The following is a 72,089-nucleotide window of genomic DNA, read 5'->3' as shown; positions in this document are numbered from 1 at the left end:
TGCCAAACAGTAATCGCGTCGAAGAGGGAGCCACGGTCGACACTGCATGCCGACGGGTCTGTGCGGGTGTAACGCGATTCAAGGACACTTTTGCAAACGCTTTTGCAAAACTGCCTGCCATGCAAGCGCGGGAGAGGGTGTGGTTTCTGCATATGTCTTCCTTGGCATTTGCCTCTCCCACTCATTTTATTCTATGTCGAGGAGCGAGGGGGTCTTATCGTAACCACGCCTACTTTGAAGCAGAAGGATGACCATGGTCACGTTAAGTCATGAATAATCCTGTTAGCCTGCTATCATCGTTTTGAAAGATAATCGCTTTGGAAGGCGAGCAGATACGTCCACCTTGCTACGAAAAGGAACACTGAGAGTTCGCGAGCCAGGAAACGGGCAGCAGAACAGTTGGGGAGGAAAGAAGGTGTGCGCTAATGAATGGAGCCACGCGGGCCGCACCTGAGAGTTCCGAGGGCTGTTTCCGCGGGGTACGTGTTTGAGACCTCTGACATACGGTAACACAGGTTCAAGGCCTCGGGCGAAATCGTAATCGTTCAATTCCATAGTGTTCGCAGCGCGCACGTGCCTAGGAAATAACAGACACACAGAGAGTGAAACAGCGCTCTTTCCCTTTCTGCTTGTCCCTAATATATATATTTCATTATTGCATGCGCGCTGTGAACACCGTCTAAATGAACATAGGTGACGTTGGCCAAGCGCTGCCCGTTGCCGTTCCGGCTACCGCAGCCGTGGCCTAGTGGTAGAACGCCCGCCTCGGCTGCGGGAGGCTGTGGGTTCGATTCCCACCGCCGCCGGGCACCCACTGGTTCAAAAGGGTACAAGCGTACCCCGGCCTGGCGTTCGGCTTCCTTCAAAGATTATACACTTGGGAAAGGAGCCTGCGCCCTGAATTCCCGTCGAAACCAACGTGAGCACGGAAAAAAAAAAGTGGTGTCTGGGCCGCTCCCATGGCGGTCATTTCCCATGTGGCGCCCCGAGTACCTATTGAGGTGGGGGCACCTTCGGGTTGAGGTCAAACACCCCATGCCTTACACGCAGGCATTCATGTGGGAGATGATGCGCTGCAAGCCCGTCAACCCACTCGGCCTGATGAGAAGGTGAGCTCGCTACGCGTCCACAGTGGATCACGCTTTCAGAGAAAAAGAAATTCCGGCAAAACTGCATCTCAAGATGTCTGTCGACGTTAATGACATTAGCATTGAAACAATGTAGTAACACACAGTATTGACAACGCCGAAACCCGCCATGGTTGAGACGTGTATACAGCGGAGCTCCTCTTTAGCACCTCCCGCTAGACACGCGGCGTCATCTAGTGGCGCCGCCGGGAAGTCCGCGTGTGGAGTTTCTGGATATTTGAATTTAGACAGGCGGGTTCGATTCCGCCCAGCCGCGGGTCAATGTTAAAAGATTTGTTTCCCTTTGAAGAGTGGCACAACCCAGCGGCATATACCGAGTGACCCAAGTTGGCCTCAAAGAGCTTCATTGGAGAGAAACACGTAGCCAGTGACCCAATTTAATGGGAAAATGGTTAGAGACACGGATATATAGCTACCGGAAAGTGCGCGTGGTATCCTAATAATGCTAATCTCATTGCAACGACAAGCACAATGAAGCTATAGGACCACGGCTTTACAGTAATGACTTCAGATATGCCAAGATAGCGTAGAGGCTTATTGTTTGCAACAGTTCCTTTCAGAGAGTCATAAACAGGATAGGAGCCGGGATCGCGTCCTTGATGAACTTTACAATGTACGCTAGGAATATATGCAAAAGCTTCAACATAACTTTCATCTGTGAGAACGGGGAGAACTGTCGCCACATTTTTGAACAATCGAATTCATTTTCCACTGTTATCGCAGTTGGTCACTGATATTAAAACCACCGCCCCACCTTCATTGACAAGATTGGCCACTGAGCGCGACAGTTAATAACGTAAATTATCAACGGTCGTGCTCAGTGTAATAATATGTAAGACAATGTAAATTAAAATGCAAGCTTACAACATACGGAGTGCACTAGATGAGGTTCTGCTTTTCTGCGTTCAATGCGAAACTGCTTTTTGGTCTATAGAATAATTTGGCCTTCTAAATATCTTCAAGTTTGAACTTCCTCACCGATAGCAAAAGGAGATCAAATTTGCTCCTCGTTATCTTTGCAGTTCTGCGACGAGGAAATGCGTCACACATTTTTTTTTTTTTTTTTCAAGCGTATTCGTGTTCCGCCGTACGTACATCACACGGGAGTGTGTGAATGATTGACTGAACAGGAGATTTATAGATCCTAAGGTGTATCGCTTGTTGCTTGTGATCTAGAGTGTCTTTCGACTACTTGGCCTCGGAGCGTAAGAAACATGTTGATAAACTCCGGCATCAATAAACACGGAACATTTCTCCTTGTCGCACATGATAATTGGTTACGTACAGAATGTTTTCGCCTGAAAAAAAGAAGAGATTTTATGGCACTTTAGTCTCTGTGGGTTGCATGTAAGACGACTAGGGCAGCGTACGGCTTCAACTTCTGTGTCGGACTGGAAGCTGATACTCTGGAGTGATTGTGCTAGATATACGACAGAGTAATTGATATATACGAAGTTTGGCGCCTAGACAGATATCATGAGAATGTTAATGGCTGTGGCGATTCGAAGCCGTGTTCTCAATACCTCGCGCAAACGGCACGTCTACATGCAATGTGCCTATTTATTGTTATCACTAAACTTCAACTAGTACATAGCGTGCGGTAATGGTGCAGAAAGCCTTTAGCACATTCTATATAGTACAATGTCAAAGTGTCCATCCAGCGATTAATGTGGAAGTAGTTGGCTCTGCCGAGGCGCTAGATCTTAAAGACAGTTGGGAAAATATGCGTAAATATACATGCTGTTGTGAGAAGCAAGAGACGCCTGGAAGATTTGCTCAGCAAAGAAAGCGACAACGTGCAATGAAGTGAACTTTGTATTCATTCTGAAGAATGTAGGTTGTATGTAAATATATCTGAATATTTATATGTATGAAGAAGTACACCACGGCGCCATTTCGGAGGGAACGCTCATAGAATCATCCTCAGCGTCATCACTATATCATGTTCTGCCTTGCTGTCAGTTTAAGGATCAGACGATATTGTTTGTAATCTAAGTGGGATAAGATGCCCTAAGGAGACGCCACGAAGTCGTGTTGTGAAACACATTTGAAAACGTTACGCATGCGGCCAGGCGCCGATATAACGGTTCCGTCAGCGATGACATATTGCACGCCGCGACGGATGTACATACATCGTATGCCTTCGCTCGGTCGCGGCTGAAGGGACGCATCTCGGCGGCGTGTGTCGCTCCGCTGGTCTCCCGTGTGGTGTAACACTGCAGAGGTGCTCCAAAAGGAGCGGCCAGTCGGCAAGGACAGATAGTCGCGGCATGTGACGCTGCAATGGCCATAAGACGAGAATGTAGACGACGGTGACAGGAAACAGTCGAACGAGTTCGCCGACTTCGACAATCATATTCGATGCTTTCTGCATAACTATTCACATCGATGTGTGTTACAAAATTTATATTAACTTGTACAGTGTCGCATACAGCTACAAGGAATGCACGTACAAAGCTGGACGCCTTGTAACGAGTCTGTCGACCTATACGATGCTGTTAAGCGTTTCTCCTTAGTAGAGAAACTTCGAGCACGGAGTTAACGTTTCGTGACGACGTATTTGTGTGCCACGGGTAAGTGACATGTTGGAGTTCTACGGGAGGATGTTGCCGAATATATTTGTACTTGCGGTGAAGTCGCGCAGTCAGTCGTGGGCTCTCATCCTCCTCATCGTACGTGGTGTGGCTTCTCCTGCTCGGCGCGTCAGCAGAGTGGGCGCAACTTCCTACGTGCTTTAAATTGCGGATGTTGCGGTTCGAAGTCAGACGCCTTCACGTCATGCTTCAGCCGGTGCGGCGCTGATCGACCAAGGAAAGTGCAAAAAAAAAGAAAGAAAGAAGGCGGTACGCGACGCTGAATGTAAAAAAAGTTCAGTGCGCACGCCAGGGACTCATTAAAAATTGTGGAAGCTGAACACAACAAGGCATATGATTCGCATTAACCGCTTAGCCATATGACGTGACAGTCGTTCTTGTAGCTTTTACCATGAATAGCAGTTTAATCATCCCTGCCCGCGGTTATTGATAGCCTGCGAACGTGGGCGCACGTGTAACGTCAGCTCCTTCCTGTGCCTGATTATTTGTTTCCCCATTCACGTCACATTTGTTCACGTCCTAGGCCATCGCTAAAACGCCAATGTTACATTGCAAAAAAAAAAAAAATGGCAGTTTCGCCTTAAGGGGGAAGCACCAATGTTGCAGCGCGGCCTCCTGATAGAATTTGTCGAGGGATCAAATACATGAATAATAACTGCATTACCATTGTCATTACCATTCTATATTAGATGCTGCAAACGAATTATTGAACGCTACGTACGCACTGTCAAGACAAGTAAAATGTGCATTTTTTCATAAAAGACTATGTTCGTATATGTCCCAAAAATTGTGGCAGAAATCACTGATATTACTGCTTCCGCGTTTTTTTTTCTATTTATTAAGTAAAGAAAATGTCACGCGAACTTTAGAACTATATCAGTTCGAAACCAGCAAAGCGCGCAGTGCATGCAGCTGATATGAAAAACGTAAAGGCCATGAAATGAACAAGTTGAGGACAAATACTTCGATGAATCTTTGTCATTCAAGAACCTTGTTTACATTGTTGTACATATGCAACGGCCAGCGAAAAATCTCCATGACGCTGTCCGAAGTAACGCTGACACTGTCCTTCGTTGCAATGGATTGCGCAGGAGCAGCTGTTACCGGTCGTGTATTGTGAGTAATTGCACCGAAATTATAGTCGCAACAGTGAGTACATATTCCCGGCGCCGGTGGTTGTTTTGGTCGGCGGTGCATGACAACACGAAAAAAATTCGGAGAGGGGGGGGGGGGAATCCCCCCCCCCCTGACTACGCCCCTGGCCTCTACGCTGCCAGTAAAGAGCCGCGTCATTAAAATTGCAGCACTTTCAGGTTTGAGCACTGATATTGTTTTGTACCTTTAAGTGTTAATAGTGAGAAGATTTAAGATAAAAGAATTGCGCTGTGAATGTTATGTTTCACGACTTTTGTCTCTGGATGGCATTCTCAAAATTACGAGGAATAATTTATACATTAACGTAAGACCTAGTAAGAGCAAATTTGGTGGTAGCATAGTGTAGGAATATTAACCCGCATATACGGCATGGATAAGCATATATCATACATGTATACGTAAATATATGCGGAGTCCCAGGACGACGAAAATTCACTTGGAGTGTCCATATAGTTGCTATCGCAATAAAAACATTGTCGCCGGTTAGAATAGTATGAAGGTCCACTTGTCAATATAAGAAGCCAGGGGTGGTATGCAGGAAGGCCGGAGTTTGGCAAAGTTTGGGAAACTGCGCGAGCTGTGGCGACGCCCTCAGATGAATGAGCTAATGGTATCAGGACACAAACATTCAACCCTCGGCACGCCTCAAGTTTCATTGGCTTGTCTAGATTCCCTCTGAGATTATTTACCTTAACTTGGTCTCTACCACATGGCAGGCCGAAAAAGAAGGAGTCACACGGTCAGACCGTCGAAAAAGTCTTTTATTTATTGATCGTTCCATGCCAGTGCATGATCTGTGCAAGTAAATTATTGAACAAACAAAAAAAAGCGCAGTTTCGCCCGAAAGGCGAAGCATCGATTGCGGTAGAAAATGAGGGCACAGCTATACGAAGTTTTATCGGCCACCTAAATAGTTTTATCGGCCCCATAAACTTGTAAACATCGGCATACCAACTAAATGAACAAACATGGTGTCATGCGCGCACAATCAAACATGAACACATCACTCGATGACCGCGGAAACTCGCTGTCAAAACGCTGGAGTGAGAAAGCGCGGCTGCAGCAGCGAACGAATTGACCTTCGTGATGCCGCTCGCATCAAAGCGAACTAAGCCGCGAAAACACAACGCAGGGCGGATTCTGTCCTCGCCGCAGATAGCTTCCAAGATACTGTGGCCGGGCGGGCGCGCGAGGCGTAGAACGCCCCCCTCCCCACTCTCCCCACGGAGCCTTGCGTCTCAGGCGATCGCGCGCGGCCGCTCGGGCCGCCCGGAGTAGAACGCCCCCCTCTCCCTCTGGATCGTTGCGCGCGACTGGAAGACGGCGCGCTTCCTTCCCGCTTCCCTCCCTGGCGTGCGAGACATTGAGCGGCGATCGCCGGCTCACCCTCGCAAGCTTTCACTCACACACACAGCATACTGCGCGCGGCGACGATTTTATTGCCCTTGGACTTCATACAGAAACTCACGGCGACGGCAGAAATGCGCCCGGAGTGTCCATACAATTGCTATCGCAATAAAAACGTTATCCTTTAACGTATTGAATGAAACGATTGATTGGCGTGAGAATGCGCCCCGTCTGCACTCAGGGGAGGCGGGGAACTTATGCGTTGTGTTTTGACTTTGTTTAACTCCCTTCCACTTTCCTCTTATTTTTTGAATGTTCCAATCAATCAATCGGAAGTCCGAGATAAATCTTGGTACATGGCACCTACGCTTCGTTCAGTCGCTCAAGACTCCAATGTTTGCAGGGGCGTAGCCAGGGGGGGGGGTAGGGGGGTTCAACCTCCCCCCCCCCCAGTAATTTATTGCGCCCCCCCCCCCCCACACTTACCCGCCCTTTGTTTTCGTCGCTTCGCGCTGACATAATTCATGAAACCGGTGCTACTATCACAATTTCATTTCTGGGCGCTTCCGTTTGGTTGGTAATTTACAGCGAATCATGTCTGCATATGGAAAAAACTGTCACGTTGTTTGTCCAGGCTTTGACACTGTGAAGTTTTGGGCGAGAATGTGGCGGGCCGCATTCTGAAGCAACAAATGCGGCAGCCGCATTTTAGATGATGGCGAAAACGCTCGAGGCCCGTTTACTTAGATTTAGCTGCACGTTAAAGACCCCAGGTGGTCGAAATCTCCGGTATACATTTTCGCCGCTTCCCTTCAGGTGCCGGTTAGGCCACGCTCACGCAGGCTACGTTCACACTTGGTCTCGAAGCTGTCGGAAGCGGCAAAATCTTGCAAAAATCCGCCCGCCTAGGCGGCAAAACAGGCAGAAAAACAGGCTGCGAGCCAAACCAGTCTCGGGCCGATTTTTTCGCCATGGCGAAGCGGAAACGCGGCGGAAAGTCGTTCTGCTTCACTGGAAGCTACACTAGCATGTAAACAACCGGTCGTAAAATTGAACATGGCACCAGAAGTGTAGGCTGTAATGCTGATCGACGCGATCAAGAACCAGCCCTTGCTCTACGACAAGAGTGGCACTAAAACGTACTGTCAGCAATACTCGCGATAGTATTCAATGTCGCGCGACCGGAGGTGCGGCAACGAAGCCTTGGCGTGACCCAACTTCTCGCGCTTTTCAAAGCCAGGCGAACCCACCACCGCTGTTTCCGAGGTGTCCGCGTCTTCCGTTTATTCATTGTAGGTAGAAGTATAAAAGCCATTTCTTCTTCCACTTTCACGGCAGACAATAGTTAGGCAGATTCCTCGTGGGCGCTCCATAATTCTCCTCGCACGTGTACGGTATGTTGCAGAAGTCGCGGGGTGCTTTTCTCGTCGCGACGATAGATTGGGAGCGTATAGGTCTCACGTAGGACGCGCAGGCTTTGGCGAGCCCCAACACAAGGGCCAGCCCGGGTTTTAGCTGTGGTGTTCCCGTTGCCCCTTTGGTGTCCTGGAGGCGCCGACAATACGAAATGATGAAATGTTATTACAACTTGTAAATAAAAGCTATTAAAGAAATATTCTCACGCCTAGGCACCAACCTGTGACTTGGCGCTACCGCGCCCGTGTGCGGAGAATTACGGAACGCCAACGAGGAATTTACCGAAGGTCGCAGATGAAACGCGAAGTTGCGTAAAATGATCACTTTTGATGACGGTACGTGGGTCAAAGAATGAACATACCGCTCGAAATAATGCGATAATGAGCGCCACCACGCCGGCAAACTTACGCAGACGAGATGGATCTGGACGAAAACGGCAGCGGCGGCCGCGGCGGTAGCAAAACAAATGTGAACTTGGACAGGCGCGGAAAAAATTTCCAAGCCGCTTTGGCCTTTCCGCCCGCTTGCCGCTTCCCAAGTGTGAACGTAGGCTTAAGGCCCATTCACACTTGCGACTAGGCGAGGTCGCGCGACCAATTGCGACTGGCGACCAGAAAACTACTCAAGACGAACGATGTTCACACTTACAAATGCGACCGACGAGTCGCTAAACCGAAATGTATCACTATATGCCGTTCACGTCTGCTTGAAATGTCATCGCCGCGTAAAATAAACGTCAGCGTATACGGACGTCCTGTTCCTTCTCATCTGATTGGTTCAACTGTTCTGCGATTGCGGTCGCGCGACTGAAAAATCGAGCAGTGAGCGACTGGCCCGAGACGGTCGCATTTCGAGAAAAGCGACCATTTGCGACTATACTTGCGACTGGTCGCTTTGCGACCAACTTGGTCGCGCGACCTCGCCTAGTCGCAAGTGTGAATGGGCCCTTAGTCTGCGCGAGAAACGTCTCTTGTTTGCGATTGCGCCCCTACGGAAGGCTGGTAAATACTGTTGTGTTGTTGAATCCCAAACCAGCAATTACGGAAGGCTGGTAGTTGCTGTTTTGTTGTGGAATCCCAAACCAGCAATGTACACACGTAGGGGTTGATGACAGCAGTGAAATTCCACCGATCCGCAATAGAATGCACGAAACAGACAGCCGACAAGCATGAATTACTGCTGTGCGCAGTACAGCGTAAGTAAACTCTTGTTGCAGGCGCTGACAGTTCTCGTCGGAGTTCACGCGTCCTGAGAAATTGATTATGTGCACTATGTACTGAACAATACAGGAGTTCATTCCTGCATCACTAGTACACAAATCAGTCGAGATTCTGTGAGGTACAAAGCCGCTTCCTGTTTGCACCGGCGTAAGTGAAGCAGAAGTGAATTACACGCACTACTTAAAATGCGTACACATGCCATATATATGCTGTGCGGTGAAATATTCTGTACAATTCTGAATCTGTTGACGTAAAGGCAAATGACGGCTGCACGCTCGCGCACAGCGGAAGACACAGCGGCCCATGCACTTGCCGCAGGAAATGCAACCCTCTCGTATGATGGAGCAGGGCGACGAAAGCTTCGAAAAAAAAAAAAAAAGCCTTACGCGTTTTTGCGCGTATTTAAGTTTTCTTGCGCAAAGACGCAGCGAACAAGCTATTGCTATGGGAGTAGGTATAGCCTGGTCACACGTGCATTTTCACGCGTATAGCCGTCCTTGACTTGTGAAACGCACTTCGCCCCGACGAGGACGACGCCATCTACGCTTAACGGAAATGAACAATTAATGATGTCTTCTCCGATCACACGGGTCGTCTCAATGATGCGTTTTCGAAAACTGGTCCATTCAGTGGCGCGATGAGAGACCGTTGCTCCAAACGTCCACTGTACCTGTCGTACTTACTGTATTTCCTGAGCTTACTTTACTTTTTACTTAATTTATTCACAAGCACACGCACACGCGAGGGGGGGGGGGGAGGGGGGGGGTCCCATGTCTGATATACATGTATAGAGTCTGCTTCAACTACCGACATTTATTATCGATCAGGTGACCTCGAGGAAAGCAGAAACTTGCCCCCCCCCCTCCCACCCGGTCGGGCCGGTGAACCCCCCCCCCCCCCCCCCCCCCGAAAAAAATTTTGGCTACGCCCCTGATAAACATACACGGTGTCCTGCTTAGATAAGTGCAACGTAGTAAATATCCAGGCTGCGCATGTTCAAAAGATGTCAATCATTGCTCAGCCGAACGCTTCTGTGCACTAAATTTCTCCCACTATTTCTGAACGTGTTTCTTATTTTCTTATATTTGTTAAATTGAACTATGTGAGCTTTGTAGTTATTCGGCGTGCTTTCTTTGCGCCATTTAAGAATGAAAGCAGGTGAAAAAAAAGCGAACATTTATTTTGGTATGTTCAACACACTCGTCCGAGAGCACAACAGGGTTGCGATGCGGATACAAATTGCTCGATGTCTAAAATCATTTAACAACAGCTTGAATGGGCTGAAGGCGTTCTAAATACATCAGTGTGAATAAGCTGTTCCAGCAACGCAGTAAGATATAAATTAAAAATTAGCACATTTACACAGCAGTGCTCTTGCTAAGAAAATGAAAATTTGTATAGTACATCGTACAGCACACACATAAAAAAACAGTATTAAGTAATGAAAAAAAAAAAACAGGTACCCAGCAGCAACAAAATAACATCAGTTATCTAGATCACAATATAGCTTGAAAAGAGTCATTTCACAGCAGGAGAGAGAACACCACTAAGCAATGTGCATATCAAGTCCAACTTTGGTAAAAACGCGCTAGATTGAAAAAAAAAATTATACACCCTTGTGGCGCCGGCTGGTGATTCTAAACGCTGGAAATAAGCAAATAATAACAAGGAGATATACGGGAAATAACAAAAGCAAATAGAAGAGAGGAGAGAACTGCAAAAATAGAGGACGCAGTAGGCATGTCAGTCAGTGTCAACTTTGGACACTACAGCAGGTTTCACAAACGCAAATATTAGCACTGTTCACTACACTATAGCTATGGTACAGACGTCGCCTCGGACAGCACCCTATATGGAGTGTCTTTCAAAGCGATGCTGGGGACAGGTGAAGTGCTCGAAGGTTTCGGCACAACCAGAGATGTTAGTGCCTGCGCTGTGACAGTAAAAGACAAAACATAGCCGAGATTTATTCGATGGTGAAGCGGGTGTTCTGATACCGGTATACGTTTGGGTCCTACGCCCGTGCCCGCACAATTTTTCCGCGAAAGCGCCGCAGAGATACGATGGGGTATCATTATACCGGCATACTATAGTGCAGACGTATACGTCGATTACTGTGCGCAGCATCAAACATGTCGAGAACACGCTGATTATATATCTTATTGGCAAGAGATAGTTCGACCGCAAGCCCAGCTAGGTCGCTCAGACGGTTATTTGTCATGTTGCTGCGAAGATAAGTCTTCAATCTTCGAAGGCACCGAAACGTGCGCTCGCAAGATGATGACGATACCGGTATCGTCACGGCGAAAACACCTAGCTTGTGCAGTTCGTGGAACGCTAGTTTATGTACTTGAGCGATGTGACTGGGATCTCCGCATGATGAAGGTTCAACTCTGCCCAGTAGCCGAGCGGAGTTCGCGTAAAAATGTATTGAAAGCGTCTCCATATATGAACATCTATGGTTTCGAGCCGACACTGTTTGCTGTGCTTGTGTTCTGCCGATTATGCGCCGCATAAAGACGACACGTGTATCCCGCGTGGTATACGTGAGCTGCCTTCTGTTACACAGCACTTGCGGTTATGCAACCTCAGCAGGACGAAGCTTATTCTCCGCCGAAGACGCCTGTGAGCGGAAGGCGCCTGAAAAAGAGCGTATTGCATCCGAGGCCCGAACTTGCCGGTTCACGCAAGCAGACCGAACAACGAAGAAGGGTAGCCTATCTATTTAGAACCGTTGGGACCATTTTTATCTTATTGCGGCAGTTCGCGCTGTATTTCAAGCGCCTATTCTATCACAAGCGAGAGGGTAACTACTTGCGATCAGAAATTTTGTATAATAAATTGTTATGCTTAAACAAGGCTGTCCTTTGTAAGCAACGCTGCTCTCATGCAGCGTTGTTGATGTCTCCAAGTTGTAAGACATCAAAAGTGACATTTTGTCTCATACCGCCTAGCTTGGGTCAGCTTTTCGGCGCTCTTGGGGGCGCAGGTGAGAATTCGGGGGGGGGGGGGGGGCTTCCGCCCCCCCCCCCCCGTTCCCCCCCTCTGGCGCCGCCCCTGTCTGCTGCACTGTTCACATTCGAGGGTGGATAGATGATAATGTCCGTAAGAGGAGACAGGGTCGATCGTGACGCGCGCCAGAAAGGCGTGGCAAGCGGCGTGCGCCACGCCTTTAGACAGTCACGGGACAGTCACGGTATTGGGGGCGAGGACTTGCTCGATGGGACTTACAGAGTCGCCATCTGTCGGAAGCGCCTCGCTTGCGTGGTATATGAGGGAAGACGCGGCGCGCTCCTCATAGGTTTGCCTCTCGGCGCTCAATAAGAACACGCGGGCGCCCTCCTGGCAATTTCTGTAAGTAATCTCCAAACGAGGGAAGTTTCTTACTGTCAAAATAATATTCTTGGCCAAACAGAACGCACAGAATAGTTTACAGACGCTCTCTCTTTACCGAATACGTACAGTTAACGCCCACTGCGCGCGGTCGCCGCGATGGATCCCGGTGAAAGGTAGGCATTCGCTAAGAGCAATTCTATGTGAACTATTTTCTTACAGTGGGCTGTCTGTATCACCAAATGGAGCATAACAAAACGAAGCCTCAATACAGTGATCGCACGGGTTCACAGCGACCGACTGCGCGTCTACATGCATGTCCGCGCACAATGTTTCGCTTTCGCTGCAAGCGCGTTTTCACACCGTGCCGTGAGCTTTTAGGCATCAGCGTATGAACATTCGACAGTACACAAGCAACCATTATTGCGTGGACGCCATCAGAGTTGTTAAAAAATAATTTCATTATAACTAGGGACTTCGACTCTATACGGCGACTTGTGATGTGCCATCGCGACGATTCAATCTTTTTTTTTTCTTTTATTCTAAATTCTTGGACGATTAAATATCATTATTTCTCAAGTTGCATCGCACTGTATGTTTATCGGTCTTCCCAGCGAGCAATTTCCCGCTGCTTCTTTTTCTTAATCCAGTACATTTATTGTTTGGAGCTAACATAAACATGAGAGCACATGCCATGCCTTTTCAACGCGGTAGCGTTAAGGGCCCCGTGTCGCGGAAAATCGAGCGTCGGCGTGGATGTCGGCGTCCGTGGCGGAAAAAATCATCCCCAACCACACCGACCGCGCAGGCCCTCCGTGTGACGCAATGTGTTAGCGAAGGAGAATATCATCCCGAACCAACCCAACCGCGCAGGCACTCCACGTGGTGCAGGGTTTTGATGAACAAAAATTTAATTTCTCACAGTGAAATCCGTCAGAAAAATGGTAAAGTACGACTTAACCACAACCTACAGACATGGTGGCGTCGGATTGTAATTTGAATGTACGAGAAAACATTTTTTTTATTCACAAATTCTCCAGTTTGCTTACAGAAAACCAGAAGGGTCAGGACTAAAGGCGCTAGCAAGCGCCTGACTGAGGCCCTGACCCCTGTACAATCTGCGCACCAGCGACGTAATCAGGACAGTGTAAGAATAAACGAAAAGGGAGTAGGGGAAACGTTAACAAGCAAATTAAGCAGGCAAGTTCTGTATTATTCTGAACAAGCAATTCTGAACAAGCAATTAAGCAGGACATAATTCTGTTACGAGGAAACTCAAACACAAACCCCTTTTCCAGCATTTCAACCATACCAACTCGACGCGCTCGGGTAATTTGCTTGCGAAAATGCTATCCAGATGGCCCTCGCATCCTCGGCAGGTCAAATTGGGATTTCGCCTGCCTAATGCGTTTTGGACACGCGCGCGCGTTGGGGCAACAGCAATCAATTAATAAAATAATAAAAAAGGTGCTAGGGCCTTCACGTTTTAATATAAGACGACTTATATTGCCCCTGGAAAAACGCCTTCCCAGCAATGTACTTCTGTTAAAAAGTGAAGCCGACTTTAAGGGGATCGGTGTAAGCTTGGTCTTCGTGAGCTGGCTTTCCCACGTTCTGTGTTGAGGTGAAGCCCACTGAAACAAAAATGCGATGCGAACGGGGCCCGATAACGCGATCGCGTTCCACTCTTAAAGGCGAAGCTTAAGCATCCTCCAATTTTTTCAATGTGCTTCTTACCGTTCTCTTTCCATTCCAGTGAACTTGCCAGTATCTAGTATCAACAAGTTCATAGACGAACTCTTCATGAAAGCCGGACAGCGCGCGCGGGCGAGCTTCTCAGTGCGCACTTTCTGCTACTCACCGAACATCGCAGCCCCGACACCGTAGCAGAAATCTTGCTAATCGATCAATAACCCGAGTTGTAGGCGATGGCTGCTTACCGGTTCTAAGTTTCGCGATCCAAGCTTCACGCAGCTTCTTGTCCTGCACGTACGTGTGAAGGCTGACACCGGGGTCCGTTGCGTATGCGTCAGGTCCTGCGGCACCGAGCAGTAGCCTACCATGTCGGACGCCTTCAAAGGCAGCCACTGCCTATTATAGTGCTTTCAAGTGTTGTCAAGCAGACACCCGAAGCGGGAAAACCTTCCCACTTAATCAGAACCGCAACGCAGGTGGGACTTAAACTTTCGTTTTCAGCTCGCTGCAGGCGCGGCCGCTCTGTCCACGTGATCCCTCATAGAACGTCACGCCGATGGCAGCGCCAGCTTTTCCAGTCGTGGAGCTCACCCCCAATTGCGATATCCGTTGATAACGATAAGCGTTGCTGGCAGATAACATAACACGTACAGTCATCTGTGTTTGAAACGAGTAAGCGGCGTGCGAAGGGTGCGCTCGTGTTGACATACGTGGCTGTACATTGACATTTTATTGTCTTCTGATTAATCGCGTTCCGCGCCATCTTTGTTCACTGACTGTCGTCGAGCAGGCGAGCGAGAGACTCGGGGCCATTCTGCATAGCACCTCAGGGCTGCAATTATGTAGCGATGCCTTTTCTCAATGCTCATGCCTTTTGGTGCACTCGTGAGTGGTCGTGTTCTACGCTCTGCCTGGGGCGGAGCGTCGCTTGACCACTCACGCATTAGTATCGGGAAAAGGCATCGTCCCCGACAAAATACCGACCCAGTATTCTTCGGCAGTTTTAACAGCGGAGCTGTTTAACCCGAGCGTTAGTCCGTAACGTGCGAACAGAAAATGTGGGCCGATCCTGGCGGTAGTGCAGAAAGGGTCCAAGTGCAATGGCACATACCCCTGTGAACTAGCGAAGCTGAGCCTAAGTCTAGATAAGCATGGTTGGGACTACTTAAGCTTAGTCAGTCATTGATAGCCAATCAATAGCTAATCGATCATGATCATCATCAGCATGATCATCATCCGCCTATATTTATGCCCACTGCAGGACGAAGGCCTCTCCCTGCGATCTCCAATTACCCCTGTCCTGCGCCAGCTGATTCCAACTTGCGCCTGAAAGTTTCCTAACTTAATCACCCCACCTGGTTTTCTGCCGTCCTCGACTGCGCTTCCCATGTCTTGGTATCCATTCTGTAACTCCAATGGTCCACCGGTTATTCATCCTACGCATTACATGGCCTCCCAGCTCCATTTCTTTAGAATATCGGCTATCCCCGTTTGCTCCGATCCACATTGCTCTCATCCTGTCTCTTACCGTTAGGCCTAACATTTTTCGTTCCATCGCTCTTTGTGCGGTCCTTTACTTGTTCTCGAGCTTTTTTGTTAACCTCCAACTTTCTGCCCCATATGTTCGCACCAGGCGCGTAGCCAGGAGGGGGGGGGGGGGGGCTGATGGGGCTTCAGCCCCTCCCCCCCCCCCCCCGAAATTTTTTCGTGCGGGCATGCACCACCGACCAAAACTACCACCGACGCCGGCAATCATTCTGGATTTTGTCTACAATGTCTTTTTCACGCTCGAAAAGACATTTCGGCACGAACATTGCGAACTCGGGCTGGATTTCGTGACAACGCCCTTGCACCTGGAGTCACGTAACGCAAGGAGCCCCATCCGAGCACAAACTTTCAACGGCTTTTCGATAGCGAGCGGGCGCGTGGCGGCATCTCGCAGCGGCCGCGGAATATACAGAGCGCATGGATTTCAATTACGAAACTTTATGGGTATAAAGTTCTCATAAATTTTTGACGCGAAAGGTGCGCTGACATTTCCAAAGGCATGCTTTAAAAGATTTTCAATTCTAGAACTTTATGGGGTTAATGTCCTAAGTATAAACTTGGGCCAACATGCACGCACTGGAACGCTCGTGTCCAAGCCGTTCCATAAATGGAAGCGCGCGCTCGCAATCTCCCACACACACCAAAATACTAAATATCACCGTGACTGTCAGCTAGCAGTTGATAATTTTCTCCAAACATTTTCAGGAAGCGTGCAGAATGTGATTGATCAGCTGGACCAGGGCAGGCAAAGTAAAATATGAGAAAACAGAAGAAAGTAAACGGCCTATTATTGATATATATATATATATATATATATATATATATATATATATATATATATATATATATTTTTTTTACGGGCGACAAGGTCTGGCTCTCCGTGGCCACAGGGACAGGGGCCCTATGGATTTAAGCAATGCCCCTGCTGAAAATACAGGCATTTTCGGAGTGCTTCTTCGCATGCGAGCTGATTGTGGAGATGCATATCTGAAGAACCATTTGGAAAGTTGCCCCAGTAATGCCTCGTATTTAAGCCCAGACGCACAAAACAAAATTATAGAAATTTGTGGTGACATTATCAAAGAAAGCCTAGATTCAAAAGCAGGCTGCTTCTCCATACTTCCTGACGAAACGACGGACATCGCTGGAATCGAACAGCCTACTGTTTCTGCAAGGTACCTAAACAAGTATGCCAACGACATCAAGGGAGTGTTTTAAGTTTTAGCACCGGAATAGATGCCCATCTGTCATTGCGACAGCAGGTTCTATGTAAATGTGTAAATACTGCTGCAGCTTCTAGTCACCCTTCCAGTGACCACTGCCAGCGCAGACAGAATATTTTTTTAACAAGAGTTTACTAAAAAAACTACTTGCGCTATACAATGTCTGTGGAACGCATGCTTAGGCTGGCGCTTCTATACAGCCACAGAGACGTCGGCATCAACGTGTCCGAAGTCATTGACCGCTTCGCTCAACTTTCCTGCCGAGAGAAGTTTGTCCTTTAGATAGCGAAGCAGCAAAAATCAATGCAAGCAAAAAGCACTGTTCGTTCAGGTCCATAAGTTCTTAATTATGAAAACGTATGACCGTTCATTAGCTTTTAAAACCGCAGAAATTTTCGCCGTTTATTCTAGCAGTTAGCATCATGATCATAATTATCACGCAAATACAAAAATTACGAGAATACCAATAACCAATTTTGACCGACCTTGCTCATTGAAAGCCCGGCCCACGCGGCGTTCGCCAAAAACACACTCGGATATTGGGTACTTCAACTTGCCACATCATCTGTGGCCTTCGCTTGTCCTTTTCTTTCATTTTCAGCTACCTGCTTTTATCTCTTTTTTGAAACGAAGGAATACCCTCCTTTAATTTTGGGTGCAGAATAATTGTTGGCGTTGTGCAGGCAGTTAAATTACACATTTTCGCACTGATTTATGCATTATTCCTCTATTATTCTACCCACATGGCGCTGTCGCGACCGCTGCATGGCCCAAGTACATATCACAATTTCTGCGATCATAGTTATGTTCTTGCCTAGATCATCTGTCTTTCTGTGCGCAAAGTTTACTATGTGTGACTGAGCAACATGTTTATTTGTCTTATTTGACGCATTATATACACTGACGTTTGCTTAATTACGTAGATTTATTGCAGATTCATACGTATTTTTAAATATCTTATTGCGAGGTTTTGTGTATACACGCAGTGAACTTTTTTTCCAGCGACTCTTTTTTTGCCCTTTAACGAGTTGTATCTTCGCATTTGTATATTCCATTCTATCTTCGCAATTTCTAATATATATTTTGCAGAACTCCCACTTTTTATTTGTACTCACTGCTGCGAGTATTATCTCGGTGTAATTACAATACACGACGAGTTACAGCTGCTCCTGCGCAATCGATTGCAACGAGGGATAGCGTCATTGAGGTTTCTTCCTGGCCGTTGCATATGTAGAAAAATGTAAACAAGGTTATTGAATGACAAAGATTCATCAAAATATTTGTCCTCAACTTATTCATTTCATGGCCTTTACGTTTTTCATATAACCTGCATGCACTGCTTTGCTGGTTTCGAACTGATATTGACCCTTTTCGCGGCAATCCCGTGGGCGCTGCCATATTTGATCACGTGGTGACGCGTCCATTGCTTGCCTCAACTGCCTCCGTTGCCTCCTTGTTTACAATGGAAGTGTATGACGCCGGCGCGGCTTAGAAAACCTCTGTTTTCGGAGATATCATAGACGGTGACTAGATGGACGACACGATGCTTTGATCACAGCTTCAGAGAGCATGCAAAAGCGCTTTCGGAGCTGATTAAGCTATTGTCCAAATGGCATAAGGAGCGTATATGGTGCTTGTTCTAAAAGCGGGGCTAAATATGTATTCCAAGCTGTCCGATTATGAATTCAGTCAGGATTAGTGTGTTTTGCTCTTTGTTCTTTATTCGGCAAATATCTTGAAGCAGTGGCTTGTCAGTTTCTGACTCAGTGAAGTTCCTCGGTGCGGCCCCTTTCTGATTATTTTCTGCCTAATCACTCGCGGGTGTGCTCAGTTCCGAATCCGATAGATTTGCTCTTGCAGCGCACAAGGCTTGAAACGTAGCTGTTTTGTACATTGTAATACCTTGTAGCAAATATATATTACAGCTAGTAACTTGCTTACTCTTGTGGACCATCACGAAACATTCAGCTTCGACCATTGGTGCGCCATAGGTGTATTCCGTCCTGTATTGTGTGTATACAGTGCGCATATATTCAAGTGTGAGTCCATTCACTTATTCTTCATACGTCGGCGATAGAGTGGGCGTAAGTTTTCCTGCCATTTGGACAGATGTGTATAGATAACGTGCGCGAAACTTACTATGACAGGAAGCGGCGCTAGTACCTTTGTCATTGTTTAACGAGTGGTACTCATTCTTGCCGACGTTCTGGGGATGAAGCCCTTTCTTTGAAGGTTAGCGATACAAGGCTGGCGGATGAGCAAATTTCTGTACCCTCGAGGAAAGCGGTACATCACGAAGTGCCAGTAACACGTTCAGACAGTTGCAGCAGCGGTCCGCGAACTTCGCCACACAGATTCATTCTATTCCTTAACATGTCAGTCACTATTTTTGCAGCCATCTACTGCACACGTCTTCAATCCACATTATTCAATCTAGCATGATTGGAGCACAGTGTATTAGTGAAAACTCAGTTGCATTTCCGACAGCTGATCGCACAGAAGCAAGGTAGAAGCGGTAATGGTTTCGTATTCGTGCGCGGTCGTTGAGGAGAGGTATGGCGCGCCGCCGTGAGCGCTATCTCGTTTCTCTAAAACAAACTGCTCACGCGAAAAGGGTCAATAGTTCTAAAGTTCATGTGATGTTTTCTTTACTTAATAATTAGACAAAAAACGCGGAAGCATTGATATCAGTTATTTCTGCCACAATTTTTGGGGCATACGAATTTATTCTCTTATGACAACATACATATTTTAATAGACAGTGCATAGCGTTCAATAATTCGTTTGCAGCATCTAATATACAATGGAATTGGCAATGCAGTTATTATTCATGCATTTCATCCCTCGACAAATTCTATAAGGAGGAGGCCTGCGCTGCAACCTGAGCCCCCCCCCCCCCCCCCCCCCCGAACAAAATTTCTGGCTACGCCACTGGTTCGTGCTGGTAGAAAGCAATGATTGTACACTTTTTTTTTTTTTTGAAGACAGTGGTAAGTTCCTAGTCAGGATTTGGTAATGCCCGCCATATGCACTTCAACCCAATTTTATTCTTATGTAAATTTCGTTCTCCTGATCAGGGTGCCCTGTGAGTAACGGACCTAGATAAACGTATTCCTTTACAGACTCTAAAGGCTGACTCGCGATCCTGAATTCTTGTTCTCTTGCGAGGCTATTGAACCGGCCTGACACCGGCAAAAAAAAAAAAAAAAATCGCCGAGAGCTAGTGGGGACTATTTTATTCCAGGTACAACCAAATTAGGAAGGCCCACTAAGCTTCGACAAAGTCACTCCCTCACCAGAACAGGAATTGGCCTCCCTCGTGCAGTATTCGGCCACTACCTCCCTCATGACTCCGATAATAGATCAATTATCAATAAATTTCGGAAATGCTGGGGATAACTTGGTAGTGCTCAGCCTAGCCCAAATATGTGACCAATAAGCCAATCAATAGCTAATCGATCAGTAATCAATAAATTCTGAAGAATGCTGGCGATGACTTGGTAGTGCTTAGCTTAGCCCAATTACGTAGCCAACAGGGGCGTAGCCAGGGGGGGGGGGTTCAGAGCCCCCCCCCCCCCCCCCCACTTACCCACCCTTTGTTCTCGTCGCTTCGCGCTGACATAATTCATGAAACCGGTGCTACTATGACAATTTCATTCTTGGGCGCTTCCGTTTGGGTTGGTAATTTACAGCGAATCATGTCTGCATATGGAAAAAACTGTCACGGTGTTTGTCAAGGCTTTGACACTTTGTGAAGTTTTGGGCGAGAATGTGGCGGCGGCATTGTGAAGCAACGAATGCGCAACAAATGAAGCAACAAATGCGGCAGCCGCATTTTAGATGATGGCGAAAACGCTCGAGGCCCGTTTACTTAGATTTAGGTGCACGTTAAGAACCCCAGGTGGTCGAAATATCCGGTATAGATTTCCGCCGCTTCCCTTCAGGTGCCGGTTAGGCCGCGCTAGCGCAGGATCTTAGTCTGCGCGAGACACGTCTCTTGTTTGCGATTGCGCTCCTACGGAAGGCTGGTAGTGGCTGTTTTGTTGTGGAATCCCAAACCAGCAATAGGTACTTCCGGTGCGCGGATTGTTGTGGAATCCCAAACCAGCAATAGGTACTTCCGGTGCGCATGCGCAGAAGGCGCCCATGAAAAAGGTCCATTCCACCGACTCGCAACAGAATGCACGAAACAGAAAGCCGACAAGCATGAATTACTGCTGTGCGCAGTACAGCGTAAGTAAACTCTTGTTGCAGGCGCTGACAGTTCTCGTCGGAGTTCACGCGTCCTGAGAAATTGATTATGTGCCACTATGCACTGAACAAGACCGGAGTTCATTCCTGCATCACTAGTACACCAATCAGTCGAGATTCTGTGAGGTACAATGCCGCTTCCTGTTTGCACCGGCGTAATACGTGAAGCAGAAATGAGTTGCACGCACTACTTAAAATGCGTACACATGCCATATCTATGCTGTGCGGTGAAATATTCTGTACAATTCTGAATCTGTTGACGTAAAGGCAAATGACGGCTGCACGCTCGCGCACAGCGGAAGACACAGCGGCCTGCACTTTCCGCAGAAAATGCAACCCTCTCGTATGAGGGAGCAGGGCGACGAAAGCTTTGAAAAAAAAAAAAAAAAAAGCCTTACACGTTTTTGCGCGTATTTAAGTTTTCTAGCGCAAAGACACAGCGAACAAGCTATTGCTATGGGAGTAGGTATGGCCTGGGGCGCGATCTTTTACGCGTTCCAAAATGGAACGGAGCGTTCCGTTCCATCGAGCCGCACACGACTGGTCAATTTCAACCGCGACGTTCAAATTGACCAATCGTGTGCGGTTCGATGAAACGGAACGCCTCCGTTCCATTTTGGAACGCGTACAAGATCGCGCCCCTGGTCACACGCGCATTTTCACGCGTATAGCTGTCCTTGACTTGTGAAACGCAGTTCGCCCCGACGAGGACGACGCCATCTACGCTTAACGGAGATTAACGATTGACGCTGTCTTCTCCAATCGGGCGGGTTGTCGCAATGATGCGTTTTCGAAGACTGGTCGATTCAGTGGCGCGATGAGAGACCGTTGCTCCAAACGCCCACGGTACCTGTCGTACTTACTGTATTTTACTGAGCTTACTTTACTTTTCACTTAATTTCTTCACAAGCACACGCGGGGGGGGGGGGGGGGGTCCCATGTCTTTGATATACATGTATAGAGTCTGCTTAAACTACCGATATTTATTACCGATCACGTGACGTAGAGGAAAGCAGAAGCTTGCCCCCCTCCCGGTCGGGCCGGTGAACCCCCCCCCCCCCCCCCGAAAAAAATTTCTGGCTACGCCCCTGGTAGCCAATAAATAGCTAATCGATAATAGATCAATAATCAATAAATTCCAGAAAATGCTGGGGATGACTTGGTAGTGTTTAGCCTCGACCAAAAGCCGGAACTAGCTAGGTGCCCATCAGCGCTGCTGTCTTTAGCATTGTGCCCCCAGTGCAAGCTACGCAAATTTTTTGTAAAGCACGTCATAAAGAATGCACCTAGCTGCGACGTCGCCTATATATAATATGTGATGAGGACTGACACCTCGTACTGGATGTTTGGGAGACAAATACCTCCTTTGTTACCAATAGCACAGTGGAGCACGGCCTTGACACTTTTGAGGTCAATATATATATTTATGAACAAAGGCGCGGAATTGGGAAAGATGCAAGATGGCAGTGGCGCACCGACGGGGGGGGGATTCGGGGGTTGTAACCCCCCCCTGAGGCCGACTTAACCCCACCTTTTGTTTAACCCCTTTTCTTTCCTTACGCATTTGAGTACTGCAACTAAGATGTAAGACGCGCAATCGTCTGCACACTCGCAAAAAGCGAATTTTTTGACAATTTCCCGTGAAGAAATCGAAATTAGTGCTGTTTAGATGGTATTGGCAAACTGTCAACCCCCCCCTGGCAGAGATCCTGGGTGCGCTACTGCAAGATGGTGCTGTGTTCGTGATCTGAAAATGCCATGTGTCTAGCCAGACACCCGTTGCAGCCTCAAAAGCAGATTATTAAGGTTTAGTAGCTTTAGGCGTGCGAGATAGCATGCCAAATAAAGGAACTTAAGGTGACATTGGTTGTCAAACTCTAGAAGTCCCAGAAGTGAAACGCATAAGTACATATGGCAAAGGTGGAGAAGTGATGGACTGCGAGAGATTTGGGGTACCTTTATCACTGCAGAATTTACACTATAGGCAGCGAAGAATATGGTTTCTTGGAAGATAAGTGAATATAGGAAGGTGGGGATTACGAAATGCTCAAGTAATCAAAACAGTAAGTGTACCAAGGATACTCATTCTAGGAACAAAATTCTATGCAAAATAAACGAGCATGAAAAGGCTACTGAATATCTAAGTGGAATACTAAAAGAGATGAGGAGTGTTTGAATAAGTAAAGTTTCCAATTGTATCGAATAAAGTACTTAGAGAGACGACCTCAGGATATCAAATCGAATTTCGATTGTTTTCAATTTCTAAACAAATAAAAGTTTAGTGTGTGGTGTCTGTTCGGTAACAAAAAGCTTATGATGTTTAATACATCTAATGGCGTTATCAACAAGATTTCAGCTCAAGTGAGAAGCTTGTAAACAAAGGTGGTCGTATCTGGTGCAATGGCTACAACAGTAACAAAACCAATAAGTGTACTTTACCAGATGCACGTATTAAGGTCTAGTGCTCTTTGATGGGCCCAAGTGCAATGCTACTACATCATCGATGATGATTTTAGGTTATTACAAACATACACTGATTGAATTAATTATTTTACTTAAATCAAGGCAGCAAACTTGTACGGTGGCTAAAGTGACACATGCTTTTTTAAAGACTGGAAATTAGGTATTTTGCATAAATGATCTGCTCCACGCATTTGCTTAGGAATACATGAATCTGCACAACTATCATAGTTCTCCTGAAGGTGAATCATTCAGAATAGTGCCCACTTACGTCGTTTTTCTACCTGTCGAGTTCAAAAATTTTTGTTGGCCCTTATAGTGCAATGGAACAATTATTCATCTATTTCGAATAATGGATTCTGGAATCTGGGGTCAAGTTCACAGAGATTTCCATCCGTAAGTATTATTTGCCATTGCTGTGATTACATGGTAAATATTCCATTCCTTGTCTCAGCTGCCTCTGTTCTTACAATGGGGGTGCATGACATCCCAGTGCGGCTCAGCTGCCTATTTCGTTGGCCGGTTGTGGTGCTCATTCGTAGTTAGAAATTGCATGCCTTGGTGTGCCCTCCACGCAGAGCTGACGGAATAAACAATATTAGGAAACTAAATATTTCGTGATTGAAAAGGCAATAAGTAAATAAACAAATCATTAATTATCAAATGAGGCTCCATCATAGTGAGCAGATTTCTAGCTCATTCCGGAAGAACCCAAAAGGAAAAGGTACACTTTCCTTAAACAAAGCACATACAACCTAAATATATCAGACACATGAGACAAACTTCCATAATGATTAAAAGTTATCCCACACTACGTTTTCGTTTATTTTGTGTTTTATTGCGGCATTATTATTCACAGTTTTCCATTTTGTCTCTGTTTACTAAGTAAGGCAAACGTTTCATTTTCAACTGGTGCAGGAAAACGCTTGTGTCCCGGACAGTCGATTGCCGCCACAGTGGTGTTCATCTCCTTCACCAACATCCTGTATCAACTCTCGGTTGAAGCTCCGTCCGATGGTGTGGCAGACGTACCTTCAGAACGAAGTGCTGGGCCTCGCCCTGCGACCAGCACCCCGTGAATTGGTTTTCAGGCTGCGGGCTTAGCAAAGCCTCGAAAAAAGAGAAGGAAAACAGTAGCGCCACAGAAACAAGGATGATTTTGCACTACTGCGAAATCCTTGCAATTTTGCAAGGATTTTGCACTACTGTTTTCCTTCTCAGTTATGAACCAATTCGCCAAAGAAAATGTCTTCCTAGATAAGAGTCGTTGGCAATACAGGTTGCGGCGAACGTTTCCACAGCGATGTCTGCTGCCTCCATTTCTAATAAAAGTTGACGAGCTACGTGTGGATGACATTTTAGTGCAGAGGTTTTGCTAGTGCTGTTTTGTCTCGCACATATGAATGAATGAACCCTCTTATTCGTCTCAGTGAGTTAGGGAATGGTACAACACAGAAAAGCTACGAGAAAGTACCTTGAGGACGTCCGAGGCCCAGAAAACAGGCACAGATATACGTAACACAGTGGCAGCATCCAGACAACGCTATGTATGTCGATGTGCTGTTTTGAAATAAAGATTCAGCCGTCAAGGACACATTTAGATACACTGGGGCATGAAAGATTCGAGACAGAACTGCACATACACACAAGGGATTCCTTTCGTCACTGTAGAGCGGCACATAACAAGTTATCAAAGTTGGCATCCCTGATGTTCATTGAAGAGCGGCACAGACCAAGTGGCACATACTTAGTGTTCCAAGTCGACGTCAAAGAGTTTCTTTGAATAGTGGTATACTTACCCAGTCCCGCATCTTACAGTGACTAATGTCAGCGTGAAAGAGGTTTATTGAAGAGTTGCACGTATGTACAGATTGCCACAAATTCAGCTATCCAAGTTGGTCCGATGGTTGGCTTCAAACACTGTTACCTCAACACAGTAGCCGATGCTCTACCCATTAGACTACTGACTATCCAGTGATCCAGGTAGTGGGAAAAAGGTCACATACAAGGAGATATAAACAAGCAAATATATATGGATAGCCCCCAGAGAGTGTGCAAGAGCCTTAGGAATGGTAACGCATTAAAAGCATGGTAAACAGCAGCTTTTAAATAGTTACAATCAAGGATGAGAGCGAGGGAAACAGGAAGGTGGTTCCAGTCGACACTTGTTTTAAGGATGAGAAATTCACTAAACGGTTAGAAATATTTGGCACGAGAGAAGTATGGCAAGAAGGCAGTCCTACGTTAAAGGTGCGGTTTGACCTTGATGAAATGCAAGTAGGGGGAAGGAAAATGCTTTCTTTCTAAGCAGGGTTATAGTGATAAATTTTATGAAAGAGACAGAGGCAGCTTACGTTGCACAAAAAAATTGGGCAGGTTTAAAGTGGCCATCATTGACCTGACACTGGCGTGATGCGAGTAATTGGAAAGAATGAAACGACTGGCTCAAACCTGATTGCTTTCAAGTGCGTTAACAAGGGTAAGCTAGCCGGGGTCCCAAATGGCAAAAGCATACTCGAGCTTTGATCTAACAATCCAAACAAAGTACCCTGCTGGTGGGGCAATGCAGAGGCAAGCAGACACAGCGGAGAAAGGGGACACAACATTTAAAATAATGATACATTATATACATTAATGTGATGTCACAAGATATTGCACACTGTTACACAGGTTGGCCGATAGAGGTGCTTCACCGCTGATATACCAAAACTGGTGAAAAATCCACAACACGCCATGCGCTTTCTTAATTGTGTAGTATTCACATATTTTTAAAATGTCTTTATCTAATGTTGTTTGGATCTAGTGCATAGAAGTATTGACTCGTCGTTTGGTGCCCTATAAAAACTGTCAATATTGCAATAAAAGTAAATTATAACTTTAGAAAACTATATGAAGATGTAAAAGAAATAGCCCTGCGAGTCTTTGGTCCATGCAAGGAAATCATTTTAACCTATTCATTTACCATGTGTGATTTAGAACATTCCCAGATAGGTAAAGGTCTGAATGAATGGTTAGGAAGCACCACGGCAATGTTTGGGAAACAGCTATTACAGGCCACCTTGCCGTGCACTGTCAAACCTGCTGGTGTACAAGTTTGTTGTTAGTGCATGTTCAACCACTGCTTAAAAAAGTTGACCACCTCACCGAGGAATTTATAAAAAACTGCTTGCCTTTACTAATGTCACTGAAAACAAAAAGTCTCTCTCAGGAAGGAGCCATGTAAACAGTGAAAGAGAAATAAGAGGGTTGGTTTTGTTCAGTAACAACCATATAAAGCCACGAGAGAGTGAAGTCAAGAAAAGCATGGGGGAAATTACATGTTTTGTAAGTGAAATGTAGAATTAATAAAGAGAAGGGAAACGTAAGTGGAGGAAGAGACAACTTGCCACTGGTGCGAGCTGAACCCACAACTACCGCATGACACTTGCGATGCTCTGCCAATGGAGCTGGGCAGCAACCCGTGTTTTGTGTATGTATATATTAGATTTAGTTCTAGGAGTGTTAGCCAGCACGATGAACTGCAGGCTTCAAGTATAATGTGATCAAAGGAGCACACATGAACAGTGAGATTAGACGCTACTGCAGTTTCTTGCTTTATGGCGTGACACATTGCTTCTTACGGAATGCTGTACACTTCTGTGCACATGTAGTAGACCTTCACTTGCTAGTAGTGCCTTTGTCCCCCATCTATGGCGCATGCTTGTGCCATGAAACGTCTCTCAGAGCTCAATGGACACCACTAGTTCGTTACTATAATATTGCGTGCAAGGTGACTGTACTGAAATAAACTGCAGGCAGATGCTGCAGGCCAAAAAGCAGATCTTTCTGGCACCGTGAAAAGACCTTTATTGCACATAATGTAATGTGTCTCCAAATGCACTTCACTGTAAATTTTTGCTAGTTTTTTTGTCTATAGTGTGTTCGTGACTAAATTTCATACAGCAGGAGCTTCACAACAAATATGTCAAGTGCAGCTAACTGTACTGTCCCCAGAAAGACTTCAGCTGCTTGGCCACTTGCTTAGTGGTCCACTTCACCTGTCGCGGTGGCTTAGTGGCTATGGTACTATTGCACTGCGAAGCACGAGGTCGTGGGATCAAATCCTGGCCGCATTTTAATGGGGGTGAAATGCAACATCGGCCATGTACGCGCACTGGCGGCACGCTAAAAATACCCTGGTGGTCAAAATTGATCCAGAGTCCCCACTACAGCATTCCTCATAATGAAATCGTGCTTTAGACACCGAATTCACTTGCTGCACTTGGCACCAAAGTGCAGCCCACGCGAGGCCTTATGCCACATGCTGTTTGCGGCTTGCGCTTGCCACTTGAAATCATCTTCAGGCCTCTGGTGTAACATGTTGTCAAGGAAGCTGCATTTTTTGTATACCCAGTAAACTGCATCAATGACGTGCAGAGAAAGGATAAAGAAAATCTTGATGTTCACATCCATGAGTTCATTATTTGCAAGTTTATTACACTTAATGCAACAGCATTTTAGGCAAACTTCACCCACTTTGAAGGATCTAACAGAAAATAGGGGCTGATCCGAAAGGCAGTGCAGTCTAACACAGCACCTCATAGCACTAGCTGTCACGAGGGAAGAATGCAAGAGTGGCATGTGATGATTGCACCGGATGTTTCAATGAGCGACTTTGACACGAGAGAAGAATGCGTGCAGTAGTGGGCTAATAAGCATTGGGATGTTGTGCTGGAAGGCAGGTACGATTCCACCATCAGTCACACCTTGCGTATAGTAGCATTATATGTGGATTTCACCCACTTTGGAGGTATCTAACTCTAGGTGTGTTGAGAGTACACAAGTGTTTCAAGGGTGCACGAAATTGAAAGTTTGCAAAAGGCACAAGGTATACAGGGTGTGTCACTTAACTTGGGCCAAATTTGAAAAAATATGCAGATGCTACATAGCTGGACAGAACCAAGGTAATTCTGTTTGCCGTCGCTTAGAGATACTCATTATTTTTTGCATTCTGCCTAATTAGATAATTAGTCTCAATGAACTTCTCAATTATTATAATTAGATGAAAAGTGTCAATGAGAAAATTGCAGAGCAACATGAAAAACTCCCGACACAGCTTTCTGCTGCTCAATACGTGCTTCATAAAAGTGGTCTTCTGAGCGTGAAAAATGCCCGCGAATACAAGCAAAGTTCCTCGAGCGGGCAGTCGCACGGCAATTTTGCGTATATTTGCGGGCTTCTTTCACACTTGGAAAAACACTTATGTAGCACATATTGAGCACCAGAAAGCTGTATCTGGAGCTTCTCATGTTGCTCTACAATTTTCTCATTTACACTTTTAATCTATTTATAATAATTGAGAAGCTGATTATTTATTTAAAGACTAATTATCTGATTAGGCAGAATGCAAAAAGATAATCTGGGTACCTTCAAACGACTGCAAACAGCACTACCTTGGTTCTGTCCAGCTATGCGACATCTGGAAAATTTTAAAGTTTGGCCCAAGTTAAGTGAAACACCCTGTAGAAACGTCACTTTGATAAGAAGAGAGTATTCGCTGAAACTCTCCATATGACCTGTTAATTGATGCCAGCTTCTTGCAGTTATGCACAGGGAACAAAGGGATAGGATCAAGTGCATAACGTCCCTGCATCATGGTAGGTTGTTTAGTGGTGCTGTCAGCAGATGACCTTTTGCTCTGCGTGTATGTTTAGTGTGCTCTAGCAATGCTGAAGCCATAAACGAAGGAGTGTTCAGTAACTTTGCATTTCTTTTTTGGTGCAGAGAAAAGGCACTTCAAGCCATACAGGTTCACCTTTAGATGGAAGCATTATAGTAGCTAGTACTTCTGACCTGAAGCATCCAGGCAACATGGTGATATGACTTTCAATGCGGCAAAGCATGACTCGTGAGAGAGGCTTGAATATGCTGTCAAATTCTTAGTTCTTATTGGCTACCTTAGCCACCAGTGAAATAATAATAAAAGCCATAAAGTCCTAGTAGCTTTGTCCTTGCTTAAGCTGTGCATGTTTTCTCGACACATTTAATTTACAGCTTTCCCTCTGCATGTCTAATAAAACAAATTACTTTTCATGCTAGAAATTCTTTAATTCAAACCTGTTACATGCTCAACAGTGTTATAAGGTAGTGAAAGTCAGTATGCGAACAAGGCATGGGAAGGTTTACTTATGTGCCATAGGTGAGTGCCAACACCGAGTTTTAACAATAATTATTGTGAAATTAACTTGATATTCTTCTCCCTAAAATATTTCAGCTTATGTAACCTGGCTGAAAATCCATCGGAAACTTGTTCCTTGTCGTTGGGCCTGAACATCATTGACGTCGCAGGCAACCAAATCTCCCACATGTGGGATGTCTGAAGCAGCACAAATTGCAGGTTATTACTTTTTTCGCAGTGAATGATCCAGTTCGGATTATCTCTTAACAAGGTATCCATCTTCTAAAACTATTTCCCCCATGAGCCTGCTCATAGCGAAAAGGAATAGAAAACCTTTGCTAGTAATTTTTAACATCTTTTGTAGTTAACTTCATGCCTGTTTTCTTAATCGTAAGTTCGTAAGTTAATCGCATGAAGGTTTAAGGATACTAAAGCAAAACAATAAATCGACTTAGACTGATGAAGTATTCTGCGAAAACTCTGCTGTCGTTAATTACACTGCAATAGGTCAATTATTACAAGAGAAAATGAAGCTCAAAGTAAATTGTCTTGAATTTCACGCGGAAACCCCAACGTCAGCAATTCAGTGTGACGTCACGACTTCTAAAGTAATTTGTCATATTTGGGCCCACGTTGGCTCAGTAAAAGTTCGCGAATCTTGCCATTCGTGCCCCTTTAAACATGGATGAGACAAGTGAAAAGGACAAGCTCAGAGTCCTTGTCACCTGCACATTTATGTCCTTGTCACTTCGTCTCGACACCGTTTAACCTTGCGCTGTACACCTACGATTATGAATCGTCAACTTGGCCAATCAGCCACCATGCCTGTTTTCTGTAGAACCAAAATTTGAAAATCTTTTGAGCCAACACATTTGGCAAAATCAAAGAATTCTGCCTTCTCTGCATCATTGAGGAGCCTGCAATAAGGATACAAGTCATAATAATCCAGTAAGTAATTATGCTTAGCTTGTAGCTTGGTTATTTTGTAGTGCACAGTTTGCCATTTGCACAGGCAAATGATACTGATACTGCCATTTCACAGCCAGTACCAATGTAGGCTTGCTTAGGTCACATTCCTATGCCTGTTGACATTATCGTACTACCACGAACACCCAGCTATTTCAATCCTGATATACTCAAACTCTTTAGATTCTCATGCAAATGGACTTATGTTACTTATTTGTTGTGGCTATGTGCTTGCCTTCCCTGCACCACTTGTCAAAGCTTTTCTTATCAAATGTTGCATTTAAATAATCTTTGCTGCCTCCACCACGTAGTACATTTACAGTGTTAGTAACTCTTGTTGCGTTAGCACCAGGTTACACACAAACAGCCTGGTCATCAGAGCTGGCAGGTCCGTAGCTGGATGTCAAAGCTGGCTCACTATACCTGTGTCGTGTGGAAGCAATACACGCAGCTTTGGTAGGGCCACCAGCCTCTGTGCCGGGATTGCCCAGATCTTCCCCGTCTTGCGTTGTTCCATGCTCATAGATTTTGCAGACATTCACCTCCTCTGCCATGCCATTTATGACAGCTATGCAGTAAACTGTAGCAGCCACCAAGCAGTCTTTCCACTGCCTGCTAGCCACACGCTGCACATTGCCAAAGCTATTGCAGATGGCACCATGATAGGCACTGGCTTGTCCTTGAAGCTTGCTACCAGAAACGGTAGAAGAAGTAGACCAACTTTTCACTTTCAATGCATGTCTGTTTTTGGCTTATAACTGCTGTGAAAGGTGAAGCGAACTTCAAGAACTTGGCAGCTGTCGTAGCAAGAACTTTGCCTTCTCTGTCTGTAGCCAGGTCACAGCTCCATGCTTTCTTGCGCAGTGCCGCAGCTTTCCACTGCCTTTTCTTCGATACCACCAGTTTCCACTCACTGTCGCCACGCTGGCAGACAGACTGTGGCACAGCTGCTTCTGCAGTGCTGGCCTCTCCTTCCCCCACAGAAGAGCTCACAACAGGAACTGCTTCTCTGAGGTTGTACTTGTCCTCTTGATACAAGTGGTGCTTGCACCTCGACCAGGGATCATTGGCTCAAGAGACCTCTCCGCAGCTTTTCCCCTGTTGGTACACTTGTTTTATGAAAAATGGAGGAAGGCAGGCTGTCCCAGGTCAACCAAACCTTGCTTCCCTTGCAGTGGATGCAGACACCGCCAACAAGTGCAAGGTCAGCGCCTTGAATGGTTTTGATCGGCTGGTCGGTGTTGTGCCTCTGCAAGGGAGCAGTGCTGGTTTTCCTGACAGGAGCTGGTGCTATGGAAAATCCACATGCTGCTTAAGAGAGAAAAATATGCAAACCAAGCGGAAGAAGGTCAGCCTTGGAGATGTCAGGGAGATGCCTACAGAGTCCAGCCGCTCCATGAAGAAGGTGCCCGGGTCTCCTTGCAGAATTGCTGGGCGTGGCTCCTCTCCAGATGGATAGATAGGGTCCAGGGTTTCCATTACAGGAAGTCTGTCAGCACCTTGTTACCAAAACGCCTCAGGTGGACACCATCCCTGCTCAGGCAGCTGGACCAGTTGCCCACGATACCATCCAAAAAAATGAAGCTTCACCAATGGCAATACTGCATCAGGCCAGAATTTACCTTCATGCAGTTATTCAATTCGCACAACCCATGCTGAGGTCTAAGACTCCCGATTACTACGTCTCCCGAGTACTGATTCTGCCCCAAGGAAGAATGGCAGAAAAAGCTACAATACATACACCATGGGATTCTTTCAATAATCCCCTGAGCGAGCTGGCGATCGATACTTGTCCATGCACATGCCGACATGCACCGTCAACAGCGTTGTTAGCGCTAACGTGCACAATAACAACATCAAAAGCAACTAGCTTGTCAGCAATCATTGACACCAAGTGCTGAATCTTTATTCCCCAGTGTGCAGCTATGCTGACAGACAGGCCACGTGTCATGTTGCGAGAAGTACAACTTAGAATGACGCCAAGAAAAAAAATTCATGCAGAAACTCCTCTGGGAGTTGTCTAAGTATGCGTCATTGTGCCACGTAATTGCTCATCTCCACGCAGCCCCGTGTCATTATCAGTGTTATGAAACTTGACCCACCCATGGAGTACAAACGATAGCGCTGCGGCGATACGAACTGGTGCAGGCGGCGGCGCAAGGTGCGCTGATGACGTCCTGATCATTATAAGCCGTTATCACTCTTTAGCGCCTTATCCATCCGCGTCGAACCGTTATGAACCGTGACCGAACGTACTTCGCCGGTGGCTGCATATGACACGGCCGCGCGGACCGCATCTTGAAAGCTATCCGCGATGCCGACAGAGAGTGCCGACTGATGATAGCTTGGCGCGCTGTGTTCTCGCCGCTTACTTTGCGTTGGACAGAGACGCGCGCGCCCGTATCATAAAAGCGATCTGCGAAATTACGGGCAGAGTGCGGCGTGTACTGAGAGCTTCGTGAGCGCTGCGTGCTAACCGCTTTGTTCGTATTGAAGCGACAGGCACTACGAAGGTAAAGTCGCTCGCTGCTGCGGGTTCTGTCTTGAAAGCTATCGTCTTACATATGACGGACGGACGGGTTTCTGGTTGGGTAAGCATAGAAATGCTTACCCAACCATACTAAAGAAGGTTCCAGGCTCATAACTGCACTGGCTTCTATCAGTTAATCCAAAGAATCCCCGCTACGGATGAACAAAGCATGCGGTCGTGAACAAAAACGGCAAGATCAGCAGATACGCAACAAATACAGTTAAAATACGCATTTGAATAGATGCAAATTACTCTAGCAAACATGAATGAATAAAACCTTTATTTTAACGCTGTGGCTAAAGGTACGTCAGACCAACGCCTCCTATTTATAGGAGGCCTTGGTCAGACAGACTTTCTCGCGCCTACAGCGCTTGTGCTTAGGGGCCGTAATAGAGACCGAGCCCCTCCTGGAACAGTATATATCTTCGCTCGTGCCAGGCATTTCGTATGCTGCTCTCGGTGACTTTTCAAAAGCATTTTAATGGTCCCCTTTGAGTTAAATAAACGCCCTTCTGCAAAAAAAAAAAAAAAGTGCAAAAATCGGTAGGCGGGAGCAGCGGAGAAGCCAAACGAAAGCAAAGCTCCGTCCGACGTATTTTTAGCTTCTGGGATTCGTGCACGACCGCCGTACCTACCTTCTTTGTTATCTTAAGGACGGGGACGGCTCTCGGACGCTGTTGGGGAATAGTATAAAATAACGCTACAATGGAGCAGTCGTGCATATTAAAGGACTTTCGAGGATGGAGCAGAACCAGGCCCCTGTGGATGACCACCACCGCAGCAACAGAGCAGCAGCAGAAAATCAGCAGGAATGCCATAGAATAAAGAACCAATGTCACTTGCGAAACGAAAGAAATCAAGCCGCGCGCCAACACACCGGAAATACACGTGCGTAGGCGCTCGAGTGCGCAGGAGTCGTTTCTGTTTGCGGTCGTCTCGGATGCTCAGTGGCGCAGCAGTCACTGCCCTCTTGAAATCGCTTTTGCCGCATGCAAGCAGCAAAGGTGTAGCCTTTAAGATCTGCATTTGTTTCTCTAGGGGGAACCACCACTGGAGTGTGTACTTGAAGACGATCTATATATTTGTCGTAAAAGTTGACTTCTATGATGTGTTTCGGGCACGCACAAACGCTTCTGTCTCAAGCATCAAAAGCATAGCCTTAGAGATCTAAAATAAATAACTAGAGGGCGCCACTAGCGGGGCGTCGACCTGGGCTATCATCATCAGAGATCGGCCGTTGTCCGTTGAGTCGTCGTAGTCGTCGTATAAATTCAGTCTTCGTGCACATCACGTCGGAAGGCGCACTGTGCAGTATCCGAGTTCCTGCTAGTCTTCTTTGTGCGACACTCCGAATTCGAAAATGCGTGAAATTGTGCACCTCCAGGTGGGCCAATGTGGCAACCAGATCGGAGCAAAGGTAATCACTCGCAGTTTTTACTAATTCAGTGTTGTAGTCGGCAGGTGTGCCGGGCGTTGGCGCGGTTAGGCACAGCGGTACGTCAAATTCTGGCTCTTGTCATAACCATGCCGCCTCCTATTATTGGTCGCGGACTCGAGGTTTATTCTCACCCCTAGCCGTCGCAAGTATGGGAGCAATCAGCTTCGTACGTTTCTTCTGCGCCTAATCTGTAAAAGTAACGAGCGGAAGCCGCGCCCGCTAACAATGCCGGGTCCTGTTTGTGTGGGTGACCGTTGCAATGGCGCTCTTATATGGTCGTGACCAAGGAGGTTCGCCAGCCCCCGCAAATTCTTACCAGCCGAGGTGAAGCCAGCGCTTGCCTGGCCGTCTTAAAGCCGCAGGAAGCGATAGGGAAGCGGTTCTCGTTCACCACTGAATGGTCACGTTATTCAATTCATCTAGTAAGATGGCGGCGGCCGGCTTCTCGTTTAGGACATCTCCACTGCAGAACGGTTTTTCTTTTCTTTTTTTTTTTTTTTAAACCTCCGTGGTCGTGACGCAGTCCAAAAGAGGAACGACCGTTGTACAACGCCTTGTTGGTTTAGGCCTTGATGACGAAATGTGGCCGTACTATTTGTATCCGGCAGAGAAACTGGGATTTAAAAGACTTGCTGGGGTGGGGGCACCTAGTTGGTGTGTACGTACTTGACGTAACGAATGAGCGCTAAAAACAAACAGCCAAAAAAAAGAGGTGGTCGCGTGGGCAAAGTTCTGACTGGTGTTGCAGAAGTCGCGGGGCGCCTTTCTCGTTGCGACGATAAATAGGACCTCTTGTTTTGTTTGTGACTTGCGTGAAGAGGGCAGATGTAATGGCAAACGGCGGCCTTAGGATAACACCCGGCTTAATAAAGCAGGCAGTGCAGCATCTGCGCAGCCCCCAGACAGGCTGGGGGGGGGGGGGGGGGGGGGGGGAATCGAAGCTGGAAGCAGGACGGTCTGAAGATTGAGGCCGTCAAGGCCGAAGCGTGCCAGTAAGATCCGCGGTCCACGCCCTTTCGTGCTGTATGCTTTTTAGCGCTCGTTCATTGTTTCATTCGGCTAGTCCTAGCCGAGGGAACAAGAAATGATCGACAAACAATAAATTGTGCTGATCTTACGGACTGTGGGAATGGATGTTATGAGTATGGTTATTACAGGAGCCTCTTTGCCGACAGCATCAAATCATATCAGTGGCGTAGACAGGGGATGGCGCACCGGGCGCGTGCCCCCTTCCCCCGAAACAGCCCATCCCCAGTAAGCGCGTGCCGCCCCCCACCGCCCCCTACTCGGGAAAAAAAAAAAAAAATTGTCTACGCCTCTGTACTTCATGCGTGTCGCGAGTCGTGGCGTGAATGGTCATATGCATGCATGTCATTGTCGCCATGTATGCCATCCATGTCGTGAATAAATTAAGGGTCGTACAGCCCCTTTACAACCTTGAATTTCCGGGATTTCAAAGAAAAAAAAATGCCATTTGAAAGCCCCTATGACTCGTGGAAAGTAACAGCGTTCCTTAGATTTCTTGAAAATCGCGCTTCCTTTAGCAAAAGTTCGTAGCACGAGCAAGGGATGCCAAGCCGTTGCTTGTGCGATATCATCTGAGGCACCTCCGAGCGTTGCATTATAAACGTACCCGTCGTTTGCTTGGCGTGCTGTTGATTAACGTGCACAATGCTGCGGAAACGATGCATTTTCTCGTATTTTCGCGGACTATATCTGAAGCGGCGTCCGCTGCTCAGCGGGCTAGGCCTAGCAACGACTTCGGCAGCTTGCCTTCGGGGCGGTCGGCCTAGTGTCGCTCCTACGCCCGCACCTACGGCATGTCTTAACCATATTCTACGAGAAACAATGACTACTGGCAAATCGTTAGCACCAGCGAACGCAAGCTTCGATAAGAGACGATTTTGGTCAGCGTTAAATTTGACTTCGTCTCCACAGCGCAGCCGGTCGATCCGGCGAACGTCGTGTGTTCGCTGTGCCAGTATTAGCTCGCATTAGTAAGCGCCGCGAAATTCGGTCGTGTTCTTTGTGTAAGAATTTAATAACTTAATGGTCGCGTATCCCGCTGACTAAATGAAAATATCCAAGTTTATCCTCGGATCTTTCGAAGCGCTCGCCGGCGCGGTTTCAACTGCAGTCTAGCCGTGTAGCTACTTCACCGCCCACTGGAGGTAGCCTCGCCGTTGCGCTACGCACGACGGTGACGGCGGAGTTGCGTTAAGTGTTTGTGTTTGCACTAGCATTTTTTTTTTTTTTACGCGCACGCGTAGGTGTCCTTTCTGTCAAAGATTGTTGCCGCGAGGGAAGCGAGCGCTGCCGGAGGAGAGTGATTAAAGGATTGATGGATGAGGCTGAACCCTTTTAAATCGGGCGGTGGCATACGCCACCTAGCCATGACTATTAACATATTTTGTACTTTGTGGTGGGTGAAATTTCACCCCTGCCTTGATTTTAGCCACCAATCGGATAACCTCCGCTTGGTTATTTCTACCCGCTTAGTCTATTTTGCATTCACTGTCCCTAAACCCCAATGCTTTGAAAAAATCAGCCCCGTTACTTAGCACTGTAGGGTTAAGACCTTTACAGAAAAGTATAAGGTGTTCAGCCGTTTCCTCTTCTCCACACGCACAGCACAACGTGTCTATACCTTGGTACTTGACTCGGTACATGTCCGGTCCTGGCTTCAAACAACAAAGAGCTTCCTCTAGAATGATGTTAGATATTTTCTTTGGCAATTTTTGCCTAATGTTTGGAAGGATGGATGGATGCGGCTGAACCCTTTAAGCCGGGCGGTGGCATACGCCACCTAGCAAGGAAATGACGCAACGAGCGCCGCTTGTGGCGCACGCCTGCAACCTAGATCACGTGCTGCGGCCTCCGAGATTGCATCTCTTACCGTCTCAGAGCCGGCAGGCGCTGTCAACGCGCCGGCGGAAGTATTCGGCCGCCGGAAGTTGAAAAGGCAACGAGCGCCGCCTCGCGGAATTCATGCAGAACTAAGGGAACCGCCGCCCCAAGCGAGCGACCCGGCGGGAAGGAGGCATTGCCCTCGGGGAGCACGGAGGAGGAAGGCGTCTAGACGCCGTAAACGTGTACGGTGCTCGCCGTACACGTTCGCGGCGTCTGTTCTTTGCGTGTGTGGCAATAAGCCCTTTCCCTGTGGCATAACAGGCGTCGCACCATTGAGATCAATGTAGCGACAGCAAAAGGTGGTAGTAGCTACAGACGTGTCTTCAGAGTGGAATAAAACAAAATTTAAAGCGGAGAATTCGCAATTACTGTTCTGCGGGCGAGGAATGGCGTTTCGCGCCCGGAAGAAGTTGCTACGTGCTTTCACGTTTTATTACTCGTTTCTGTCCCTCTCACTCTGGCAAGGTAGATCTCTAAGAATTTTAGTTGCCTTTAATATAGCATTTAGGCTTTCATTAATGTAGTACCTCTTGTTGGACACATCCACTGCTGTGAGTTTGGTCCAGTACAGATTATGTAGAAGGCAGTGTTTGTATACCTCCTTGAATTTGGAAAAAGATTTAAGGGCCCTTTTATCTATAACGTGCTCCTTGAATTCTGTGAGAATTGTTATTGGAGGTGGGTTTTTAGCATTCAAGCTAAACAAACTCCGCTTGAGAACTATGCCTTTGACACACGGTCCTTTGGGAAGCGATCCTAGGCCGGTATTTTGTAGCGATACCTTTCCGGATGCGAATGCCTTTTCGCGCTTGGTCAGAGCGACAGTCCACTCATGTCATCAACGGGATCGGCCGACCGTGATGCAGTGGATGGTAAGACTAGTATAGAATAAAGCATAACGCATCACTACAGAATACCGGCCCTAGATATTTTCTTTTCAGTGTCAAACACTGCAGAGTTCACACAACCGACAGGCTTGTTTTAATCACGATTGCCATCATTGAGCTAGATAAAGCCAGATCAAAAGTTTTGGCTTTAGCATGACTGTATCATGTTTGAAGTCCACTGCTACTAATCATTGTACCAGAAGATGGTTGACATTGTTGCAATGAGAAAGTTGAATGTGCTATACGAACCCTTGGGACAATGAACAAACTTTGTTAGACGGGCTTCATAAAGCTGTTCTTCGGCGCTTGTTTACGGATACATTTGACCCTTTAAAATGTGCAAAGTAATTTGGCAGTTAAACTTATGAATGTTTCGGTGTATACTTTATACTTGACAGAAAATGCACCCTTAATGTAGAATTTTCTGGTACTTTATTTTAAATGCCAGCTGTCTAGTTAAACAGGTGGCTGAATTTAGGTAGCTTTACTTAGCAGTGCTTGTTCCACATAATAGGCATTGGCAATGAGATTCCATGGAAAAATCCAGATAATGGCAATGAGACTTCCTTGGAAAAATCCTTTAGCATTAAATATTTTAGTACTCTGAGGCTAGGCACAATACGTGATGTCAGTACTGCATTCAAAGCAATTATGCTTAAAATTGCTCTTCTGTATGGGCGACACATGTGGCACAGTGTTGCATGTCGTTGCATTCTGCCCTGAACAAACTAAACCGATACTCCTACACCAGGCTGTTATTGTGCAAGGATGGTTTGGCTTCTAATGAATAATGGCAGTAATATTTGTTGCTGGGCAACTCGGTTCATGCTGTACTATGGACCATAGACAACTCGGTTCATGCTGTACTACGGATCATAGGAACTATGGCCACTCGGCACACATCGACAAAGTTAAGGGGTGACCATAGGAACTATGGTCCGTAGTACAATAATGGCAGTGTGCAAGAATATCGATAACACCTTGGTTAGCCAGCGAGATTCTACGACAACCTAGTCAGGAGGTTGTCTTCTGAAGGCACCCATCCCCTTTGAGCTTGGGCTCATTTGCGCGATAACTTTTGATTACAGTTGTGTTCATTTAGTCTTGCTGTGCTGTTGGCTTAGCATTTATATCGTGGGTACCATTTAGCTGATGTGCAGAGCATAACTACTTCCTCTGGGGTTGTGAGGTGGCTTGTTTTCTCGTGTGCTTCTGTATTTTGCAGAGCTTGTTACACTTTAATGCTTCATATGACTGCATGCCCTGTAACTGAATCATCGGGCATGAATGCATTAAGTGTATTTTCCAAGTTTCTGTATTTGACTTGCATTCTTCCGAGCTTTACTTAGGAGGACTGAACATTGAAATTTTTAGTTATATGGAACTGTGATCCAAGTTGTGTTTAGAATTTCTTGGGAGCGTTCTCTCATCCTAGTAATGCCGTGTTCATCTGCACACAATGCAGCAAGCACATTCTTTTTTAAAGCAATAGCAGGAACTAAACTGAAGGCTAGTGTTCAACTTCATTAGCTCGTGCATGCACAAGTTGCGGCAGTTGTCCCTTTTGTCTCCTTCTGTGAGCTATTGTGTGCATTACTTGTTACGTAAAATCACCTTGGTGAAATGACTCTGGTGTTTCACAGCTGTGGAACAATCCAGTTTTTGATAGTAAGGGTGTCTGTAGAAATGTTCATATCAGTGTAGGTACTTGGCCAGTTTTTGTGTTAAAAGTTAGCTTGCTACAGATTGTGCTACGAACTGCATTAGGAACTTCTAGTTACCGTGTTCAGCCATTGGCAGAGGTCATTTAGCACATGAGTAGCCCTTTGCATGAGAAGCAATATGCACATGGTGCATGATCATTTTAGAATTGGCCATTTAATTCAGTTGCAGGTTTATCAGCTTAGTCTGTCGCTGTGACGGATGGAGGCTCCTCAGTGTGCATTCTTTCCTTCTTTCCAATTTTCGCAGCAACATATATACATTGTACATTTTAAATTGTTGTGGGTCTGCTACACTGGCTCCAAACTAATCATTGCTGTGCGGGTCGGTTTGTATTCATGAAAATTAGTATGAAATGAGGACTGCAATAGAGGTAAGCACTTTTTGTTCTGTTTACTTGTTTGTACTTCAGTAATACGTGCAACTTAAGCCCACCCATAGCAGGTGCCAAATTTCATGCAAGGCCAATATTTAGAGGGTGCCCCCCTTTGTTATTGGTTTGGTGACAGGTGTTGCCTTGCCTTAAAAGGAAAAACTGTATGTCGCTGATATCTCAAGTAACCAGCCTTTTGCCAATCTTTCAATCTCTGCACTGGATGCCTACCATGCTGTGGATAAGCTGGACACTTGATAACGGTTGTACACTGTGTAATTGTATGCTCAGATTTGAGTGTGTATGCTGTTGTATACATGAAATGGCCTGCTCTATTGCAGTTCTGGGAGGTAATCTCGGACGAGCACGGCATTGACCCCACTGGCAGCTATCATGGTGACTCAGATCTGCAGCTGGAACGCATCAATGTATACTACAACGAGGCTTCCGGTGAGGCGCCTGCTTTTATTCCTTGCCTTTTGTCTGATATCCTGGTGGCTTCATAGTCGGCTTTTGTGGCCAGTTGTGCTTAGTATCCTGCAACCCACAGTCAATTCTTGCAATGATTCTGTAAGCTTACGCAGAACTGCAGAATTTGGTTTCTGCTCCACTGTCTGTTGAATGCAGTTTCACTGCTACATCTGTAGTAACTATTAAACTTTAGCAATCCATCATGCAATCAGCCAATAGGGTGAGTTGTGAGAGCGAAAGCTTCCACTTAGTGGTGAGGATCGTTCATATGGTTACAGCAAGGCTACCTTGTTGCCGAGTGGTTGATGAAAATGTCGAGAGCACTGTCCTGGACGTCCCAGTCTTCCTCTAGCATCTGCTGGAGGTGCCATTGTTTGCATGGGCGGGGAGGGCCTTCTTTGGGCTTTATAGGGTAATTCAGCGGCAGGTGCCAGAACGCTATGCTCCTCGGTCGTGACTTGTTGCAGTTTGTCTGCCTCTGCACTTACCCCCCCCCCCCCCCCCCCTCAAGATGATTTGCCAACAAGCCCAAGTGCAGAGGCAGACAAACTCAAACAGGGACGAAAACAAGCGCCGCCTTCGAAATGAACCTTTATTAGGTTTCTCGAGTATCCGTGCAATCCGTAAACACAATAAGAAAAAGGTTGCTTCTTTCATGTACTTTCTTCCTCCAAAGCCAGTTTTTTGCCTGAAAGGGCTGTGGATCGCTTGCTGCTGCCTATTCCTGCATCATTTGCTTCTATAAGTAGGCTTCCTCTGTAGTTGCTGTGCCCAAGCATTGTAGAAGGGACTTGGGTTTATTCTGAGCAATACGTGGTCACCGTTGCATAACCACATAGGCATGGTAATGCCCCGCAGGTGAGCTCTTGGCTACGTACGTGTACATTCGTCTTGTTTCACAAGTCCAGACAACTCCTATGTGTCTGTCCCAGACTCCAATAAACCTTGCTAGTGCTCAACGTAAGCTCTCCTACCTGGGGTGCTAGCAATTCACCAACATGGTTATGCGGGTGCGGTTGTGTGCGTTCAGCATAGCCTCCTACAACATTTAGTGCCATATTTCAGCCGTAATGGGTATGATGGTTAGTACATGGATTTGTACTTGTTGTTGTCTTCGTACTTGTTGCTTCAGACATTATTCTGGCTTTTATGATGTTTTATCTGGCTTTCATTGGCCTAAATTTAAAAACGGTGCATACTTTTACATGCAGTCATCAATGACTCTGCAAACTCAATCGCTGCTCACTACACCTATTCCACTTATCCATGCGTCCGTGGCAGTGGTTTCGACATCAGGCTTCTGTGCTATAAATCCTGTGTTTGAATTATTTATGGCGCAGTACTTTCCTGAAAATCGTCACTTTGCAATGTCTCAAAGCTGCTTGAAGCCAGGAATAAGTTTGGGCAAATTCATGTGCAGTTGACTTCGGTTAATTCGATGCCAGCCGATGGTCCTGACCAGCACCCATGCATTTTTATGGGCCCAAACTTCATTTCGATCCTAAAATTTGCATTTGCTGGACCACTCTACCAGCTGCACGCATGCACATGTCCCCTATGAAGGCTGTGATAGGGACCCTGTCAGTGGCAGTGTTTTGTCTTGGTGGAGCTGAGGGGACGGTGAATGCTAGGAACACGCGCGTCGTCCCTCGCTGAAAACTCCTATTTTCGGCCCACCCTAGGAAGATTTTTAAGCAATAACCATTAGAATCTGGTAAATGCTATAATCCAATGCGCACGACCCCTTTTCGTTTTTGAAATTGGCTGCAATTGGACAGGAACCGAAAACTGCCTTCACAACATTCGGAGGTTTACCACATTGCATACTGATACATGTATTGCGGCAAAGCTGGATTTAGGAAACCGGCCGCCATTGGGCAAATTTTCGTGCTAAGAAATTTCGTGTGCATTAAATTTCTACTTTATGAGCTTTAATGTCGCTACAGTGTTGGTTTACTACTTTGGACACATGTAATCTGGGTGCAAGTTTGATTTGGAGGCGTGTTAGAATCGGGGCAAATACTGCCAAATTGGCAGTGTTCTGGCATATTTTCAGCATTTTGTTCAATTCCACCTGTCGGATAATTTAATTTTGTCGGTCGGTTGGGGTTGAAATAACGAAAGTCGACCATAGGAACTATCACTCCCATGCTTGCTAAAGTAATTGTATGAAACTATGGTGTTTACAGATTAGTGGTTTGTTCAAACCAAGGTGTGCAGCAGACACATGTGCTGGTCTCTAGTATAAATTCGGTAAATAAAAGCTCAGTTGCTTGTTGGCAATGGGTCTTTCTGCCTGTTTGTGTCCTTGTTCGCCTTTGCGGTATTCACTTGGCCTTATTTTGTGCACGACCACTCGGAAAGGCGGGTTAAAAGCATGCTATTTGACAATGGCACCTTGCATATCTGTGCTTTGGCCACACACCCCGGTGTATGTTCTGCTCCAGCATTGATGGCCTCACTCTCAGCCTCTGAAACCTAATGAAACGCCTGTTAAAATTATGACACTAGCGTTCTTCGCAATCTCCCAGCAAGGCTTCCTTTCCTTAGTGCAGCAAGCTGACATCTTGGTCAGCTGACTACTTGCAACTTTTGGAGTACTGATTAGGGTTGCTGCGGTTGCACTTTAAAGGCTTTGTCTACTGTTGCTGCTGCACTCCTGTGCATTGCTATATGTGCCCGAACTTTTGCAATTCATTTCCTGATTCACAGTATCCACATGCCAAGAATGGCCAGCAATATTTTGGGCAAAACCAAATGTTCACTTTCGTAAGGTTGCCTGCAATTCTTAGCCGCTCTATACAGTTGGTACTTGAGTGAGCGTGGTACCTCTTAATAGGAGATACTCAAAACGCAATGAAAGTTGCTGTGGGAAGGGCATTTACCTTGTGCGGCCTAGTGCTGCATGGCAATCTGCATCATGTGTATTCAGTACTAAAATGTAAGTCGCCTTCAGCGTCTAGCGATTAATGAAGAGTGAACTGGACTGTCTATCTAATAATCGAAGCCATGCCTGCTGCTTTTTGCACCCTTGGATATCAGTCCAGACGGCATTCTCAAGAGGTGTACTACTTTGAAACTGAAACCTCTGCAGAGCCTTTCGTGAAAATGCGCAGTTCAAACCTGAGCTGAGCACCATAGGAATCGCTCGTGTGCTCTCTCATTTTTGACTTATGCCTGTAAAACATTGCATTAAGCATTTGTTGCGCCTGCAAGGAAATGGACCTCGTGTGAATTGAAGCTCCAGTAATAGATCTGCTTGTCGAAGCTGATCAAGCTCCATCCCTGCAACTAATGAGCACCGTGGTTGCTCCGTTGCAGTTGAGGGTCGAGAGTTTGTTCTGTTCACCATCACAAGTATGACATTTTCATGCGATAGGACTTTGTATGTGTTACTCGTTTTCCATGCATTGCTTAATGCATGCATTGTTTTTGCATTTCAGGCTGTCGTAAGTATTGATGACTTTGCTGTTTACAAGCACAGTGAAATAGCACGAGCATTACTTCAAATGCGTGGTTTGGCACCTCGTATAGCGCTGTTTCATTCAATACAAGAGAAGAAATAAAGAAACGCACGGTAATTAAATGCCAAATCGAAATATGGAAGAAAAAAAACAATGCATGGGGCGATTCAACAGCATGTTCTCGGTGAAGCAGCGACAGCTTGCGGTAGAGCACACAGCCCTTGTCTATCTTTAGACTGTTGGTGAGCTGTTGTGAATATGTGTAGAGTGATGTGCACAGGCTTGTACCTGTTCCATTTTTTTCGCATGGCAAAACCTGGTCTGATGGCCTTTGCTGAGCTGTCTGGACTTAACAGTGTATACATGACAGGGTACTGCTGCAGAATGGATTCAAAATTTCAGCTTTCACGAGTTCTGTACATTTACAGAATCTGTGCCCCATGCTACAACTACAGGAGTGTCGGATATGAGCATCTATTTTGTGTCGGGCATGCTTGGAAAGCACCTGTTCAATAATTTGAAATGACTGCTATGAACCCATACCACTAGTTAAGCCACGTCACAGATATGCCCGATGTCGGACATGGTGACAATGGGAAAAAAAAAGTGAGTCCATTACCTGAAGACACTCGCATCGTGAGAGAAAGTTTTACTAAGACACCTTGCACATCATTCAAGCTTGCAACACGGGTCCTACCAGATGTTTCAAGCTGCTCTCAACACATTTTAGGCATTATTAGTATTTTCCTCGGTGCCGCTGTTTTTGATCCGCCATTCTGCACACAGCCACTCAAGGGTTTAACTAGTTCATGTAAACGATGCATTTGCAAAGTTGCGAGTCTCCTGTAGGCACATCAGTCCTCTCTAGTGCATGGAAAGGGATGTGGGTGCAACTTCTGTGCCTATCTGGCAAGTGCTTCTTATGAGTGTGACCGTTCTTGCTCTGTGCTTTGTTTGTGGTGCCTTGTTCGTGAGTGTCTTATCTGCTTTTCTCGGTGGAGGAGGCAAATATGTGCCACGTGCCATCCTGGTGGATCTGGAGCCTGGCACCATGGACTCCGTGCGCTCCGGACCTTTTGGGCAGCTCTTCAGGCCAGACAACTTCGTCTTTGGTACGTTCTTTTAGTGCTGCAGCGGTTAATGGTGTTTTTTAAATTGCAGTTACATGTGGTCATCTGATCCTTTAAGGGGGGGAACGCGGGTTCTAGAATGTTAAAAAAAAAAAGGTGCTGAAAAATTGATTTTCCGAAAACTGCATTTTCGGAATGTTTGGGCCTTCAAGCACCTGTCTGAAATTAATCCAGATTTCGATCGGTAAATAGGAAAAAATCTGCTTTCAATACGCCACGGGAGTGACAGGAAAAATTGGTTCAAACTTCCCTCCCGCGCTGCGGGCGCAGCCGCCAGCCAACCGCCGCCGTCTTGGGGTTGTTTTGTAGCTGGTTTCTTTGTGAGCATTTTGCGCCAGCTCAAAATGGCGCTGCCCAAGCTGAATGACCGCTCTCGCCGCTTTTCCGAAAGGCGGTTCTTCCCCCCCCCCCCCCCCCCCCCCCCGTCTCGCGCTTCCCATTGGCAGGCGCGGCCACAGAGGCGGCCATTTTGCTTTTTATTTTTGCTTTGCTAATTTTGCATGCACGACCGCCAGTCCTCCGTTGCTCCCGGTTTCTGGTGGCCGCCTGCTACGCTTGCGCTCACGCACAGTCTTGCACTCGTCTAAAGAAGTCGCGCCAATTTTTCAGAAGGAAACGAAAGCGTCCATGGTACGCACGACTGAAGATAGTGGACGAAGGCGCTCTGCCCGAATGGTCGGCACGAGCGGAATGGCCGGAACTACCTGTTGCGCCCAAAGCGACACATCTAATGTCGCCGTTGATTCTACTGGGCATAGCTGCGGCCCATCTGATGTCATCAGATCGTCAGCCAGCACGTCCAGCGGCATTTCGTACGACATGCTATTCAATGGGCGAGTCGGCTGAGCATGCGAGAAGTGTGGCGATATTGAAGGAGTGTCTGGCATCACAGTGTGTAACGGAGTAGAAATTCAAACTGTTAGTCGGAAAAGTTTCGCAAGTCTCCAAATGAGCATTTAGACAGTAAATAAAGCTACCAAGGCTAGGCTTTCAAAATGGCGAATCGGTGAGCCGAATCGCGCATTCTTTAAAGGAAAAAGGGCGCCGGAGCAGGCGCACCGGAAGGTAGGGGGGGGGTTACATTGGCTCGTCTCAGGTTGGGTCCGTTTTTAGCCCCCTATACTTTTGGCTGGCGGAAACTGAAAATACGTCATAGTTGTCGCCCCCGGCACTTTTTCCGGGCGGCCAATGCCATCGTCAAGCCACTAAGCTGTCATGTTCCGTTATATAGCCCAAGGGCGACATGTCCCCAAATGCTGTAGTCAAAATGGCCACGCGGAAGGTCTTGTACTCTGGTAGCAACGCGTAGCGCATCGCGGTGGTATCTCGAGTTGCGTAGCAACGGGTATGCTGCTCCATCTTCTCGCACAACTCTCGGGAGCTCGACACTAAAAGAACTCGTCCCACAGCACAGAAGCCAGTTGCGACGAATCCGAACAGTGGAGTTGTCGCACCAAAAACGCACAGACGAAACATGAAAGAAATGCATTGTACAGGCTTCTCCATATAACGGAGCTATTCCCCGCCATTACTCCATAGAAGCACATGTATTTGGGACCTCTAGGTAACGAAGTGGCTGCATGAGACCCCCTCAATATAACGAATTTCCCCCTCCGACAGCCTAGAGATTCGCCCCAAATATTGTCATTTTTGCGCGAGCGGCAACCGGACGCACCTTGTCTGCTGCGACGGAATGCGAAGCGAACGCACGTGTGCGAGGTGGGCCTGCATCCCTCGACCCGGCAATCTTGCCGCCGTGGGCGTGACCTTTCCCCCTCCCTCCCTTCATTCAAACCTGATCCTGCCGCTTGCTGCAGCTGGCCTAGCCCGCCAAGCCGGCACTCTCCTTTTCCCGTTGATGTTGCCGACGCACTGGTACACGCTGTGACACATCACACTCGATGTGCGCAGACGCGTGCTGTTGAAGGCTGGCGGCGTGTGGAAGCGCCGCTGGAGAAGCGAGCGAAGTGACCTTCGTGCTGTTGTCTATCGCTTCAATGCAAACTGAGCGCCGAGAACACGCAGCACGCACAAAGCTACGAGCCGCCGACACACCTACTGCTAGACTCTGCCCCAACGCAGATCGCTTTCAAGATACGGTCCGCGTGCCGCCGCACAGTACACAGTTGATGTTAGAGTACAGTACAACGCCGCCCCGCTATCCCTCCCCCCCCCTCGCTCGCTCGCTGGTGTCTCGAGCGCAACAGAAGGCGCGCTTCCTCCCTGCTTTTCTTGCGCGCGCGAGATTAGACGCCGTCGTCGGCTCCCCTCGCACGTTTTCACTCGCACATACAGCATACGGCGCGCGGCGAATGCGTTATCGCCCTTGGAGTTTATACGGGATATCTAGGAGCCAAAACCAATTTTAGGGCCACAACGCGTCATAGACACCATCTTTATGTAGCAAATACGTATCTGAAGGGCCATGGGGGGTGGGGGGTTACAACCCCCCCCCCGCTATACTTTTTTCTGGCGGAAACCGAAAATACGTCATAGTTGTCGCCCCCGGCACTTTGGGCGGCCAATGCCATCGTCAAGCCACTAAGCCAAGCGACATGAAAAGTCAAAATGGCCACTCGGGCCGGCGCGGGGTGGCAGTTAGCAACGTATGATGCGGGAACGGTCCCACAGTTGCGACGGAACAGTGGAGTTACCAATGCATTGGGTTCTATGGGAGCTGTGCCGGGACCGGCTGAAAACGAACAGCAGGGAAAACGCAGCCCCCGGAACGTAACAGCGAGGTTCTACTGTAACACTATACGACGCTACAACGCCATCGTGACGCTCGCTCTGTTTCCGATGCCTCGCGCTTGTGCGAAACGACATGCGTCCACGCATCTGGTACCTGGTGTGACATTCCAAGGATGAGTGCTTCGACGAAAACGGAAAACGGGTGCGCGTTACAATTGAGGGCGCGTTAGAATCGAGTAAATACAGTAAGCCTTTCTTTTTCGAGTTTTCGTGCCGAACCTGTATATAACGAAATCCTCTTTATAACGAAGTTTTTCGGGAATTTGTCAATTTCGTTATATCCAGGTTTAACTGTACTTGCAAGTATTTGACATCATACACGACTGAGTTTCTGTGCTTTGTCACTTCGGTGAGTCTGACAAGGATGGACTGTGTACCAATAACAAGTTTGGTATCAGTGTATTCATATTGAAATGGTCTAGGGAGTGCTATTTCTGTTACTCTAGCATCATCTTATTAATTGCAATCAAAGGTAGTTAGTGAAAATAAGAAATATATTCACAGTCAATGTTGGTCTGCATTCTTACCTTTAGAATGCTTTCAAACAAATAGAAATAGCATCACCCCCTGCAGCAAGTCATTGGCATTCAGTTCATGCAATTGCATGTCGTCTTTAACTAGGAGAAATTGCCAAAAAGCCCTGGGGCGTAAGTACTCGTGAAATTTATTTTCACTCGGATACTTTCTGAACCAGAGTAGCTAAAAAAAAAAACTATAGATTTGAAATCGGCGTGCAAAATCTAAACAGTGAAGGTTTAGTTAAGATAGAACCAAAACTAGAGTTGTTACCCACGTCCCCCCTTAAAACTGGCAAAACTAGCAATTTTAATTTACTGTTTTTATAAATTGTAGTGCTGTCTGGTTACCTGGCTAATTCATTGAATGTGCTGGTGAACCATAAAGAGCAAACCATAGGGGGGAAACTCAAATCATTCGTTACACATAGGTTGACGGCTGTTTTCAGTTTGGGCTTGATTGGCTGGCCAGCCTATAGTATGCGACCAATCCTTCCCTGAAGCTTCCACTAAGTCGGCACTCTGCGATGGGCGATCACACATGGCCAAAAAAGCCCCTTCTGGTTCTCTATTCTGGTTGGCTGACACGTCTAGCATTTTGCTGCACTCCATCAATACTGTAGTCGGGTACAACTTGAGACAGAGGCCCCTGCCCAGAAGACCAATGCGCTGCATCCTAAAGCCTAACAATTTCGATTCTACTGTTTTTATAAATTTTAGTGCTGTCTGGTTACCTGGCTAATTCGTTCAGCTATTCGGTTGGTAATTGCTCTATATAAAAACTAGCGACACTCCTCCTCGTTTCTCCTCTTTCGCGCTCCTTTCTCGACCGTGGCGCTGCCTACACCGCTTGTGACACGTGCACTTGTTCATCTTTCACCGTTGACCACTTCTCACCGGCTAACAAATGTTAAACATTATCGCTCGGCGCAGGACGCACCTAGATGTATGGGAAGTTTCTCGAACGTTATCGATGCGTCTATCTGTTGTCACCTGAAGCTTATGTAATTCGATTGTTTGAGTGTCGCGAATTGTGTGGTACTTTCTGGAAGACACACGCGGGCACCAGAGATTACTGTCGAGCCTTCGATGACTCATGTATGAAAGCCGACGCGTTTTGCCGCTGATCAGATTTCGACGATCGCAGACTGTGTTTGCCGCTATCGTTGTGCTCCTCGCCAATCGGTAGACGCTTCTCGGGCAAACATGGCAATGGAGCGCGATCGAAAACAAACGAAGCCAGCAGCCAGCGCCGGCGGTGCGATGGCCCACGTGATGCCATGAGGCCAATACCGACGCGGCGTCCGCCTCGGACAGGGCGTGTGCGGAGGAGGCGGCATTCTTCAAAGCGTGACGCTACTTTTTATAAAGAGGCTTTACTGCAGCCGGTTGCCCCCCCCCCCCCCCCCCCCGACTAACGAAATGGTCCCACTTGTGCGACTCGGCCCAGCTCGAATTGCAGGCTGCGTGCTCTCAGTCGGCGGGACCACTGGCTGTCCGGCTCGTGTCAGTCTAGAATGTGCTCCCATTCGTGCAGACTAGTTGTGCGAAATGAACCTTTGATGGGCAAATGCCACTGCCTTCTAGTTATACTCGACTATAGAGGATTGGAAAGCACCCGCGGGGAGGGTACTGAAGGTGCACCAGAAATTGCGGTAATCGTTCAAGGTTACCGCAATTCAATCGCCTGCTACTTCAGCATTTAGATTTAAAACTTGCCTTACCATGGGGGAAAATAGGCGTTTATTATTTTTTTTTTCTGAAGCAACTACTCCGTATCATGTAATAGGTGAACAAGCAGCAGAACTTTTCACTCATCAAATTTTTATTACCGAGGTGTTGTGAAATATAAATTGTCAGAATCAAGCTTGTAACATACAAGATACGTTGCCAAAATGTTTTCAGGATTTTTGGTTTTCAAGACCCCGTCAACTTATGTGTAACGAATCATTCGAGTTTCCCCCCTATGGTTTGCTCTTTATGACTCACCAGCACATTCAACGAATTATCCAGGTAATCAGACGGCACTAAAATTTATAAAAACAGTAGAATCAAAATTTCAAGTTTTGCCAGTTTTAAAAGGGGACGTAGGTAACAACTCAAGTTTTGGTTCTATCTAAACTTTACTGTTTAGATTTTGCACGCTGATTTCAAATCTATAATTAGTTTTTTTTTTTTTTTTTTTTGATAGCTACTCTGGTTCAAAGTATCCGAGTGAAAATACCCCCTGAAAGGACTTGTATCTGAAGAAAATTTTTTCCATTTTGTCATTTTAATCTCTTCTGTCCCAGCCAAGACCTTGCTCTGGGGCAGTTGGTACCATCAACTGTTCACAGCATCCAACATCAGAGATGAACCTCTGAGCGATTTGCTGACTAGCCTATAGAAATGTAAAACAGCACGTTGTATCCTAGAACAGGCTGGATATCGGAATTCTCGGCTTCGTTCTCAAGTGACGGAATGATTTTGTCGCCTGTAAACTTTTGCAGCTGACCGTACATCTGCCTGAAGTGATCAGTTCCATGTGCCTGTGCCCTTGCATTTGTTTGACGCCTCCTGTGTCGCTTGCTTGCAGGTCAGAGCGGTGCAGGCAACAACTGGGCCAAGGGCCACTACACAGAGGGCGCCGAGCTCGTCGACTCTGTTCTCGATGTTGTCCGCAAGGAGGCCGAGGGGTGCGACTGCCTGCAGGGTTTCCAGCTCACACACTCGCTCGGAGGCGGCACCGGATCGGGCATGGGCACCCTGCTCATCTCCAAGATCCGCGAGGAGTACCCAGATCGCATCATGAACACCTTCTCGGTCGTCCCCTCGCCCAAGGTGTCCGACACGGTGGTCGAGCCATACAATGCAACCCTCTCTGTCCACCAGCTGGTGGAGAACACAGACGAGACCTTCTGCATTGATAACGAGGCTCTGTACGACATCTGCTTCCGTACGCTGAAGCTGACCACACCCACGTACGGAGACCTGAACCACCTTGTGTCCGTGACCATGTCCGGTGTCACAACCTGCCTTAGGTGAGTACATCAGTCTGGATCCTGGTTGACTTATTAGTGACTGGTACCAAACATTATCTAATGGAGAAAAATAATTCATTTTCCTTCCTATTCCAAACATTTCCTCTCTATGCATTTAAAATACAAGGAAAATCGACATATTCTCAGGCTAGTTGAAAAACACTGGACTGTAGGACCAGTAATGAAAACTAGATTGTGTCGAGTTCACACAGGGGCCATTTTCTTTCTTTTCATCCTGGTCTTGTTTTCGGGACCACGAAGTGTGGAGGTCAAGTAATTCGCGATACATTGAATGGGTGGCGATGTGAGCCATCATTTAGGCTTTACTTGTGTTCCAAATTGTAGTACAATAGCCTTCCATTAATCGGTCCCGGTCGTTGCCCATTTCTATGGCCCAAACGTTTATTTAAATCCCAGAAGTTTTCGTTGGGTAATTTGAACTTGCCCAGTCTGCACGAGCACACCTCTGATGGCGACCCTTTTAGTGGCCGCATCTGTCTCGGCAGAGCTTCGGCGCTTTTGATCAGAGATGACTTAACGCATTCTGTCCCCTATTTTCAGCCTGCTCGTGCACTTTACAGAAATTTTGGCCTGAAGTTGCCTGTGCAGTGCAATAGGGCACAAAGCCAAAATCACCTTTGTAACGTTCACTTGTTTGTCGCACAACGTGGATGTACTGCGACAAAGCTCACTTCTAAAATATCTTTTAGCAAAACTCTAATTGGAAAACCGGCTGCCGTTGTGTAGCAACTTTTCTTCCAATAAAATTGGGTGAGGGTTGGATTCCTACTTTGTTTAGGAGCTTTAACCTAATTTTTACGTTGGTTTACTACTTCTGACACATAAAGTGGGCATGCATTTGACTGTGGGTATGTTATAATTATGTTTTGGCATTTTGTCTGCAATGCGTTCAAGAGACACTAAAGGTAAATAGGAAGCTCGCCGTGGACTGTTTAAGTACCATTCCAGAAACCTCTTGACGCTTTTTGGTGTCAAGAAAAGACTTGGTTTGCGATAAAATTCCATTTGAAGGGTCCGAATACTTTATCACAATCGAATCTCCTGCCACTCAACCGGCGAGTGGTGACGTTGCATATGCCATGCCGGCCTTTGCTACTGTCGGTGAGTATAAAACTGTGCCCGATACCGAGCCAAGACAGAGCAGTGGATGATTCATTTTTTTCTAAAAAATGAAACGGAACTGCACAAGTAGCCTTTTCTTTCGTCTTGTAGTACGTTTTTGAGTGTCTGAGTACATGTGACAGAATTTAAACGAGTGCCTTTGTCATCGGGCAAGTACTTGAGTGTCCCGGGTGAGTCTCTAATATTTAATGTCCTTCATTTACCTCAATTTCCCGATTACTAGAACTGTTCGCAGTAATTTTGATGCCTTGGAAATTCTTGCGCACTAATATCACTTTAGCTTGACTTAATATTTGCCTTTAGTGTCCCTTTCATTCTACCCGCCGGATAATTCAGTTTTCTTCTCTTGCGGCTGCTTCTCACGGGCGCCTATCTTGAAAGCGATCTGCGATGTGGTCGAAGTGTGCACCCGCGGGGGGCCTCATTTTCAAAGTGATGTGCGATAGGTACAAAGTATCTGTGCCGGTAGCTTTGTATGCGCTGTGCTTTCGATGTTTAGTTCGCGTTGAAGCGAGAGCCAGCGCGACGGTCAATTTGCTTGCTGCCGCTGGCGCGCTTTCTCACTCGTGTTGCCGCGATCATCGAGCGAGATGTGTTCATGTTTACCTGTACTCACGTGACACCGTGCTTATTTATTTAGTTAGTGAGCGAATATTTCCAAATTTATATGGCCGATACAACTACTATCCTGGCTTTGTATAACTTGTCTACTAAGTTGCTATCTCCATCGATGCTTTGCCTTTCGGGCAAAACTGCGATAAAGACAATCTAGTCTTTAATCTTGGGTGCTCTAGGCTTCAGTTGGCTTTGTCAGGTCGTTCAGTTGCGGAACGCCTAACTACTGTTTCCCAGAGTTTACTTGAGAACGATAGCGAACTATCGATGACTCTCAAAAGCCAAGAAATAGCTGCAAGTATTTTTGACATGATATGCGACAGACTTCAAAGGCGCACATGGTATCACGTGCGCCTGTGATGTGAGCGGAAGTTCCGCACGGCAGCAAATAAAAACGAAAAAAAATCGGTCAAACATTTTTACAACCCCCCCCCCCCCCCCCCCTGTGTGGCGGTCTCCTGCGTTGCTAGGTTGGCAGGTAGGCTTGTCTGTCTTCCAAAAGAAATGAAACTGTTCCTTGCGGCTCTTATAATGCTCTTGGGATCCGAAAAGGAAATCTTGACATGGACTGCTGACTTCCTCACATGGACATACCCACTGACAGCTACTGTATTCATTTGAATCTAGGCTGATTCGATTATTTAAAAAAACTCTAGTTTTTCATTGAAACTGAAAAATATGGGGCATAGCTAGCGCCATCTAGAAGTCAGTATCGCAGCCGCTACTAGCCGCACCAGTAGCCAACCGTACACGAGCGACGTCGCCATTTTGACCTGTGTCGTATTGGTGTGCGGCGTGGTGTTGCCTCAATGGCACCAAACAGGAGATGCCACTATAGTGCCACTTTCAAGCGAAAAGTTGTGGTAGCCGCGGTGGTATCGTCAAACCTTCAAGCCGGGCGGGGACTTCGGCATCGATGAGAAAAATGTCCGTCGTTTGAGGGGGCAATGACGGAAGCTTTTTGCGTGCGCCGCAATGAGGATGGCATTCACCGGACCAAAGAAAGGCAGTCGCCACGAAGTGGACAGTTTTGGCAGACTTCGTTCATATGCAGAGAGCAGCTGCCCTTCCAATAGCGAAAGGGAGAGCAACTTTCAAGGGAGCGAGGCCTAACGCCTTAGGATTTCAAAGCCAGCTCGGGCTGGCTTCACCAATTCATGAAGCACTACGGCTTCAGCCTCCGACGTCGCACTTCAATCACCCAGAAGCTGCCAAGCGATTTTGAAGAAAACCTGTTAGCTTTCCAGCGAACTTAGTCCAGAACTTGCTCCTTGTCTTCTACTCTTACCTTTGGCACTTGACCGATAACGTGAAGGGCTGCGCTCACCCAAGTGAACACGGACCTCGCTTTTGCACCGGGCGGCATGACAGGCCAGTTGCAGCCACCTGAATGTCTGCATCAACAAACCCTTCAAGGATAGTCTGCAGAAGCATTACACGGACTGGTTGAATAACGAAGACCATATGCTAACGGCAACGGGCCGCACCAAACGAGGATCGCTATCGCAGCTGGCAGGCTGGCTGCCAGCTGGGTAGCTGCAGCGTGGGACAACATCCCAGGTACTTTGATCATGCGCTCCTTCAAAAAGTGCAGCATCTGTGCGCTTGACGGTACCGAAGATAGTGCACTGTTTGAAGATGACAGCAACAAGGAACATGGCGACGACGTTGTTGAGAAAACTCTGCACATTCATTCAATAAATGCTGTTTTCATTTTGTGAACGCTGTCCTCGCTTATTTTGTCTAGCCTACTTTCAAGGTAAGCTTTCTAGTTTTTTTTTGCTTCGGACTTTCAGGGGTCAGCTCAGAATAGGGGTTGGCCTAGATTCGAGTAAATACGGTGTGTTACTTGGGCTCCACAATATTGGTCTGTGTACTAGCTTCGAAGAAGCTGGTTTCTGTTTGCCCATGTGGACTTGTCACGGGAATGGCAAACACAAGTTCTTCAAAGTTGAACATGCTTGCCCATCCGTGACCACCCGTATAACTCGCTGTTATCGTTTTGCGTGTTGGAAATCGAGTGTTTTCTTCTTTTTTTTCTTCTTTTGACGAATGTTGTTCGTGAACAAGCAGTACTGCCTACAAGGAGGGAGGACGCAAGCAGACATACAGCATGTCCATGTTGCTCTTTTCTTTTTGAGCTTGTAAATATAGCCGTTGGTCAGCAAGCAACTTCCTTAGCAACATTTCCTGATGCAGGTGACAGCATTTTGGGAATTTACGCTGCACATTTCGGTATTGAGTCGGCTTTTTTAGTCTACAAGCATCTCAATTCTACCTGACCAATTGTGATTGGTTTGTTCTGCGCTCTCTTCCCAGGTTCCCAGGCCAGCTGAATGCTGACCTGCGCAAGCTCGCAGTCAACATGGTTCCCTTCCCCCGCCTGCACTTTTTCATGCCTGGCTTCGCGCCCCTCACTGCCCGTGGCTCCCAGCAGTACCGTGCCCTGTCGGTGCCCGAACTCACCCTGCAGATGTTTGACGCCAAGAACATGATGGCGGCCTGCGACCCGAGGCACGGCCGATACCTCACAGTGGCAGCCATCTTCCGTGGCCGCATGAGCATGCGAGAAGTGGACGACCAGATGCTCAACGTGCAGAACAAGAACTCCTCGTACTTCGTGGAGTGGATCCCGAACAACGTCAAGACGGCCGTGTGCGACATTCCGCCCCGTGGTCTCAAGATGTCTGCTACATTCATTGGAAACAGCACTGCCATCCAGGAGCTCTTCAAGCGAATCTCAGAGCAATTCACAGGTGGGTAGTTAAAGCTCGAACCCTTTCTTCTTTTTTTTTTTTTTTTCCAACTCGTGCTGCAATGTGCACTATAAATGGTTTTCTTGCACTGCTTTTCGTCTTAGCACCATAGTGGCTTTCATAAAATTTTAATGCTGTCCTATTTGTACTTGCACAATGTGAGCAGAATGGCATGATGCATGATTTTTATACAAGCCTCCAGTACTTCTGGTTGATGGGCAGTTGGTGTTTGCCTGCAAGCTTCGATTTTTTTATCGAGGCAACTGCCAGCAAGCAGGTTGTTACTGCCGGCTTTATTTAGTAAGGAAGTTTCAACTGCACAATGCCAGTTGCGTGCAGTCTCCCAGTACAGTTGTCGCATTATAGCATTCCTTTCACTGTGTGATATGCTTCTGAATGAAGTGTCGCTGTGAAGCAAACGCTGCTGTGTCCCTTGGGGATTGAGTTTTGTCGGTGTGCCGCAGAACATGCACAAATTTGCATTTCCGCAAGTACAAAGTGTTAGGGTAGACTTCTGTTAATTCCAGTTAATTCTATCTTAACCAAACGTCCTGACTGGCACCCACACATCTTTATGTGCCCAAATTTTCGCTATTTTGATCTTTTTGATCTCGAAATTGGCCTTCGCAGATTTAATTCCAACTTGACTGCTCAGCTTTGCCGCAGTGCAGCCGTGTTATGCGGTGAAGCATACCGAACATGGGAAGGGGCCACGATCGCAGGACATGGGACGCGTTAATTATAGAGGCGTGTGCACGCAGTCTCCGGTCACAGTACACGCACCTGGACACGCAATGCACATACTGGCAGCCATTTGGAGCCGTTTCTGACGTTGCTGTGGCGATTTGAGCCCTTGTTTCCTCCCCTGTGTCCCTCGTGCGAGGGGCTTAGTAAGAGTTTATTTAATTCATGTATGCGCCGTGCATCGAGAAGCTGAAAAAAAAAACGTTTTGTGTAGCTAGGGAAAAGGAAGGCAGCAAGATTAAAGTATGCAAGTCAAGGGGATGTTTAAAGCCAATAAAAGTGGGGTCTACATAAAACTGAAGGCCTGCAAGTAAACTTGTTAGGCACCTCGATGGCTTGTGCTTTCATCGGAGACAGTGGAGGTACGTGTATAAACACACGTGCTACATCCTGTAACAGTGGCACCTTTTTTTTTGCTTGGTATGCTTCATCACATGACATGGCTGTAGTGCTGCAAAGTTAATTTTAAAGCTAAATACTACTAAATGAAACAACTTCCCTTGTTTTTTAAATCGACCAGTTTCGGCGGTCCTGCCAGGATCAAATTAATGCAAGTCAGTGTGTTAGTGCACTTTGGCGGTGCCTTCAGCACATGAAAGGTGAAACGGCTACATCAAAGCTGGAGTCTGGACTGGGCCTTGGGCCGGTAGGCTTGCCGCGAGGACATATAGGATCGGATGTTGTATGTGAACACATCCCCTGCTACGCTGTGCTTGGCAGGTGTCACCCCACGAACTGCCCTGGGTCCAGTTTTGATTTCCCCACTGCCCTTTGAGTGCTGTGGCAATTCTGCAACCTCTGCTTGTGGGTATTACCATGTTCACTCGCATAATCGGCACACTTGTCTTTCCCTGAAAAATGTGTGCAAAGTTAGATGATGCGTCAGTTTCGCTTGAAAAGCGAACCAGCGATTGCAATAGCAAATGTAGACAGCTACACGAAGTAAGGTTTATAGTTTTATCCGCCGTATAAACTTTCAAAATTCGCTAGGTAAATTAACAAGTGCACACAGGCAAACATGAACACATCACACTCGATGACCGCAGATACTTGCTGTCAAGACGTTGTTGTAAGGAAGTGCGGCAGCAACAGCGAGCAAAGTGACATTCGTACTATCCATCGCTCAACGAGAACGGAGCATGCACGAAGGTGTAAGCCGCAGTAGTCTCGGCCCCCTTTCACGATAGGGCGTGCACAGCGAGCGCAATGTGCAGTTGCTGCGCTGCCCCGCCCAGGCACCACGTATGCAATGAAATACGGCAAGATTGAGGCATGATGGTCGGCGCCGACGGCGAAAATGCGCCTGGAGTGTCCATATAATTGCTATCGCAATAAAAGTATGACATACATGGTACGATTCGGCATCCAGTGCAGTTGGTACGACGGACGTCATATCCGAAGCCAAATTGTACTGTCTCCTACTTCACGGTAGCAAGTTAAGGGTGCGTTCATTATGCGTGGAAATACGTTATTTTCCCATGCTACATGCTTTACACCGAGCATTTAGAGCAGAGCTACTAGGGCAACTTTAAGTCTCATCCCCAAGGCAGATGCGTGGCAGTGGTGTGCTTGTCCCTCCTGTGCAGTGCTGCTGCAGTTGCCAACTGTACTGGGAGCAGGTTGACATATAAGTGTGCAATACTAAAATTTAATGTATTTATTTTGGCATGATGCGACTTTCTTTTTAAAGTTCGATTTCGACTTCCGTCCTAGTGCTACATTGTAACAGTGTCATATGTACCAGCATTCGGGGCACAGGGTCCACAATGACGAGTGAAGCCACCCTTAAAAAAAAAAAAGTGCAATGAGTACTTTCACTCGCAACATTTGCAGCTTGCTGATCCTCTCCTCGTTAAGGGGGGACATGGGTTGTGGAGATTGTCCTGCATCTTATGGCCAATTCTGATGAAAATAATCAGGCTTGCTTAGTTTTTCGTGCTGATTTCAAATATGCAATAATTTTTCTTGTAGGTCCATTTGTTCAGAATATACACAAATCTGTCGCTCTATTGTTTCAGGAGACAATGGAAAAAAACTCTGTAGAAAGTGAATATTATTTCATAGCTAGATACTATAATATGCAATAAATGCAATGCTGCAAAAAAGTTTTCAAATTAAATAATAATTAGCCATTTTGCAGGTGATCAAATTTATTTCCTTGTCCTATGGCTACCACAACAAAAGAAAATTAATAAAATAAAAATATACATGTGCAGAAATTTGAAATTCTGCTCTCAGCACTTCGTAATATGCAGATTAGGCTTTCTGCTAAGGAAAGAATTATTGCTCTAGCTGTTCTAGATCATGAGATATCACTCTGACAATCTGGTGAAGTCACCCAAAAACAAGTTTTGAGAAAAGTGAGAAGACATGCAAAACCTTTTTATTTGCAAATTTACAGCTGGAACAGCTCAGTAGGCACCAGACATGTAGTCCTGCTGACTTCCAGCCCCTGTGTGCTCCTTTTTCGGGGACTGGCGCAAGTTTTCTGTTGCTTTGCCCACGTTCAGTTCGGCGTAAACTTCGCGAATCGACCGTGCAGTCGCTCGTCAGACTACGCGCCGCGCGATCAGCCGCGGGCGTCAGCTTCGCCTTCACGTAGCTCTGCCATGTTTTCGTGTGAAGAGCCCGACGGCTGATGTCCCTCAACGAGAAAATGTCATTGAACGCGGTCTGTCGGTTGCCCGTTGCCTGCATGGCACGCGTAGCCAAAACGTTCACAGCAAAGGAGTTCATTCGCTCGGCACTATCAACGCGCGGCGAGCTACACACCGACGTAGTCTCTCCACAGTTTGCGCACATAAAATGCAGCTTCACAGCGAGTCCGTATTCCCGCTCATCTCGGACGATTTCGAAAGCACCACTGCAGTTTTTGCACGTCGCAAACGTTAATAAAGTATTCACTGCACTCAAATCCATAATCGTAAACGTCGTCCCATCAGCCGGGCGAAGTGCATCGTCAGTACTGTCACCCACGAACTCGCGTTTCCTCTCCGTTGCTGGAGCGGAAGATAACGCCGATAGATTCGCTTTGGCTTTCGCCGCTTCCTCCTTCAGCTCGGAGGGTTGCCGATAGATCGTATCTTGCCGCGAGTGAAGGTTGAAGGCTTGGCGGCAGACGGACTCTGAATCGCAGCAGCCGCTGCGGTCGTTAGGCCTACCGTTGCTGCATTGACGATTTGGGCATCAAACGCTGAGGTTGTGGCATCCTGGTCGTTTTGCGGCGTCGAGCAGCGCGCTTTGCAGTTTTCGATGAGCATCCGTCGCACTTTTTTTAGCACCAAACTTGTGCTGCGTGCGAAATTTGCGCACCGTTTTCGACAACGCGGCACGCTTTCTCGCCGACACTGGGGCAAGATGGCGCGTCTCAATGCGCGTCTCCAAGCGCGCAGCAGACGATGGCCATGCCGTTCCGCCAATTGGGAGGCAAGCTCAAGTCACGTGCACCAAGTGCCGAATAGGAGAGCGTTTTAGTACCTTTTTTTGGCGCGCAGTTTTTGAGTGGCCAATAGCTGAATGGGGCCCGTTCTGGCGGGAATTTGAAGGCAAAAAGCGGCTCTTTCAAATGAGACCAAGATGTCCGCGCTAGCACACGTGGAAGAGCAGGCGTGCGTTTAGGAAAATGTGCCGTTTCAGCGTCGTTTAGCCTGAAATTCAGCTAGTACATGTCGTATAAGGCATCATTGCGGCTGAAATATTGGCATTATCGGTATGAAATCAACAATATAGGTGCAATAGTAGCTGTACATTCCAACAATGCAATTTTAAAAATCGAGTTTTTTCGCGATTTTTGGTCGTCACAACCCGTGTCTCCCCTTAAATGATCCACGTTTCCCTGCGTTTATTCCGCATGGTGTTGTGCTCATTGTGCCACCTTGTACACTTCCCTCTGTGCAGCCATGTTCCGCCGCAAGGCTTTCCTCCACTGGTACACTGGCGAGGGCATGGATGAGATGGAGTTCACGGAGGCAGAGTCCAACATGAACGACCTGGTTTCCGAGTACCAGCAGTACCAAGAGGCAACCGCAGACGAGGAGGGAGAGTTTGAAGACGACCAAGAGGCCGATGTCGAGGCTTAGGCAGCTTTCCTTCTCGCATCATTCCCACATCCCTTGCCCCCCGCCCCCTTTCTATTCAGCAAGCTTCCTTTTTTTCTTGTTTCTTGCTGAATAAAGTAGTTCAAGCCTACTGCAGTGTTGCGTTATGACTCAACTGTTGCCTCATGATGGCAGACAACTCTGGTGATTATTTGTTACCACACTGTCTGCCTCAGTCTGTAAAAAAAAAGCACTTTTGGCAATTAAGGTACCATAAACGGAACATCTATGTCGACGTTCCAGCCACAAACCGGACTAGACTGTGTGTGCGTGGTCAATGCCCGATTTTTAGGGTGCCTTTGCGGCACTTCCAAGCACCCCATAGTCAATGTACAAGAACTTCGAAAATTTCGGATGCAAAAACACTTCGCTTTTAGATTTTCTGGACTTTTTGCCATGACTGCAGGTCCCAAATGGCATTAATCAAAGCCACCGCCGTTTAGATTATCTCGCTGCCTTAACGGGTGCTCTCGGACTGCAGATCTTCTGGCAGCCATAGACACAACCACGGTAACGCTGAGCCTAGCTGCTTCGACGTTTGCTACCAAGCTTCTGGCTGTTTGGGGCCGTGTTTTTTTATTGAAAGAATTCACAACTGTCAGCATTGGCGCTAACTCAGCCATTGTAATCCTCGCTAATGGCTTTGAAGCTCGGAAAGCACAACTCGTTGCATAATGCTAACTCGCGAAAGTCGGGATCGCCTCAGTATAGCAGTGTTACGCGCTGAAGTATTGTGGTGAAGCATACGTAGTGGCTTCACAATACTTCAAGCAATTGTCGTGGGACGCAGTATGTATTCACCACAATACTTCAAGCAATTGTCGTGGGATGCAGTATGTATTCCTTAATTAAACATGCGTGCACCTCCCGCTTCCTATCAGTACAAGCACCAATATGCCTAAAGCCTGTTTCACATGCAAGCAATTGAGCGAACAGCGGCGCGGCGCTGCGAAGCTTTTTGCTAGATTTCGTTTCACATGCATTGCTGCCGTGCATTTTCCACCGCTGCAAATATCGTCCTATGCGTAGGTTCTCCCGCACTAATCCTCCACTGGTCACGTGACAAGGCGGGCCGTCATTGGTTCGGAAGCGGTGCTGCTGCTGCAATAACATTCCAACTTGCCCAAACCTCGCCGCTCGAAACTGTTCTGCACGGCGGCGGCAGAAATCGCGAGTGTTTTCGCTTGCATGTGCAACAGGCTTAATAAGCGTTCTGGCAGGCCTTCAGAGCTATTTTAGACATGCCACTGGCGATTTGATCCCTTGGGGGCAGTAAAAGATGTGCATTTTTTTTCCGGACGTATCGCGGCCATATATACATATATATTGTGAATTGCTATTGCATTATGAGGAAGGGCTTGCAAATGCGTGTCGGTTATTTTTTATAATTCTTAGACCTGATATCACTAGTATGGGGAGCCAGAAGTTTCCTTGAATTTATTCCTGAAAATTGTAGAAAATCTCAAGACAATTCAAAGGCAATGAGTGGCTGATAGCAGTCCCTAACCCCGCGAAGTCGTAGCCCTCTCCAGTACAGTATGTAAAAAAAATACATTGATACAATTTCAGTAAATAATACTGAGTGTTCAAGTATACACATCGCTAGTTAAGGCAATGGTACTTTAGATCTTGTACCCAACAAAGTACAATCAACATAAGACTTCCAATATTCACAAGACTGCAGGTGTGTGTGACCGTGTAAAATTGTATCCCAATTTCCAGCAAAGCTGTTTACTTTCAGCAGTTAGAATAGGTGTTTTGGTTTCCTGAAGTCGTATCGTAACGCTTTCAAGCACTTATTAGAGGGCCCCTCACCAGGCCACATAGCAAATTTTGGTTATACGCTGTAAGCTACGTGCCCTCTAGGGAGCATCCCACTGCAATTTTTCAGACTGGTTTATTAATGTCGTAGATATCTTCCAGTGCCGTGAAAGCCACGATTTCAGGAGGCAAGCGGCACCGCCAACATAGACTCTCCACTTGCCCCATCCGCCAGCGAAATTCCTTCCCTGCGTTCTTCTATGCCGGAGGATCGCATCGTAAATACTCCACGGGCCCCGCCTTTTTTGCGTGTTTTTGCTGAGTGGCGCTCTTCCGGTGACGGTTTCGCATGCAAGCTGTTGCGTTTGTCTCATTTTGCGCGCTCTGCACGAGAACATGTGATTAGCGGTAAAAGTCAAGGTAGATGTGTACTGGTAGCGAAGGCTCCAGAGACGCCCATTGGTCTAAAAAATGGTGGCTCATGGGCACCCCAGCGCCTCTGGATGCTGGGGGGCATGCTTACGTATGCTTTGGCGTGAATTCACTTTTTCGAGCCTGTATAGAAGGCTGCCTTTCATGCGCGCCAACCTTTGCCAGTCTAATGCGCTCGAGTTCCTGCTAGTTATGTCTTTGTTTATGTGCAATTGTGAACCCAATGAAAGTGACTGGCAAAGAAGGCAGCATGGAAAGGCAGCAAAACTTCCAGACAGACTAATACCCCTGTCAGACGGGCATCCGCAAACTCCTTTTAACTCCGTCGTCTTTATCTTGAGGGAGATGCATGTGATGTCACACGGTCGCCCTTCCACTAAGGGAGTTTAACGGAGGTTTTGGTCAAGGGAGATCGGCGATCTCCCTCAGCGGCTGAAGGGAGTACTCTCATGCCCATGCTTGTTGTAAAGCTGAGCATTTAATTATAGTTTGCATTAAAAATAACGTCGAGTGTTTTTCAAAACAGTTCTGTTGAAATAAATAAACGTTCAAGTACAATTCAGCAACATTTATGCTTGCTGCTGGACTATACTCTCGACCTGTAGGCTATAGGCCTACACTTCGTCTTCCGCTTCGTCACTCATGACTGACACGGCACAGTGCACAAAATAAAAGCTGGTCACAGTGCACGAAATATTGAGTATTGTTCGGGTAAAGCAGCGCAGAGCTGTGCAGAGCTTACTCGCCACGCCGCAAAGGAACACAGAGAAGCACAGGGTGGCTAGCGTCGCTGTCAGCACTGCTATGTTTAGCGAGCACACACCGATTTTTAGCGAGGTGTAAAGATAATAAATAGTATTTTTTATAAAAGGAGCGTTAATTATAATAGCTACGAGTGCAATTAGAAGTTACATTTTTGTAATTCTAGAAACATCAAACGCCGCTGATAGCGCCTCTGGCGGCTTCTTTTGAAAACTTGTTATTGGCCGTGTGACACGGACACAACTTCCTTGAGGTCAAACTCCCTTAGGAAGTTTCGCGCTCCCTTATCCTAAAGGAGTTTGTGGGTGCCCGTGTGACATGGGTATAAGCATGCACAATTCGTAGCGCAAATACTCGTGCAAGTAGTTAGTCTCCGAGTAGAGCAAAGTACGATCCACAAAGCACTGGCTGAAGTGCAGAGTTCGCGATAGTACGGCAAGTGTGGTTTTCATTTGCGTGGTTTATTACGTCAACCAAATACAGTGATAAAGCACACCAGAAATTGCATATCACAGGCAGCACAAACAGTAGCACTGTTTAAGCTGGCTCATCATCCCAGTGGTCACAGTGCAGATAGGAAAAAGCCCTGAAGTGCCATAAACGTTGCCAGGTAGGAAATTTAAATGTACAGAAAACAATGCTACGACAGCTTCAATTGAGCCAAAAATGACTTGGAATAAGTAGGTGCATCAAGATACACATGGAGCATAGGGCATGGGATTACTCTTCACATTTCATTTCTTCATCTGAAAGAATACAGCAGCTATGTTTACACCTGCAAGACGATGTTAAAGCCAGCTTTAGCATCAAACCTGCTCAATGCATTAGCATTACACCATACACTGAGCCTGCGTACAATCTCCAGACCTGCTTCTGGTTGGTAACCAGAGTATTTTGAAGCAATTCTAATCCAACTAAAGCATACATGAAGTACACCTTACAGTGAAATGCAAGGACATTCACATGGCAGTAAAGCATATATCCCCGTACTGTACTTTACAGTAGCGCTGTTCTGTATTTTTTTCTGTCATCTCGTGCTGCAAAACTCGAACACTTTAAGACACAGACTAAGCATGCATAATTCATAGCGCAAATACTCGTGCAAGTACTTTGTCTCTGAGTAGAGCAAAGTACGATCCACAAAGCACTGGTTCAAGTGCTAAAAACTCGAACGAGACACAGCAAGCCTGTTTAAAGGTAGCTTTGTAGCCAATGGTGCTGAGTGGTATTTATGAAGACGCGGTTGTTTAGTTATACCAGTCAGCACGAAACCGTAGGCGGCGGGAAAGTGGAAAGATTGACCCCAACATCATGGAATCCAGTTGAATACATTGCCAGGAGGGTCTCCTTTAAGAGACATCAGATTTATTGGAATGGAGTTTCATACGACAATAGTGCACAAGTATATAGGGGAGACTTGAAAGGGCTGTACATCGCATAAAAGTACCGTAAAAGAGTGACATAGAGGAATGAAGGATAAAAGATGCCGCATTGTTAAACCATTGCCCCTGTGAGCAACCATGTCTCGTCTTAGCAAAGCAAAATACACAAGAAAAAAAATTGAATATAGCCAGGCTGTGAACCATTTGCAGCCCTTAAACCAGCCTAAACAGATCTGTTGCAGACACTGGAAAATTCCTTGCAACTTCACAAAACATTAAGCCAGTAGCTCGGGAATTGCATCCTTTTCAAGTGCGTAGCCTCAGTGCTTGCTTCGTAGCTTTCTGTTCAGTGGTTTCACTGTGGAGTTCAAGATTTTTTCTGCGCGCAAGCCAATGTAGTCTCACCCTGACGAACAGGGCAAACAAACCATCATAAACATCATCACCACACGCAGTTAGCGATTTTTTTAACTTGGCAGAAGCAACAAGCATAGATCGTGCCCTACATGTTCTTTTCCCACAATATCGGGGGAAAATGCGACAAAAAGCTGCTCGCAAGCATTGATGAATGCTTGCGAGCAAGCATTGATGAAGGAGAGTGCAGGAACTGACAGGCTCCCAAAGTCACCTTCTCCAGGTTCAAGTACAAGAGAACTTGGCTTTGATCGGTAATGGCTGCATTCTCTTGCCTCAACTCACACTTATGCGATCCTGTAGCACACCTGTGGCCATTCATCAACTTATACGCAAGCCTGCCCGCAAAATAGAGAATGTTGTTCTCTACCATTGGAGATGGATAATCATAAGGCAGAACTTCTACTGCAACTGGAAAAGATATGGTAGGTGTACAAAGAGAAGGAGCAAATTTAGAAAAACAAGCTCGGAGAGTGGCCAGAAGACTAAGCATGTCTTCAGCACAGTTGCTGCTTTCTGACAGTTTGAAAAGGTTGCTAACTAAAAGATGTCTAAATGCCGCCTGAAACTGCCGGCTGTTCGTTCTGTTTGTTCCAGATTTTGACCTAACTATTGCAAAGGTGTTTTCAAGCGCATCCTGGTTCAGGTGTCGGTAAGGAGGTATGCCAAAGCATAGCGAGAGGCCAGGCGGTTCCATAACAGCAGCAAAGCCCTCATAGTTTGACAGAAGCCACGGATGCAAAGAGGCTGCCATGCACAGCCTTGACTTTGATATTCTCGAAAACTGCAATGCACTCCTCCAAAAACTCTTTATGCACAGATCCTGCACACATTGCAGATGCATACGGAGACTTTCCCCACTTCTGTGAAATATTTAGACTATCAAAGAGCCTGTCGATCCTCAATAAATCTGGCCGTGTGGATAGCCTCTGCTGGCAATTGCTGGAATGTTACCTGCGTGCACAATGCAGCAGCGCAATGATTGCTGAATACTTGTGCTGGGAGTTTCACCGACATCTTGGAAGCAAAAGTCAAATTAAAGTGCCTGGGCACTCGGCTTGGGAATGGACCGAATTGGCAATTCTCGATCCCTATCATAAGCTTGTCGTATGTACAAGCTTTTAATTGTTTCACCGCGTACCCTGAACATTTGAACAACATATTGCGTAAACATTAGAGCAAATGTGGTGGATCAAAAATAAAGAAAAGTGGTTCACCATTGACACCTAAGTACGGCTTTTCAGGGGTTAAAAGGTTTGAAAATAAAAACATTTTGGTTCCCTTGATCACAAACAACAGCCACAGGCTGCAATCCAGCTCCAACCAACATTTTGTGGCATTTGAAAAGGTCATGCAGAACAATCGCAGGTGCTGCCTTATCTGCAAAGAAATAGCAAAGTGGCTACTTCCACGGCGTGCATATTCTTTTAGACATGAACACAAGGGCCTCGTTAGCGAGATTTGGACCTTGTACTGCACTGTACTCTTCAAGGCCTTCAAATCTGTCGGATACTGGGTTATATGACAGCTCCTTTGCGACATGCATCTCATCAAAAATTATAGTACAAGCTGCAGCTGTATTGTCTTGCAAAAGACACTGCTCGTTTGCTGGTCAAATCAAAAACCTCAGGGTAAAACGCAACCCTCAGCGGTAGGCATGCAAGCCACAGCTGCAGAGACCTAACATATGGAAGTCTTGGGAGTGTTCTACAATATCTGTAACCTTTTGGGCTGTGGAAGTATAAAACTAAAGCAAAGGCTTTGTTTTGGCTGCACCATCGATGGCTAAACCGGCTGACATTACGCATCTTCAGCTGAGCTTCGACAAAAGCAGCAACAGCTGGAGTTAAATGCTCACGCAGACTCTCTACCAGTTCGGCAGTGGTCTTCATGCGACGGCGTTGAAGCAGCAGTCCTTGTAGCCTCTTGTTGCGGTCACGGAGTCGCCTGAGCTTGACTCGAAGTTTCTGAAGAGGCCGCCTTTCGTTGATGGGGCTGGTGAGAGATCCTGAAGGGTAGAGAATCGACAGAAGAGCAATAAGTTGCTGCGTCTGGTTTAATCATAGCCCCATGTAATCTTGCAGCACCAAAAAGTGCTGCGCAATATTGTGAAAGTGTTTCAAAATCGCTAACCTTCATAAGAAAAAAGCGAAGTGCTGAGCGGAGCTCCTGGAGACAGATCAGCACTTGCTGACAGTGCTGTGACCTCTCCTGCCGTGTCAGGTTCCACAGATGAAGTGCTTGCTTCAGAGCTTAGTTGTGCATACGTGTGGTCAGCTGCGACCACAGGATAGAGGGAACAAAATACAGTGACACCACAGTTCTGAAAGTGAAGCCAGAAACCCAACAAATAACTAAGCCCCTCAAGCTGAATTAACACTTACACTGCACCATCATCAAGCCACTGGCGTGGGAACGAGCGTGGTTCGCTGTAGAACTGGCACCATTTGAATCTGCACAGTGCAGAGTCAAGGAATTGTAGCATATTTCTGAGACATACCTATCGGGCAGTTCCAATATATTCGAAATAAACTCACCTTCCTGGAAGAGTTGCAGCGAGTGGGACGACAGGCTGTGGATGTACCCCTTGGTAACTGGTTCACCAGGGCAGGGGCAGATCCAGGTTTTTCCTAAGGGGGGGAACAGCTTCTGCCAATGATGATGATGATATTAGTCTTTCTTATTTATCGAAATCCACAGTTTCCGTGCACGATAAACCCGCCTCTTATACGGCTAGTGCAACGACTGTAGCGAAGCCAGGTATCGGTTTCTCCGAACTTATAGGAAAAGGACGTTGCCCAACACAGCCATGTGCTTGGCGGCTGTGCCTGATCATATACCTAAGTCTGTATTGTTTCTGATAATAAAATTTGGGCTGATCTGTTGCATATTCGTTATAGGTGAGTAAGCACGGGTCCGTCTTTGGAATTCTGTTGAGACACCTTGATTTCTTCAAGAAGCTTCTTTGTGTTCGGCTGAGACACCTTCTTTTGCTTTGGAAGACTAACGCTTCCGCTCCAACGCGCCAACCACTACGGTGATTGTTTGTGATACGCGAATCACCGCGTATGAAGACTCGTGACGCCGCCTACAAGAACGATGTGGCGTAGTAGGCGAGAGCGCGCGAGCTAGCGTCTTTTGCTTCATGTTAGGGCTGCACGCTGGTTGGACGCTGACATCACGCTCCCCCACTGCGCAGCTACGGCTCGAGAATTCGCAAGGTGGATGCACTAGGAACTAATTCCAGGATGGCACCAGTATCGAGATATTAATTCCCGAACATTGCGGAGAAATGCATTGGCGTTCCAGTTACTTTTGCGCTTACCCGCCGTGGTTGTTTAGTGGCTGTGGTGTTGGACAGCTAAGCATGAGGTCGCGGAATCGAATCACGGCCACGGCGGCTGCATTTCGATGGGGCGAAATGCTAGAACACCCGTATACTTAGATTTAGGTGCAAGTTAAAGAACCCCAGGTGGTCTAAATTATTCCAGAGTCCTCCACTACGCGTGCCTCGTAATCAGATCGTGGTTTTGGCACGTAAAATCCTATAATTTGTTCTTTTCATACTTTTGTGCTTTGATGCATAAAACGACGTTTTGTTGAGAAAGTGACTGGCACGCCAATGTATTTCTCGGCAAAGTTAGAGAATTAATATCTTGACACTGGTGTCAGCCTGAGATTTAGTTCAAAGTGTATCCGCACTCCATGGCTAGAATTTGTAAATTGCAACATGGGCCATAAGGTGGGCCAACATGGGCCATAAGTAGGGCTCCGTGTTTTCGGTGTTATCCGAAAAAATCCGAGAAACATTCGCCGGTAAAATTTTTGACAATTCGGATTTATCCGATAAACTCCGATTTGCTTGGCCATGGGTATGACCATCAAGTCGCTGAAAACCATATCTCCGTCGAGGTGGTTCTCTTTTTATGAAGCTCTAGAAGGTAATTTGGACTACTGGCGCGCCATTTAGTCTTTCTCGAGAAGCGACGAAGCCGAGGGGACGAAGTGTGAGAAGCTCAGGAGTCTTGTTTCATCGCCTGAAGCTGTGAACGACTTGCTCGTTAAGATGAGGCTTCTGAAGACCAATGCGTGTGCCGTGATCTCAATAATTAAGGAACTTGAGGCAGAGAGTACCCTGATACACCAAGTTTATCCCATACTGGGGGTTCGTTTGCACGCACTCATCAGTCAATGGCGGGATCCAACCGAGGTCTTCGCATCAGATGTCACAAGTATGTTGGACCTCCTTGACGAGAATCAAAGCTTAACGACTGTCGCAGACTTTGACGGATACTACGCTGCTGTCGCCGAAAAGTGGAGACAGACATCTTAGAGGAACCTGTGCGATCAACTCCAGTACACCAAAGAATCGTTTTGGTACTGTGTTCAAATTGTGAACCCAAATGTGAAGCATGAGCTTCCCTGCGCGTTCGAAACCTATGCGCCTATTTTTCAATTAGTGCTTCTTGAAACTGACGACTTGAGCCAGCTCCTGAGTGATTTTGCGAACTATCAGTGCTATGAAATACGTAACATTGTTGAACCCCTGTCGTTTTGGAGACTTCACAATGTCGAGTGGCCAGTGCTTTCTCGCTGCGCGCTGCGTCTTCTGGCGCTTCATGTTTCTAGCGCTAACGTTGAAAGGCCGTTTTCAAAGCTAAGAGTCGTCAATAGAACAGAGCGTGCTTCGATCACTGACAGCAATCTCGCAAAGTATGCTTGCGTGTTTTACAATAAGCTTTAAGCTAAGGTTGTTATACGCAAAATTGAAGGTGTTCTGTGTTCAAGTATTTCGCTTGTGCGTATACGTTTTTGTCCATTCAAACGTTCTAGGAAAAATAAAATGTGCTTCGTGTGTTTTTATATTTTAATATTCAAATATGAATTGATGTAAGACTTTCGGGTTTTGAGAATGATGCAAAACCCCTAATTTCGGAGAATCGGGGATTTACGGGAAATAAACTTCGATAAACGCCGAATTTCCGCCAGAAATATAAACTCCGATAAACACCCGCCGATTTTCAGGAAAAATAAACACCGAAAACACGGAGCCCTAGCCATAAGGCATAAGGCCATGGGCCATAAGCTAAAAACTTAATTGGTTAATTTTGTTAATTAGTCGATTATGCATTTAAATTGTTTGTGCAAGTAATGCCCGCCTCTTCCGAGTAGACGAGCTCATGAACTAGAATTGTACTATCTGCCACAGGCCACCTTAAAAAATTTTGGAAACTGTTCGCTGAAACACCTTGTATATAGAATTCACTCAGTAACCATAATGATGCCAAGCCTGATTCACTCAAGATCGGAATAAATAGAAGTCTAGAAGTCATGCGCAGCAACGCTTACACTCGGACTCAAAAGTACTAAAAAAAATGCAGTTTGGCCGGGAAGGCGAAGCAGTATTAGTGATAGCGAAGTAGAAGACAATTACACGAAGGAAGATTCTTACTGTGTAAATCCGTGTAAGGATCGCACCCGTGTAAGGGCCGCACCCCCAACTTGACAGCCAATATTTAAAAAAAAAGACATCCAACTGTGAAGTAATCGCGTTCCGTGCGCTGATTCTGATCGGGCTCAACAGCGAATTGTCGCGCGCAGCGAACTTTTGCGCGTCGCTACTGGATGTCGAGAGGAGGCGATCGCGGAGGTTTAAGGTGGATTTGACACTCGTAGTTGGAAAAATGAGGTCAAATGGCCCGGTCCCATAAAAGGCTCGTCAAAATCGCGACAGAAAAGTGTGGCCCTTACACAAGTCTATATGTTAGTTATAGTGACCATATAAATTGTACTAAACATTCACATAAAATTAAAATAGTAGGCATAGTGGACATAGTAAGCACGGACCATGTAAACTCGTAAATACCTTTAGCAAGGTAGTGCATTGGGCGAGTTGGTGCGTAAATACCTCACTGGATGACCTCGAGCAACCGCTTTCACAACGCAAGCATTGTGAAGAACGCCGGCAGCGGAGGCGAACGGTTCGTACAGTCGCGCGATTCACCGCAACTCTGAAAATTAGATTCATCATCATTATCTGCCTATTTTTATGTCCACTACTGACGGTCTCTGTGAGTGATCTGCGATGACGTCTGTCTCTTAACTCTGCAACACTCAGGGCGAAGAAAGACATCCCGGCAAGGAAGACAGCGCGCATGAAGTTAGCAGTCATCCCTGGTCGCCCTTTATCATTGCACCCACCAATGATCACCAACAATTAGATATGACACGCGGGCCCCATAAGCGTCAGCCAGGCACA

The 72,089-nt window shown here is 46.7% G+C and overlaps 1 protein-coding gene and 1 pseudogene across 2 annotated transcripts; one reads left to right on the top strand and one right to left on the bottom strand.

The window, feature by feature from the left end:
• The first annotated feature begins 34,287 nt into the window (after positions 1–34,287).
• Positions 34,288–61,170, top strand: LOC119465238 (tubulin beta chain). 2 transcript variants are annotated; one of them, XM_037726035.2, is made up of 6 exons: positions 34,288–34,460; positions 40,715–40,823; positions 45,313–45,420; positions 51,280–51,724; positions 55,802–56,238; positions 60,880–61,170. In XM_037726035.2, exons 1-6 carry the CDS (start codon positions 34,404–34,406, stop codon positions 61,059–61,061), a joined length of 1,338 nt encoding a protein of 445 aa, XP_037581963.1. In that variant the 5' UTR covers positions 34,288–34,403; the 3' UTR covers positions 61,062–61,170. The 2 variants fall into 2 exon arrangements, with proteins under 2 accessions (XP_037581963.1, XP_037581962.1); XM_037726034.2 differs by having other exon boundaries at positions 34,289–34,460; positions 45,310–45,420.
• A 3,873-nt stretch (positions 61,171–65,043) lies between these two features.
• On the bottom strand, positions 65,044–68,266 carry LOC125939977 (uncharacterized; annotated as a pseudogene).
• Between the last annotated feature and the right edge of the window lie 3,823 nt (positions 68,267–72,089).

This window comes from Dermacentor silvarum, chromosome 9, assembly GCF_013339745.2.
Source record: "Dermacentor silvarum isolate Dsil-2018 chromosome 9, BIME_Dsil_1.4, whole genome shotgun sequence".
Lineage (NCBI taxonomy): Eukaryota > Metazoa > Arthropoda > Arachnida > Ixodida > Ixodidae > Dermacentor > Dermacentor silvarum.
This window is presented reverse-complemented; position numbering and strand designations above follow the sequence as displayed.

Bases quoted from the DNA above. Each gene is read 5' to 3' on its own strand.
- LOC119465238 (XM_037726034.2), top strand. From the start codon at position 34,404: ATGCGTGAAATTGTGCACCTCCAGGTGGGCCAATGTGGCAACCAGATC. The intron at 34,461-40,714 runs GTAATCACTCGC...GCTCTATTGCAG, and splicing joins GCAACCAGATCGGAGCAAAG to TTCTGGGAGGTAATCTCGGA. The intron at 56,239-60,879 runs GTGGGTAGTTAA...CCCTCTGTGCAG, and splicing joins AATCTCAGAGCAATTCACAG to CCATGTTCCGCCGCAAGGCT.